The following is a 67,008-nucleotide window of genomic DNA, read 5'->3' as shown; positions in this document are numbered from 1 at the left end:
TATGACCCAGCAATACCACTCTTGGGCGTATATCTGGACAAAACATTCCTTGAAAAAGACACATGCACCCATATGTTCATTGCAGCACTATTCACAATATCCAAGACATTGAATCAACCTAAATATCCATTGACATATGAATGGATTAAGAAGATGTGGTATATATACATACAATGGAAATGTAAAGCAGAACTACAGTGCAATATTGCCTCACACCGCTCAAAATGGCTATTATCAGGAAGAACACTAGGAACAAATGTTGGCAAGGATGTGAAGAAAATGGGCCCTTCCTATACAGTAGGTAGGAATGTAAATTGGTGGGAGCCACTGTGGAAAACAGAATGGAAGTTTCTCAAAGCACTTAAAATAGAACCACCATATGACCAGAAATTCTACTCCTTGATTTATATCCAAGAACAGGCTAATTTGACAAGATAATTGCACCCATATGTTCATAGCAGCATTGTTTAAAATTGCAAATATATTGGAGTTCCCGTCGTGGCGCAGTGGTTAACGAATCCGACTAGGAACCATGAGGTTGCGGGTTCGATCCCTGCCCTTGCTCAGTGGGTTAACGATCCGGCGTTGCTGTGAGCTGTGGTGTAGGTCGCAGACGCGGCTCGGATCCCGCGTTGCCGTGGCTCTGGCGTAGGCCGGTGGCTACAGCTCCGATTCGACCCCTAGCCTGGGAACCTCCATATGCCGCGGAAGCGGCCCAAGAAATGGCAAAAAGACAAAAAAAATAAAATAAAATAAAATAAAATTGCAAATATATGAAGGCAACCTAAGTGTCCATCTAAAGATGTAGCATATGTACACAATGGAAAACTACTCAGCCATAAAAAAAAGAATGACATTTTTCCATTTGCAGCCCCATGAGTGGACTTGGATGGTATTATGCTAAGTGAAATAAGTCAGAGAAAGTCAAACGCTGTGTGGAATCTAAAAATACAATGAACTAGTGACTATAACAAAAAACCAAAAGACTCATAGTTATAGAGGAGAAACTACTGGTTACCAGTAGGGAGAGTATAGGGGAATTGCCAAAATAGTGATAGGATATTAAGAGGTGAAATCAACAATGTTAAACTAAGCCACAGGAAAAATAAATAAGCTACAGGGATATATATATATATACTTGTCATATGAGGAAATACAACAAATATTTTGTGATAACTATAAATGGAATATAACCTTTAAAAATTATAAATCACTGTATTGCATGCCAGTAACATATAATATTGTACATCAACTCTATTTTAATAAAAATAATAATGGCATATACAAACCTGTTCCTTTTAGACATTGACTCAGATTTTGTATAAGATGACATAATATTAAGTCAAGATGTTGCATTCAAATAGTGAATTTAGTGCCCAATTTAATGGCTTCATACTTCTTCTCATAGGAGGATTCTGTTCTAATATCTTTACAGTGTATACATCTAATCTTGAAAAGGTGCCATACCTCTTTGAATCTAATAGGCCATTCCATCATCTTCATTGATCACCAAGCTTTGATCATATGGGTTATCAGAACCAAACTCCCCCACTTTCATCAGGAGCCCAAGACTACCTGGAAAACTCACAACATTCAGGATATCACACTCTACAACATGGTGTCTTTTCTCATCTAAGGATATGTGCTCCCCAGTAGTGTTTATAAATTGGATTTTACCCAAGAATATATGAAGCTGATGGAGAAGAAAAATTGAAAAAACGCTACATGCATTCAAATTAAACATGGACGACCCATATTTACAAAGCAACCATTCTTTCTCAACTCCCCACCCTCAAGCTTTCTTGTTGGTAGAAATTCTTGTGTTTGGGTGTTTACCATCCCTCAGACTATAGTGACAGGAACTTTATCTCTTATTCTGAAAACACAGAGAGAAGGGATTGAATTCAATTATGATACTGTTCACAATATGCATTCATCATATATTTTGGAACCACCCTTAGCCACAAAGTTTGCTTAGGGCTTCTGGAAGGAAATACCTGTACTGCAAAGGAGTACAACATGGAATTTTTTCTCGTATTTTTTGACCAAGAATAAAATTGTCTAGTGATAATGGAATGAACATGCTCACCATGTGAGAAAAGTAAAATCTACAAATCACAGAATATTAATGATGTTAATATAGCCTTTTGATCCTCGAACCATAGAAACTCTTGGTTGTTTGTGGATGCCAGAATTCTGAAAAGGCTAATTCTGATTATTGTTTGCCAGCTATTTAACACTTTCCTGGAAGGACACACATTTGGAATTGTCTACTTTGCTCTTTTTGTTGACATCTAACTTTTATTTTTTAAGCAACTTCACTTGTGGCAGACACATCCTAAATAATCCAGAATCACATCTTGGGAAGTCATATTAGGTCACCTAATTTCTAAGAGCCAAAACTAAATAAGTGCTAAGTTGTTTGTCACATATTATTGTTAATAATGTAAAAATCATCCAGTAAATTAACATTAACATGTGAATTTCAGTATATACATATTTGATTTAATTTATACATATTTGATTTAATTTCCTATTAAGATGTCTAAAAGCTAGAAATGTATTCAATCTAATTAATTACTTTGCTTTCATCAGAAACTTGGTTATATATGTTTATGCCTTGTGTATGAGAACATAGGTTCCTAAATATATCATATAAAGGAGAAGTAGATTTAGAGAAGCCTGGGATAAAATTCAGATAAATACATTTATTTTTTATTTTTATTTTTTTCTGTTTATGGCCTCACCTGTGGCATATGGAAGTTCCTGGGCTAGGGGTGGAATCAGAGCTGCCATCCTACACCAGAGTCACAGCAACAATGGACCCGAGCTCCATCTGCAACCTAGTCCACAGCTCACAGCAAGCCTGGATACTTAACCCACTGAGAGAGGCCAGGAATCAAACTTGCATCCTCATGAACACTATGTGCGGTATTTAGCCCACTGACTCATAACAGGATCTCCCTGGATAAATACATTCATAACACAGTAAGATATCCTGACCCTTTAAGTAACTGTGGTCACACATTTTATACTAAGACCATGGTCCCTGCTCCTTTGATTGTTTGCATGTACTTTAGGAATAGTTCTAACAATAGTTTGTTTTTCAGGCTCAGTGTAGAATGGCAGTGAGCAGTGTAGTTGCCAGTTCTGTTTTTTTTTTTATTTTATTTTCCCACTGTACAGCAAGGGGGTCAGGTTATCCTTACATGTATACATTACAATTACATTTTTCCCCCACCCTTTCTTCTGTTGCAACATGAGTATCTAGACAAAGTTCTCAATGCTACTCAGCAGGATCTCCTTGTAAATCTATTCTAAGTTGTGTCTGATAAGCCCAAGCTCCCGACCCCTCCCACTCCCTCCCCCTCCCATCAGGTAGCCACAAGTCTCTTCTCCAAGAACATGATTTTCCTTTCTGAGATGTTCATTTGTGCTGGATATTAGATTCCAGTTATAAGTGATATCATATGGTATTTGTCTTTCTCTTTCTGGCTCATTTCACTCAGTATGAGATTCTCTAGTTCCATCCATGTTGCTGCAAATGGCATTATTTCATACTTTTTTATGGCTGAGTAGTATTCCATTGTGTATATATACCACATCTTCCGAATCCAATCATCTGTCAATGGACATTTGGGTTGTTTCCATGTCCTGGCTATTGTGAATAGTGCTGCAATGAACATGCGGGTGCATGTGTCTCTTTTCAGTAGAGTTTTGTCCGGATAGATGCCCAAGAGTGGGATTGCGGGGTCATATGGAAGTTCTATGTATCGATTTCTAAGGTATCTCCAAACTGTTCTCCATAGTGGCTGTACCAGTTTACATTCCCACCAGCAGTGCAGGAGGGTTCCCTTTTCTCCACAGCCCCTCCAGCACTTGTTATTTGTGGATTTATTAATGATGGCCATTCTGACTGGTGTGAGGTGATATCTCATGGTAGTTTTGATTTGCATTTCTCTTATAATCAGCGATGTTGAGCATTTTTTCATGTGTTTGTTGGCCATCTGTATATCTTCTTTGGAGAAATGTCTATTCAGGTCTTTTGCCCATTTTTCCATTGCTTGATTGGCTTTTTTGCTGTTGGGTTGTATAAGTTGTTTATATATTCTAGAGATTAAGCCCTTGTCAGTTGCATCATTTGAAACTATTTTCTCCCATTCTGTAAGTTGTCTTTTTGTTTTCTTTTTGGTTTCCTTTGCTGTGCAAAAGCTTTTCAGTTTGATGAGGTCCCATGGGTTTATTTTTGCTCTAATTTCTATTGCTTTGGGAGACTGACCTGAGAAAATATTCATGATGTTGATGTCAGAGAGTGTCTTGCCTATGTTTTCTTCTAGGAGTTTGATGGTGTCCTGTTGTATATTTAAGTCTTTCAGCCATTTGGAGTTTATTTTTGTGCATGGTGTGAGGGTGTGTTCTAGTTTCATTGCTTTGCATGCAGCTGTCCAGGTTTCCCAGCAATGCTTGCTGAATAGACTTTCTTTTTCCCATTTTATGTTCTTGCCTCCCTTGTCAAAGATTAATTGACCAGCCAGTTCTGTTTTAATCAATATTATTTCATGGAGCGCTTAGACCACAGAATATGTGGCACCTCTGATGAAATTTCTGAGTCAGAAATTGTCAATGTGCCAGTATTTTCTGGCACTGGGTATATTCTAAGAAGAGCATAGATTTTCCTAATTTTTGATTCCTGTATATTTTGTTATGAATTGTCTTTGGATGTTTTACAGTGCTTCACCCTAAAATAGGAAATATTTATCTGGTATAATTTCTTGTTAAAGAGATTGTTAAAAGGCCCCAAGTGGCAGATTTCTCCAAATAAACATAGCATTTATATGTCTATGTATAAGCAATGTGAAAGAACTCTCTATCCATTGCACCTAATTCTGTGGATCTTGAGCCAAAATAATGGTCATGATGATGAATCTCAATAAAAAACGACAACAAAAAAATAAGGAAATCCTCTATTTTCTACAACATGAATGGCCAGTGAAGGCATTATGCTAAGTGAAGTAAGTCAGAGAAAGACAGACATTGCATTTATATGTGAAATCAAAAAATGAACGCAAATAAACTAATAGAAAAAAAGGATCATATTTGTGGTTACCAGAGTTAGATAATTGGTGGGAGGAGAAAGAGGATGAACGTCAAAAGGTACAAACTTCCATTTATATAAAAAATGAATATAAAATATATAACGTACAACATGGACACCATAATTAGCACTACCATATATGTGAATGTTGTTAAGGGAATAAATCACAAGAATTCTCATCATAAGAAAAAATTTTTGTAACTATATGGGATGAATGTTAAATTCATTGTGGTAATCAGTTCATTATATACATATATGTCATGTCATTTTGCCACACATTTAAATTTATATAGGGCTGTATGTCAATGATATCTCATTAAAACTAATAAATGTTTATTTAAGAGAAAATTAAAAAGTGCAAAAAATGATCACTGAAAGAGGACAACCTACAACTGGTTTTCCTTTAAAAGTCCTTAATTAAATCATAAAGGTACTGCAGCTTTTTTTTTTTTTTTTTTTTTGGCTTTTTAGGGCTGCACTGGTGGCATATGGAGGTTCCGAGGCTAGGGGTCCAATTGCAGTTACAGAGCGACAGTTGCCAGCTTATGCCACAGATGCAGCAACACCAGATCTGAGCCGCGTCTGTGACCTATACCACAGCTCACAGCAATGCCGGATCCTTAACCCACTGAGCAAGGCCAGGTATCAAACCCACATTCTCATGGATCTTAGTTGGATTAATTAACCACTGAGCCATGTCGGGAATGCCTAGCAGCTTCTTAAATGTACACATGCACTTAAAGTTTTAAAAAATTTTTGTTATTCATGCTATATTTAATGGTGAAATGTAATAGTTTCAACTTTTAAATTGTTCAGCTAAAATTGTCTCCATTTAGACATTCATTTCTGCTATAATGCTTGTTTTGAAGCATAATGTTTTCAGGTCATTGATACATTAGGGAACAACTTGAACATAATTTCAGTTTCACATTTGCTAATGTGCAATTTCATCTGCAAGGCACACAAGCGGAACATTAGGTAAGTGCAGAAAACTGCACTCAGCTCATCCTAGCTATGAAGGCATACACAAATGCATACACAGAGCTCAAAAATCTACCAGCTCAATTAGTGCCCCTCAGGTGTTTTGAGGGCTCCCATTCCAACCTGGGTTCCGACTTCCTGATTGCAGGTAAATCTCCTTCCACCGCTTCATCATAACTCACAAGGTTCAGCCCTTCCAATGATTACTTGTACAAGCAAAAGACAGGCCTCTTTCAAGTTAAATGGCTCTGTTTCTTACCGTGGTTTTCTTTAATTTTCTTAACTATTCAACATTTGCAAAACTGCTGTTTCATTAGACTCCTTTTTTTTTTTAATATATGACTAAGTTTTGAGTGTTGTGCTCCAGTCCCATTTTTCCCGTAAGTCATATGATTTCTTGAGTGATTTTTGCATAGCATTTGCCACAAAGGCCTATGAACCATTTTTATTTAAATGCAAATTTCCCTGGAGGGGAAAGCCTCCTGCCCACTGCCAGAAGCCCTTCCTTTAATCACATGACCTCCTGCCTGGTTGTCAGGGGAAGGGGCAGGGAATACGTGAACTGTCCAATCAGGTGCTGCAGCATTGCAAGGTGGGTGGGGCAACAGGTCAGCCAACCACGTGGAAGCTTCTAAAAGTGCTCAGTATCATGCTTCACCTGCTCTTAATAGAACCAGGTGTGTCTGCCTGCAGCATCTAGTGCTCTAATCTGCTTCAGCCGCAAGAGTGGAAGGGAGGACGCCTGGAGGACCCCTGAAGCCAGGACATGGTGAGTTTGAGGGGCCTGTTCTCACAGGTCAGGAGGGAGTGGTTGAGTCAGAAATGGAAGTTGCTGGGATCCAGGATTCTTGCTATCAATTCTGGAGTGTATAGACTCGAATCCGCCAGAGATGCCACTTAGATCTCAGTCCCATCCAGCTTCGACTGGGTGGGCTAGGCCAACAGCCCCGACCCCTTGAGTCCTGTAGGGTTTCTGCACCTGGCGGCTTGGGCCTGGCCCCTCTCTAGGCACCTCTGCGCCCACAGCCCCAAGTCTCCCCCAGGTTGTGCAGTGACCAGAGGTGGTCATTGGACTCAGTGTCTCAACTTTATAGATGGGAGAAGTTGTGTTCTTTGGGTCCCCAACCCTTCTTGTCTCCCCAAGGGAATCTGATTTCTCCTGAATTTTCCAAATATTTAGAAGCATATTCTCACATTCAGGACCCTGCTCTTCCAGCCCAGCTCTTCCAAGAGCTGGCAATAAATTCCTAAATTTTCAGGTCCCTCCCCACCTTCCCAAAGCCAACTCTCTCTCTGATTCACTGCATCGTTATCAACTATTAGTCCTCTGTGGTGCATTTCAAAAGATGCAGTATATTCTTATCATTACCCTACAACCAAGAAATTTCTCATTTTAAAAAATTTATTTTTGGTTTGTGGTTCTCTTACCATGAGAGGAAAGAAGGGAATAGCCACCGAGTAACTGTGTTGTATGCAATACTTGTGCCTCTCCTCCCAGAAGCTTTCCTGGGCAGACATCCTACATCCTATGGGAAATCTTTTGGGCATGGGTACCTCTTGGAAAAATTTCCCAGGTGATGTGCCTATCAGCATTGCCCGTGCCTGGGTTTGTCACTCTGAAAAGATTTGTCCACTTTTTAAAATCTCCTTTTTACAACAAATGTAAACTGAAGAGATGAATTTCAGAAAAGTAAAAAAGGAAAAAAAATCCAGTGTTATGTTGCCTTTAGTAAAATTTTTTTTTCTTTTTACTATCCTTTTTGGATGTTTCTTCTTTTTCAAGGCCATTATACTGAGTTGTTTTTTCAACTAAATGATTTGTATTACATTTAGAGTTGTGCAACGATCATCACAACCCAGTTTTACAGCATTTCCATCCCAAACCCATTTTATATTTCCCATTTTATAGTCTTGCCTCCTTTGTGGAAGATTAATTGACCATAGGTGTCTGGGTTTATTTCTGGGTTCTCTATTCCGTTCCATTGGTCTGTATGTCTGTTTTGGTACCAGTACCACACTGTCTTGATGACTGTGGCTTTGTAATATTGCCTAAAGTCTGGGAGAGTTACCCTTACTGCTTGGTTTTTGTTCCTCAGGATTGCTTTGGCAATTCTGGGACTTCTATGGTTCCATATAAATTTTTGGATTGTTTGTTGTAGTTCTGTGAAAAATGTCATGGGTAATTTGATAGGGATTGCATTGAATCTCTAGATTGCTTTGAGTAGTATGGCCATTTTTACGGTATTAATTTTTCCAACCAGGAGCATGGCATATCTTTCCATTTTTTGAATTCTCTTTAATTTCCTTGATTAATGTTTTATAGTTCTTAGCCTTTAAGTCTTTCATCTCCTTCATTGGGTTTATCCCTAAGCATTTAATTTTTGGGGGTGTGACTTTTAAGTGGTGTTGTATTTTTATATTCATTTTCTAATATTTCATTGTTAGTATAAAGAATTGCCACAAACTTCTGAATGTTAATCTTGTATTCTGCTACTTTGCTGAATTCATTTATCAGTTCAAGTTTTTTTGTGTGGAGTCCTTATGGTTTTCTATATATTGTATTATGTCATCTGTCTACAGTGACAATTTTAATCTCTTCCAATTTGGATACCTTTTATTTCTTTTTAAAAAACTTTTTAGTGATTTTTATTTTTTTCCATTATAACTGGTTTACAGTGTTCTGTCAATTTTCTACTATACAGCAAGGTGACCTAGTCATGCATACATATATACATTGTTTTTTCTCACATTATCATGCTCCATCATAAGTGACTAGATATAGTTCCCTGTGCTATACAGCAGGATCTCATTGCTAATTCATTCGAAAGGCAATAGTTTGCATCTATTAACCCCAGACTCCCAGCCTACCTCATTCCCACCCCTCCCCCTTGCCAACCACAAATCTCTTCTCCAAGTCCATGATTTACTTTTATGTGGAAAGGTTCATTTGTGCCAAATATTAGATTCCTGATGTAAGTGATATATATAGTATTTGACTTTCTCTTTCTGACTTACTTCACTTAGTATGAGTCTCTAGTTCCATCCATGTTGCTTCAAATGGCATTATTTTGCTCTTTTTTATGGCTGAGTAGTATTCCATTGTATGTATGTGTGTGTGTGTGTGTGTGTGTGTGTGTGTGTGTATGTATATATGTATATATCACATCTTCTTAATCCATTCATCTGTCAATGGACATGTAGGTTGTTTCAGTGTCTCAACTGTTGTGAATAGTGCTGCAATAAACATACAGGTGCATGTGTCTTTTTCAAGGAAAGTTTTGTCCAGATATACGCCCAAGAGTGGTATTGCTGGGTCATATGGTAGTTCTATATATAGTTTTCTGAGGTACCTCCATACTGTTTTCCATAGTGGTTGTACCAATTTACATTCCCATCAACAGTGCAGGAGGGTTCCCTTTTCTCCACACCCTCTCCAGCATTTGTTATTTGTGGACTTATTAAAGATGGCCATTCTGACTGGTGTGAGGTGGTACCTCATAGCAGTTTCAGTTTGCATTTCTCTAATAATCAGAGATGTTGAGCATTTTTTCATGTGCCTGTTGGCCACCTGTATCTCTTCTTTGGAGAAATGTCTATTCAGTTCTATTGCCTATTTTTCAGTTGGGTTGTTGGCTTTTTTGCTGTTGAGCTATATACGTTGTTTGTATATTTTGGACATTGAGCCCTTGTCAGTTGCATCATTTGAAACTATTTTCTCCCATTCTGTAGGTTGTCTTTTTGGTTTTTTTTTTTAACAGTTTCCTTTGCTGTGCAAAAGTTTGTCCATTTGATTAGCTCCCACTGGTTTATTTTTGCTTTTACTTCTGTTGCCTTGGGAGACTGACTTGAGAAAACATTTTTACTGTTGATGTCAGAGAATGTTTTGCCTATGTTCTCTTCTAGCAGTTTGATGGTGTTTTGTCTTATACTTAACTCCTTTAAGCCATTTTGAGTTTATTTTTGTGCATGGTGTGAGGGTGTGTTCCAGTTTCCTTGATTTACATGTGGCTGTCCAGTTTTCCCAGCACCACTTTCTGAACAGACTTTTTCCCATTTTATATTCTTGCCTCCTTTGTTGAAGATTAATTGACCATAGGTGTCTGGGTTTATTTCTGGGTTCTCTATTCCGTTCCATTGGTCTGTTTGTTTTGGTACCAGTACCACACTGTCTTGATGACTGTGGCTTTGTAATATTGCCTGAATTCTGGGATAGTTATCCTTACTGCTTGGTTTTTGTTCCTCAGGATTGCTTTGGCAATTCTGGGACTCCTATGGTTCCATATAAATTTTTGGATTGTTTGTTGTAGTTCTGTGAAAAATGTCATGGGTAATTTGATAGGGATTGCATTGAATGTGTAGATTGCTTTGGGAAGTATGGCCATTTTTACGATATTAATTTTTCCAATCCAGGAGCATGGCATATTTTTCCATTTCTTTGAATCCTCTTTAATTTCCTTGATTGATATGTTATAGTTCTCAGCCTTTAAGTCTTTCACCTCCTTGGTCAGGTTTATTCCCAAGTATTTTCTTGGGTTCAATTTTAAAGGGTACTGTATTTTTTTATTCCTTTTCTAATTTTTCATTGTTAGTATATAGAAATGCAAGCAATTTATGAACGTTAATCTTGTATCCTGCTACTTTGCTAAATTTGTTGGCCAGTTGGAGTAGTTTTTGTTTGGAGTCCTTGGGGTTTTGTATATATATATATATATATATATATATATATATATACATACATATATATATATATATATATACACAATACATACATACATATAGTATCATGTCATCTCCATACAGTGACAATTTTACCTCTTCTCTTCCTATTTGGATGCCTTTTATTTCTTTTGTTTGTCTGATTGCTGTGGCTAGGAATTCCAATCCTATTTTGAATAAAAGTGGTGAGAGTGGGCATCCTTGTCTTGTTCCAGATGTTAGTGGAAAGGGTTTTATCTTTTCTCCATTGACTATTATATCAGCTTTGGGTTTGTCATAAATGGCTTTTATTATGTTATTTATGTTCCCTATCCTTTTTGCTAATCTATTTTACAAATAGTAGTTTGTATCTGATAACCCCATACTCCTAATTTCTCCCTCCATGTCCCCTTTAGTAACATCAAGTTTGTTTTCTACATCTGTTTGTTTTGTATATATGTTCATTTGTATTATTTTTTAGATTCCACACATAAGTGATATCATATAGCATTTATCTTTCTCTGGCTTATTTCACTTAGCATGATATTTTCTAAGTCCATCTATGTTGCTTCAAATGGCAAAATTTCATTCTTTTTTATGGTTCAGTACTGTGTAATATTCTATTGCATGTATATGTGTATGTATGTATATATCTCTATATCTATCTGTATATCACATTGTCTTTATCCATTTATGTCTGCTGATGGACACTTGTGTTGCATGTATCTTTTCAAATTAAGAGTTTTCACTTTTCTTCCAGATACATAAAACCCAGGAATGGAAAACCTGGAACATATGGTAGTTCTATATTTAGTTTTTAAAGGAATCTCCATACTGTTTTTCATAGTGTTTGTACCAGTTTACATTCCTACTATCAGTGTACCAGTGTTCCTTTTTTTCTACATCATCTTCAGCATTTATTATTTGTAGACTTTTTTTATGACAGTCATCTTGACCAGTATGAGGTTTACCTCATTTTGGTTTTGATTTTCATTTCTCTAATAATTAGTAATGTTGAGCATCTTTTCATGTGCCTAATGGTCATCTGTATGTCTTCTTTGAAAAAATATCTATTTAGGTCTTTTTTGTCTTTTTATATACTGAATTGTATGAGCAGTTTGTCTATTTTGGCTATTAACTCTTCATTGGTTGCATCATTTGCAAATATTTTCTCCTATTGATAGTTGTCTTTTCATTTCACTGCTTGGTTTCCTTTGCTGCGCAAAAGCTTTAATTAGGGCCTGTTTATTTTTGCTTTTATTTCTTTTGCCTTGGGAGACTAATCTGAGGAAATATTTCCATTGTTCATATCAAAGAATGTTTTTCCTGTGTTCTCTTCTAGGAGCCTTGTGGTGTCTTTTTTTTTTTTTTTTTCTTTTTAGTACCACACTCACAGCATATGGAGGTTCTCAGCCTCCAGGTCTAATCAGAGCTACAGCTGCTGGCCTATGCCACAGCCACAACCATGCCAGATCCAAGCTGCATCTGTGACCTACACCACAGCTCATGGCAATGCTGGATCCTTAACCCACTGAGCAAGGCCAGGGATCGAACCTGCAAACTCATGGTTCCTAGTTGGATTCGTTTCCACTGCACCATGATGGGAACTCCCTACGGTGTCATTTCTTACATTTAAGTCTAAACCATTTTGAGTTTATTTTTGTATATGTTGTTAGGGAATGTTCTAATTTCATTGTTTCACATGTCGCTATCCAGCTTTCCCAGCACTTGTTGAAGAGACTGACTTTCCTCCATTATATATTTTTGCTGCTTGTGTTATAGATTAGTTGACTGTGTGAGGGTTTAATTCTGGGCTCTATATTATGTTACATTGATCTATGTGTCTGTTTTGGTGCTTTTGGTGCCACACTGTTTTCATTACTGTTAGCTCTGTAGTATACCCACAAGTCTTGGAGGGTTATACTACCAGCCTTACTCTGTTTTCTTTGGATTGCTTTGACAATTCAGGGTCTTGTATGGTTCTATATACATTATAAAATTATTTGTACTAGTTCTGTGAATAATGTAGGAATTTTTATTAGGGATTGCATTAAATATGTAGATTGCTTTAGACAGTATGGCCATTTAATATTGATTTTTTCAATCCAACAGGGATTTTTTTCAATCCAATGGGATATTTATCTTTCCATTTCTTTGAATCATCTTCAATCTCTTTTATCAATGTTTCATAGTTCTCAAAGCTACATTACCAATTTCCTATATTTTTAATATATTCATTCAGTGCTACCCATTTCTACCTAAGCACTGTTATCACTGCATCCCACAAGTTTTGTTAAGACACTTTCATTTTATCTTTGTTGAAATGTTATTATCTTTTCAGAATTTTCCTTTACTGCATGTGTTATTTAGAAATTTCTGGTTTAGTCTTCAACATTTGGTGATTATCCAGCCAAGCTTCTGTTACTGATTTCTAGTTTAAATCCAGTGTGGTCTAAGAGCATACTTTGTAGGATTCTGTTCTTTAAATAAATGTGGTCTATCTGGTAAGTGTTCCATGTTACCTTGAGAAGAAGGTAGTCTTCTGTTGTTGGATGAAACATTCTGTAAATACCAAATAAAACCACTTGATTGATAGTTACTGTTCTTTTAAAAAATATAGTTCTTTGGTGGCACAGTAGGTTAAGGATCTGGTGTTGTCCCTGAAGCTGTAGCATGAGTTTGATCTTTGGCCCAGAAACTTCCACATGCTGCAGAAACAGCCAAAGGAAAAAAAAATGTTTTGTAAATTTTCTGCCTGCAGGATCTGCTGATTACTGATAGAGTGATGTTGAAATATTCAGTTAGAATTGTAGATTGTCCGCCTGAACTTGCAGTTTTGTACATTTCTGTGGCATTTATTTTGTCTGTTTCAGTGCATATAAAGGCTTATGATGTCTTCTTGGAGAACTGCCACTTTTATGAGTATGTAATGCCTCTCTTTCTCCCTGATAATCTTCCCTGTTCTGAAGTCAGCTTTGCATGAAATTATTTAAAATTCACAATCTGGTCATTCAAAAATCTCTCCTGTACCTGAGTCTTATTTTGACAACTGCTTTACTTTTTCAGAATGCGTTTTCTCTTCTAATTTTTGGCTGAAAGCTAGATGGATCAGGTAATTTGAGATAAACAGACCTTTAGTATGTTCTGTGTTCTTAAGTAGAAGATAGACTATGGTTAATATTTGTCATAGCTACAGGTATCAGGGGCTTCAATATCATCTAGCATCCTTTAATTCTCCCTAGTGTATTTGCATAGCCCCCAAAATTCATTCTTGAGTATATTCTATGCCTTAAACAACTCTCTGGGTTTTTTTTATGTATTTATTTATTTTTGGTCTTTTCTACGGCTGCACCCATGGAATGTAGAGGTTCCCAGGCTAGGGGTCTAATCGGAGCTGTAGCCACCAGCCTACACCAGAGCCACAGCAATGCAGGATCTGAGCCACATCTGTAACCTACACCACAGCTCATGGCAACGCCAGATCCTTAACCCACTGAGCGAGGCCAGGGATCGAACCTGCAACCTCATGGTTCCTAGTCGGATTTATTAACCACTGAGCCACAATGGGAACTCCAACTGTTTTAACCTACTGTTACTACTCTGGGGCCCTGGTGATAGGATGGTAAGGTATTTGGGGGAAATTATGTTCTATTATGTTACTATTAAGCCTGCAAAGTTTTGGTGGAACAGAACCCCTGAACAATGAAAAAAAATCAGAGAAGGCTTTCAGTCTTTTTAAGCAAATATTCTGTTTTAATCAGAGGAAAGCTAAAAATGGCTGGAGTTGTCCAACTGCTCTTTCTCTAATCAGATAAAGCTTTGGCAAGCTGGTTCCCCTTGAGAAATAGCCTAAGGTATAGAAAACTTAATGCACTGTGTATATATCAAAAATGTGTATATATCAAAATACTTTCAGGAGTTCCCATCTCAGCATAGCGGAAATGAATCTGACTAGCATCTTTGAGGATGCGGGTTCAATCCCTGGCCTTGCTCAGTGAGTCAGGGATCTGGCGTTGCTGTGAGCTGTGCTGTAGGTTGCAGATGCAGCTCAGATCACATATTGCTGTGGCTGTGGCAGTAGGCTCCAATTTCGACCCCTGGCCTGGGAATTTACATATGCTGTGGTTGTGGCTCTAAAAAGAAAAAAAATCCATTTCCTGCATGAATTAGGAGGCAATTTTTTTTTTTTCATTCTGCATGGTAATAACCTGGTGTGGCTCCTGCAGGAGGAATTCATGAATTGTGGGGAGTTCCATAAGACTGGGTTCCCCAGATCAACCTTTTAATTCACAAGCTAGTTTATACTGTGTCTCCAGAAATTCATCTGTAATGGTTTATATATTTCTATAGTTTACTGACTCAACTGGCTTCTGCTCCTGGTTTATTACTTGAAGGTAATTTTTAGGAGAGTAGAGCAAGTGTTAAAAGTGGGTTCAGGCAGCTGGAGCAAAGAAGAAGGTGGTTGGGCCTTTAATGTGTCAAGGAGTTGAGAGTTCAGATTTTCAAGGTTTGATTCATTGGCACAAAAGAAAAGGGGCATGTTTCTACTTTTATAACTTGGTTGCCTACTGTGGACCAGGCAGAGTGAGTGGGTATCTAAAGCCCACTCACACATTAACAGTCACACATCAAAAATGGAGCCAGTGTCTGTATTAAAAGTTCATTACTGATGATTGACTGAATTATGCCACATCTCATAAGAACTTCAGTAGCAATGTGAAAAGCACAAGCAACATGTTAAAATTAGGATGAAGCCTTGAAAAAGCATTCAAATCCAGTCACTCTAAGGTGTTGGAGAGATCCAGGAAAATGTGGGGTTCCAGAATTCAATTACCTTAATAATATTATTGGTTATTTTAATTTGTTGTCTCATTTGTTGAGTTACTAATGGCACTTCGCCATGTTGTCTACCCATATGCAGCAAGTAATCCTTTAAGGGAACAGAACTTCCTTTGGTTGGTCAATAAATAGTCTAAAACCACGTAGTCATCAGCCACCATGGCTCCCAGAGAGTTTTCCTTCACAGGAAGGCTCTAAAACATTAGCTGTCTGCTACATGTGTTTTGAATGTTTTAGATATTTCTTGATTAGGATATATGTGAGCTTGTTGAGTGGCATCATGTGTACCCCGGGCAGTGCAAGTAACATCCACAACAAAGAATGTGAGTGCAACTGGTAGGAAAACAACACACTTGTGCTGAGAAAGACCAGAGAGTGTTTTGAAGGAGGGTGCCCAAAATGAAATCTTAACAGAGTACAGATGTGTTAGGAGAACAGTCCGGGGGTAGGATATAAATGTTTGCTACTGACACTCTTACAATAAGCAAAAGGCTTGTGAGAGTGACCATGTGACAGAAATGTCTGGTAGAGAAAGTCCTCTACATATGAGGTGTCAATAAGCCTGCAGGTCAGAACAAAGTAATGGGCCCCATACACTGAGGGGGGTCTAACTAATGCCTTCAACAGCAGGAGGACTTATTTAAAACTAACATGTCTAAGGAAGCCATTCTAGCTTCTATGAGGGCTGGATCTTGGGGTCATAAGAGAGAAAAGTCCCACTGAATGTCTTTTTCTAGAGCCCAATGTTTTGAGGTGTTTTTTTTTTTTTTTTACTTTTATGAGAAATGAGTAGATTTCATAATTATCTTGGTGACTCATTGTGTTTTGGCTTCATCAGTGGCATGTCTAATAGGATTACTGAGTAATATGCTGATGTAAGTACATACCATAGTCAGAGCATAGCAAATAGCTGAGCTGAGGGGATGAAGGGTCCTATAAAGTCTATTTTTTATCACCTGTAAGGACCCCTTCCTCAGCCTGGGGATTATGTCCATCAATTATATTAGTAGTGGCATTTTTCTCCTTATCAGGGGAACTGGTAGGTCACTAACTTAGTCATGGCAGAGGAGGGAAGTCCCCTGCATTCTTCCTAGAGTTTTAGGGTAGAGGAATCTCAATAGTTTCATATTTCATGGGCCTGCAGGGCCAAAGTTATTACCATTAGGTCTGAGGTGTCTCAGAAATGAGTTAATTAATCACCCTAAGCACTGAAATATTCCTCTCCAGTTTGAGGTTTCATATGTGCAGAATTAGGAGTGACTTTGGGTAACTGTGATGCAAGATATCCCCAGAGTTCTTTTTCCAAAGTGGGTGATAGAGTTAGATAAGGAGTTCTTGTCACTATTGGTGGGAGAGGATAGCAAGATCATTGGCAGTGGTCAAAGGATCTATGCAAATGCATAGATGAATTTGACTTTTTGCTAGGGTGTCCTGCAGTGCCAGCATGCTTGCTGGTATTTGTGCATGCGTACAGTTTTAATCAGGGATGTCTTGTTTGATCTGGAGACAGAACTCAGCATCTTTCCAGTGGACTCCATTGGGTATGGTGGTGGCATATGGTCTATAAATATACAAACTATCATGGTCTTTCATGTGATCCCAAGTGGCTGCCCACATGGCATGGCCAATGAGTCTAAAAAAGAGACGACCACCTCTAGAACAGCTGCACCACTCAGAAGACAGTGGAACACACTTCCTCTTGTAATTGAGATATGCCAGATATGTCATCCCCTTTTTTACTCTATCCTGTAGGTACCATTATCTTTTCAATGAGAGGTTCTGGCCTCATGACCCAAGGCAAAATGGAAAAGCGGCTACCCTGAATCATCAGCTCAGGGCCTGTAAGCCTCCATTTCAGAGGAAGTGATAACAACAGTGGCTGCTCTAACTGTTTAGCACTAAGCTGAGAATAGTGTCTTTAACTAGAACATCCTGATATATGGCCATTATGGGTGGCTTAGAGACTCAGGAGGCATGAGAGGTGGCCAGGACCTCTGTGATGTAGGATAGTGGTGGTGGGGGCAACACTAATGGCGTGCTTATTATTTGGTCAGAGTCTAGATCCTTTTGTATTCTGTAAATAGTTAAGATAACTATGGGACCACCTGGGATTGCTGCAGCTGAGGAGCATGCGCCCATGACATGGTTTTGACCACTGCTTCTTCCACTCTTTCAGCTCACAGCCCCTGGTGTTGCCACAGAGAACTTTTCTAGAATGGGACAAGGTGTGGATTTTTAAAGATCTTTTTAAGTAGGCACAGAGTAGGCATGAGCTAGGAAATGGAGAGCTGGAATTGATCTCAGGATGACCCTGGAAAAGCTATGCTGCTGATGCTCATGAATTAGGATGTTCCTGGGCAGATCATCCCTGGGGAGACTGTGGGATATACTTTTGTGTTTCAGAAGATCTGACCAAGGAACCAAATTTAAACTCACAAGACAGATCTGGGAGCCCTCTCACTCCACTCCTGTTATGAGGGCAGGTGCAGCCCTAGAGAGTGTTTTTAAAATTAAAGAGGGATTTCAAAAAAGGCCTGTAGAGGACTGAATCCTTCAGTTCTTCCTAAGTAGTACTGCAAGGTGGTGGAAATAACTCGTACATGCAAAGATCAAGGTTCAGCAAAGTTTAACATTCTCCTAGCATGTGAAAGCAGTTTTGTCATTTGTTTTCTACTAATTATTTTGAATATGTATGTATACTATTTTTAGTGTAGTTGTGAGTTCTTACAAATGTATAGTAACGCTACTGCCACCAAAAGGTGGGTGATACTCCTTCACCCCAAAAGAATACTCTTGTGGAGCTCCCATGGTGGCTCAGCAGAAACAAATCTGACTAGCATCCATGGGGATATGGGTTCGATCCCTGGCTTCGCTCAGTGGGTTAAGGACCCATTGTTGCCATGAGCTGTGGTGTAGGTCACAGATGTGGCTCAGATCCCATTCGCTGTGGCTGTGGTGTATACCAGTGGCTATGGCTCTGATTCAACCCCTAGCCTGGGACCTCCATATTCTGGGGGGTCATCTCTAAAAAGGAAAAAGAAAAAACAACACTCTTTGTGATGCCTCTTTTTACCAAACCCCTTCTCCACTGACATCTGTTTTAGGTCCCTATGTATGCCTTTCTAGAATGTAATATAAATAAAACAAACATACTGCCATTTCAGTCATCTGTGAAATTATATGCCATAATTTTCTTTCAGAGTATGTAATTTTTGCAGTGTTCTTCTGAGTTTAAAATTTTGACAGTGCTAAGTTAAGTGGTATACATTAGGCCTTCAAAACTGAGACATTATATTACTGTGATCTCTATGAGTCTGAGTTTGTTCTACTGTAGTTAACCTTCTCATTTGTAAGATGGAAGGAATAATTGACAGGACATCAAAGGAGATTAAATAATTATGAAATGACAATCTTTACAGTGCTAATAAGAAAATGGACAAAATTTGGCTTTCCTTTACTCTGTAATAAAATTCAGAGCTGTTACTTTTATAGTCCAGAATGTGTGCTGGAAGTCTAATGATACTTGTGAACAGCAGATGGGGATTTGTGAGTCACTGGGGGAAAAGAAGCTTCCAGCTACTCTTATAGAAAGGCATTAAAATTTTCCCTTATCTCCTTTTACATTGAATTAGGATATTACTCAAAATGGTCCCCTCTCTCTGCAGCTCTCCTCAATTATTTCTTGAATAACTGCCTTATAGACATTCACTGTTCTTTTTGTTGTATCCACTGAGAAATCATAGTAGACTTGCATAAGTATCACTCTACTTACAGAATAAACTCAGGATAGGTTAGAACAGTGGAGATGAACATAACCTTTTCTCAGACTGGGGTGAATGCCAGAGCTTAATAGAGTATATATTGTATAAGTATATAAGTGAAAATGCCAAGTATAAAATTTAAAATAGTTAAAAATAAATGAATACTTTTAAATGATGTTAAATACAAAAAGATGTCACAGGAGTTCCTGTGGTGGTTCAGTGGTAACAAACCCATCTAGATCCACGAGGACATGGATTTGATCCCTGGCCTTGCTCAGTGGGTTAAGGATCTGGTGCTGCTGTGAGCTCTGGTGTGGATCACAGACACGGCTCAAATCTTACATTTCTGAGCCTTTGGTGTAGCTCAGCGCTATAGCTCCGATTCGACCCCTATCCTGGGAACTTCCATACGCCACAGGTGTGGCCCTAAAAGACAGAAAAAAAAAGATGCCACAAATATGTGTGGTCCAAATCAATGTCCAAAATCATGGTCACATATTTTCTATAGAAAACTGCAAAAATGACTATCTTTATAGGGAATCTTCACTATTAACTGAGGAAAGCAGGACCTTCTACATTGCTGCCCTCCATTTACTTCCATCCCCAAGCAGTTCCTAATAACAGTGTTAAGGTGGTAGAAATTCAAGTGATCAATAATAACATCGTGACTGAGGCTCCTACCTTCACAGGAAAGATATACACATACTTCCAGCTTATTTCTTACATGTCATTACTCACTTTCTTTCAAAGCTCTTATTTCCATCTTATAAACCAAAGCTTTAACATTCGCTAACCAGCCTCCTTTTCCCACAAAAATATGAGCACCAGTACTGCAAAACCTTATTTGCTTCATGCCTCTATATCCAATCCCTGGAGTACCTTGTTTGTGCTAAACTGGATATATGTTGAATCCAGTGCCAGGCATACTGAAATAGCATCAAGAGTACAGTCTCTGAGCAAAAAATGCTTAACTGAAACAGTGGTCTCGTCTTTCTCTCCCACTAGGTTTGTGTTTTCATAATTTATCAGAAAGTATAGGCCTCAGTTGAGTTATAAAGGAGATATTAAAGGAACCATGTAGTTTACTAAGAAGTGACTTTATATATTTTCACTGAAGTACTTTATGGTAAACAGTATCCATCCAGTACATCACAGGAAATATATCAGTGTTTGCACAATCAGTAGGAAAAGCAAAAGCTGTACTAGGGGACTGGATGCTGGCCTTGTTCTTTGATCATGCTGAAGAGAAAAATGTCAAATACTACAATTACTTATGATAAAATTAAGTTCATCTTCTTGCAGCATCCAGTACAATCCAGAAACATCTTGCTTTCTTGAATAGCAATCAGAGCACCTAGCACAAGCCCAAATTAGGTAAGTCCTTTTGAGCACCCTCTTACTAATAAATCCAGTCATTTAGGGTCTGCAATCATTCTGAGTACTACAATGCATGACACCACTCTTGTTGACTGCTGGTGTGTTCCCAGTAGGTTCTGGCAACATGACACTGACAAAACAAATAAGAAATTCATTTCAAAACAAAGATCATAACTATAGAGGAATAAAAAAATAAAATTTACCAAAAAAATCAACATGTATATACAAGATAATATTGAGAATGTGTAACAATTAACTTGATCAAGTTACAAAGTTGATCTGAAAATCCATAATTACAACAGATATTTTAATATATGTGCTCAGGAAATGAAAAATATTGTATTTGTTAGTATGCAAATTGTATGAAAACACTCCTAAGAAACAACAGAAGATGTTGTTCAACAAAAATATATTGTTTTTAATCATCATCAACATAACTAAAAACATAATGAAGAATTGTGCACTGTTGTGAGTAATGGAAAACATCCATAATCTGCCCAATATGAGATAGGTGCCAATTCTCACACGGAAGGACTGTCAGGTTAGTTACTGCATGCTGCAGTAGAGGAACAAACTCCAATGAGGTTCTTTTGGACTACACAACTATAGCTGTCACAGTGGAATCAGGAACACATGGTCACTAGCCAAATTACCAGAATGAGGTGTTTAACCTTATGAAAATATGATCTAGAAAAGATGTAAGTCCAAGCATCAAAGAATGCTCCAAACCATGAAAATTTGAATTAGCTGCCTGGTGGACATATGGAAACTTGCAGTAAAATACAAAATTGTGGAACCTGTGGAGATATGTGTAGAAACCTACACCTCTGATAAAATGGAAGTCAACTGGTTGTGGTTTTGAGGACATTCTTGATTGACAGGGTAGGGAATCAGGAAATTAGGTTGGAAGCAAGTGTCCTCAAAGGTGCTATGCCCATCTTTCTCCCTGTAGGGTGCTGACACCTGTACATTCCACATCTCATGTGAGTGAGGTTCCAGGTAAATTCTCACATGGAGCCATAGAGGAAACAGATTCTAGAACATGTTACATTACCTAAGTGATAAAACAATGTAGGAGAGCCATCTCCAATCTACATTTTATTGTACAATGACAGGTCTGTCTTAATGCAAAGTCTATTATTTGAATCCAAGCCAGAAAGAATGACATAGTGCAAAGGGCAAAAGATTGAAATAAGTCACAAGATTATACTCTATGATAAACTTTGCATATTTACAAATTTATGCCATCTTTTACTAGCAAGGAAAACAGAATAAGGCTCCTCGGGCCAAAACAAGAGTAGATGTTCTCATAAGAAAGAAGAAATATATAATTGGTAAGGGGTATCCAATACCTAGCACTACAGGAAGCCAGTAGGAATATCCCAACAAATACCAAAAAAAAAAAAATCACTTACTAATAGCCTTAAACTTATTAAACAATCAAAATGTGAAAGTTAAACCAACTGTATATTACAAATACATGTCAATTCAACCATAGATCATATAGGCTCCAAAATGAGAAAAATGTTAAATGATTTAAGGACAGCACAATATCTATTAACTTTATGTAGTATCACTTAAAGAATACTTACAGAGTTTCCGTTATGGTGCAGCAGGTTATGAGCCCAACTAGTATCCATGAGTAAGCAGGTTTAATCTCTGGCCTCACTCAGTGTGTTAAAGATCTGGCATTGCTGTGAGCTATGGTGTAGGTCACAGATGTGGCTTGGATCTGGCATTGCTGTGGCACAGGCCAGCAGCTATAGCTCTGATTCGAACCCCAGCCTGGGAACTTCCATATGCCATGGGTGTGGTCCTAAAAAGAAAAAAGCCAAAAAAAAAAAGTGAATACTTACAGAATTATCTTCACATCAGTATTCTGTATTGAAAGTAAGTAGTACATATCCAGCCGAGAGATCCACTTTTAAGAATGAGGCACTGATAAAGATATTGTAACTTTTAATTATTTCATGTGACTGTTTTTTGGAATACTATACATAGGTTAATTTGTAGCAGGTTTTTTCATAGGACTTCTTTCCAGTAAGTTTTCACATGTAAGAATGAAGGCCAACTGACGTTTTCCCCACATTACTTATATCCAAGGTTTCTATTCAGTATGAGATCTTTCATGCCTTCGAAAGGAATTGGGACGACTGAAGGCTTTCCCACATTCTCTGCATTTGTAAGGTTTCTCGCCAGTATGCATTCTCATGTGCCCTCGAAAGGTGGTGCGATAAATGAATGCTTTCCCACATTCCTTACATTCATAGGGTTTCTCTCCAGTGTGAGTTTTCTCATGTGTTCGAAAAGATGTGTAACAACTGAAGGCTCTACCACACTGTTTACATTCATACGGTTTCTCTCCTGTGTGAGTTCTTTGATGTATTCGAAATGAACTGGGAAAACTGAATGCTTTCCCACAGTCCTTACACTTATAAGGTCCATCTCCAGTGTGCATTATCATGTGTGTTCGAACACTTGAGGGAGAAATGAAGGCTTTCCCACATTCTTTACATTTATAGGGTTTCTCTCCAGTGTGCTTTCTCATGTGTCCTTGAAAGGTTGTGCGATAAATGAAGGTTTTTCCACATTCTGTACATTCATAAGGTTTCTCTCCAGTATGAGTTCTTTCATGTATTCGAAAGGAACTGGGCCAACTGAAAGTTTTACCACACTCTTTACATTCATACGGCTTCTCTCCAGTGTGAGTCCTTTCATGTGATCGAAACGAACTGGGACAAATAAAGGCTTTCCCACATTCCTTACATTTATAAGGTCCATCTCCAGTGTGTGTTATCATGTGTGTACGAATGCTTGAAAGAGAAATGAAGGCTTTCCCACATTCCTTACATTCATAGGGTTTCTCTCCAGTGTGAATTCTTTCATGTATTCGCAAACCTAGAGGAGAACTAAAGGTTTTCTCACATTGTTTACATTCATATTGTTTCTCTGCCATGTGAGTCCTTTCGTGTCTTCGAAAGGAACTAGGACAACTGAGGGCTTTACCACACTGCTTACATTCATAGGGTTTTTCTCCAGTGTGATTTCTTTCATGTATTTGCAAACCTAGAGGAGACCTGAGGGATTTACCACACTCCTTACATACATAGGGTTTCTCTCCAGTGTGAGTTCTTTCATGTGCTCGAAATGAAGTGGAACAACTAAAGGCTTTCCCACATTCCTTACATTTATAGGGTCCTTCTCCAGTATGTGTTATCATGTGTCTTCGAAAGGTTGTGAGCCATGTGAAGGCTTTCTCACACTCCTTACATTCATAGGGTTTCTCTCCAGTGTGAGTTCTTTCATGTCTGTGAACAGACTTGCGGTAACTGAAGGCTTTCCCACATTCCTTGCATTTATATGGCTTCTCTTCATATTCATGATATTCATATGGTTTGTGTCCAGTGTGAGATCTGATGTGCCTATTAAGGAATGAAGGACGCACGAAGACTTTCCCACACACATGACATTCACATGGTTTTACTCCAGGAGTTTTCTTTTTCAGATTAAGATTTGAAATTTGGCTGACAGTTTTTCCATGTTGACTATTTTCTTTGCTTTCACAGAGTTTTTCTACCATATGACTTCTGTTAAAAAAATAGTTTCATATTTATTAGGAGGGTACTGAATTCATTTTTATATTTTACAGCAAAAATTAAGATTTGTCTACCCTAAAGTTGTTTGAAGGTAAATATACTTAAAGTTTTGTAAGAAGACTTGACCATAGCTATTATGAAAATAGAAATATTAATATATGAGGTTCCTTAGTACTGTTTCCAAAAGTGAATAAGGCTGAAAACACTGAACAGCTATGTCACATTTAAGTAAATGAGTTTGGTGGGGAAAAATTAAGGATAAATAAATTTGAAACTAAAGTTGTGGGTTTTTTTCCATTCTTGCTGATTTCATTTTTTTATTATAGTTGATTTACTATGTTGTGTCAATTTCTGCTGTACAGCATAGCAGCCCTGTCATTCATAGATATACATTCTTTTTCTCATACTAAGTTGAGGTTGTTTTAGTTTCTTGTTTTAAAAAGTTTATGACATACTAGGATCCTCGTGTGAGACACTACTATCTACTGTGCTTGTGACTCACCTTGCTTTTCTCCCCTGGGTTTTGTACCAGTCTTCGATGTTATGACTGTCCCATTTTTTCTCTAAAATGAAGACCCAGAAAAATAATGCAAATTTTTAGAAAATATAGAAAAATATAGATTCTAGATCCAGTGAGCTGTGTGACCATGCTTAGTTTATTTACCAATGATAAAAAAAATTGCATATTGATGTTGCTAAGATCTACAAGAAAAATTCCATCTCTCCTATATGTGAAACTGAGGAAGAAAAAGAAACCGTCCTTAGTTTTGTTGTCTCATCTCAAACCATAACATTTATGGACACAGAGCATGTTAAGTTCATGTATCGTAACTGTTCTATTCTTAGTTGTTACCAATTTCTTACTGTGTGCCAAATTTAAATATGTATGTATAGGAAAAAAAATTATAAATAGAATTCAGTACTATCTGCAGTTTCAAAAATCCATCACTGGTCTTGGAAGTATCCTTTGCAGATAAGTGAGGACTACTATATTCATTTTCCACTTTCCACATCTTGGGGATAATGTTTATGGACAAGAAAAAAGTGAAAGAATGTTATCATCCTTACCTATTGATGCTAGGTTCCTGAAGGTTTCCTTCATCACATCTCTGTAAAGGCTCTTCTGTGAAGGATTCAATAAAGCCCATTCCTCCAGGGTGAAGTTCACAGCCACATCCTCAAAGGTCACTGGGTCCTAAAACATCCCAAATATGTTTCCAGTAAGATATGTGAGCCTAACAGAACTAGGGATTTATACTCAATTAATAGGAAGGTTACATGTGATTCTGTCACCGTCAAACATTTATCTTATGTCTTGGTCATCAAAAACTTACTCTGTCTACCCTTCATAAATTTAACAGCATAATGAACACATGCAAATTATTTATGCATTTTTACTGTGACCACTTTATTTTATTTTTTGTCTTTTTGTGATTTCTTGGGCCACTCCCACGGCATATGGAGGTTCCCAGGCTAGGGATCGAATCGGAGCTGCAGCCACCAGTCTATGCCAGAGCCACAGCAATGTGGGATCCGAGTTGCATCTGCAACCTACACCACAGCTCATGGAAACGCTGGATCCTTAACCCACTGAGCAAGGCCAGGGATCAAACCTGCAACCTCATGGTTCCTAGTTGGATTCAATAACCACTGAATCATGACGGAAACTCCATCAGTAAATTTAAGAAAACTGAAATCATATCAAGTATCTTTTCCAACCACAATGCTATACAACTGGAAATTAACCAGAAAAAAAAAGTGCAAAAAAACACAAACACATGGAGACTAAACAACCTACTACTAACCAACCAATGGATCACTAAAAAAATCAAAGAAGAAACTAAAAAATACCTAGAAGCAAATGACAACAAATACATAAGAATCCAAAACCCATGGGATGTAGCAAAAGCAGTTCTAAGAGGGAAGTTTATAGCAATACAAGCCTAACTCAGGAAACAACAATCTTAAATAATTTCACACCTAAAGCAACCAGAGAGAGAAAAACAGACAAAACCCAAAATTAGTAGACAGAGAAATCATAAAGATCAGAAGCAGAAATAAATGAAAACTATAGAAAATATCAATGAAACCAAAAGCTGGTTCTTTGAAAAAAATCAACAAAATTGATAAACCCTTAGCCAGACTCATCAAGAATAAAAGAGAGAGAACTCAAATCAATAAGTTTAGAAATAAAAAAGAGAAGTTACAACGGACATCACAGAAACATAAAAGATCATAGGAGACTACTACAAGCACCTGTATGGCAATAAAATGGACAACCTAGAAGAAATGGACAAATTCTTAGAAAAGTACAACCTTCCGGGAGTTCCCATTGTGGCTCAACAAAATACTGGCAAACTGAATCCAGCAATACATTAAAAGAATGGTACAAGATGATAAAGTGGGAATTACTCAGGATGCAAGGATTTTTCAACATCTGCAAATCAATCACTGTGATACAAGACATTAACAAACTTAAGAATAAAAAATGTATGATCCTCTCAATAAATGCAGAAAAAGCTTTTGACAAAATCCAACACCCATTTCTGATAAAAACCTAAACATAATAAAGGCCACACATGACAAACCCACAGCTAACATCATCCTTAATGCTGAAAAGCTCAAAGATTTCCTGTTAAGATCAGAAACAAGACAAGGATGTCTGCTCTCACTAGTACTATTCAACATAATTTGGGAAGTCCTAACCACAGCAATCAGAGAAGAAAAATAAAAGGAATCCAAATTGGTGAGGATGAAGTAAAACTATCACTGTTTACAGATGACATGATACTATACCTAGAAACTTCTCAACACGCTACCACAAAACTGTTAGAGCTCATCGATGAATCTGGTAAAATCGTAGAATACAATATTAATACAGAGATTATTATTGCTTTTCTATGTATTAACAATGAAGATCAGAGGAAACGAATCTGACTAGGAACCATGTGGTTGTGGATTCGACCCCTGGCCTCGCTCAGTGTGTTAAGGATCTGGAGTTCCCATGAGCTATGATGTAGGTCACAGACATGGCTCAGATCTGGCGCGCTGTGGCTATGGTGAGGCCAACAGCTGTAGCTTCGATTAGACCCCTAGCCTGGGAACTTCCATATGCCACAGATGCAGCCCTAAAAAGCAAAAACAAACAAACAAAAAAACAAAAACAAACCAAGATCAGAAAGGGAAATTTGGAAAACAATCCCATTTACCATTGCATCAAAAAAAGAATAAAATACCTAGGAATAAACCTATCTAAAGAGATAAAAGACCTGTACTATGAAAACTGTAAGACACTGATGAAAGAAATCAAAGGTGACAGAAACAGATGGAAAGATATATCATGCTCTTGGACTGGAAGAATACTGTCAAAATTATTTTACTACCCAAGGCAATCTATATATTTAATATGCAAACCCTATCAAATTACCAATGGCATTTTTCACAGAACTAAAACAAAATATTTTCAAGTTTCTTTGGAAGCACAAAAGACCCAGAATAGCCAAAGCCATCCTAGGAGAAAAAAATGGAGCTGGAAGAATTAAGCTCCCTGACTTCAGACTACACTACAAAGCTACAATCATCAAAACAATATGGTACTGGGGCCAAAACAGAGATACAGATCAATGGAACATGATAGAAAGCCCGTAATTAAACCCATGTGCCTACAGTCAACTAATCTATGACAAAGGAGGCAAAAAATACAATGGAGAAAGACAGTCCCTTCAATAAGTGGTGCTGGGAAAACTGGACAACTAAAAAGGAATGAAATACACAAAAATAAACTCAAAAGGAATTAAAGACCTAAATATAAGACCAGATACTATAAAACTGTAGAGGAAAACATAGATCAAACACTCCAGATACTATAAAACTCTTAAGAGGAAAACACTGGCTGAACACTCACTGACATTAACCACAGCAGTATCTTCTCAGATCCACTTCCTAAAGTAATGACAATAAAAACAAAAATAAATAAATGGGACCCAATTAAATTTAAAAGTTTTTGCACAGCAAAGGAAACCCTAAACAAAATGAAAAGATAACCCAGAGAATGGGAGAAAATATTTCTGAGTGAAACTAATGACAAGGGATTAATTTCCAAAATATATAAATACACAGCTCAATACCAAAAAAATAACCCCATCTAAAACTGGCAGAAGATCTAAACAGACAATTCTCCAAAGACATACAGATGGCCAAAAACACATGTAAAGATGTTCAATATCACTTATTATTAGAGAAATGTAAATCAAAACTACTATGAGGTACCACCTTCCAGCAGTCAGAATGGCCATCATCAAAAAGTCAACAAACAATAAATTCTGGATAGGATGTGGAGAAAAGGGAATGCTCGCTTCTACTCTGTTGGTGGAAATGTAAATTGCTGCAACCCCTATGGGAAACAGTATGTAGATTCCCCAAAAAACTAAAAACAGAATTACTATATGATCCAGCATTCCCACTCCTGGGCATCTATCCAGAGAAAATCATGACTCAAAAAGATACATGTACCCAATGTTCATTGCAGCAGTACAGACAATAGACAACACATGGAAGCAACCTAAATATCCATTGACAAAGGAGTGGATATAGATGTGGTACATATACACAATGGAATATTAGCCATAAAAATGAATGAAATAATGGCATTTGCAGCAACATGGATGTTCCCAGAAATTACGCTAAGTGAAGTCTGTCAGACAGTGAGACACAAAACATTATATGTTACCACTTATATATGGAATCTTAAAAAAGCATACAATGAACTTATTTGCAGAACAGAAATTGACTCACAGACTTAGAAAAACTTATGCTTACCAAAGGAGACAGGTTGGTGGAGGGACGGATGGGCTGAGGCTTTGGGATGGAAATGTTGTAAAATTAGGTTAGTATAATAAAGTTCACTGAGTTTTTTGAAAATTAAAAAAAAACAAATCAGTTACATTTCTTTGTACTAACAATGAAATACTAGAAAGGGAATGTAAAAAAAAAAAAATACCTTTTAAAATTGAACCCCCAAATAAAATGCTTAGGAATAAACCTGACCAAGGAGATGAAAGATGTATACACTGAGAACTATAAACAATAAAGAAAATTAAAGAAGATTCAAAGAAATGGAAAGATATCTTACACTCCTAAATTAGAAGAATTGTTTAAACGGCCATACTACCTAAAGCTATCTACAGATTTAAAAGGATCCCTATCAAATTACTCATGACCTTTTTCACAGAACTATAACAAATAATCCTAAAATTTATATAAAACTATTTAAGACCTAGAATTGCCAAGGCAATCCTGAGGTGGGGAAAAAAAATAAAACAGGAGGCATAACTCTCTTGGATATATTCCAAGACACCAAGTGGATGCCTGAAACTCTGAATAGCACTTAAGGCCAGAAATACTATATATTTTCTCCTATATTATATATTTTCTCCTATACATACATACACACACAGTGTGGATAGAATGAAGAAAGGGATGACTCACTCTCCCAGGGTAGATGGAGCAGGATGGCACAAAATTCCATCACAATATTCAGGACAATGCACAATTTAAAACTTATGAATTGTTTATTTCTGTAACTTTCCACCTAATTTTTTCAGACTACAGCTGACTTCAGGTAACTGAAACTATAAAAAGCAAAACTGCAGCCAATGGGGGACTCCTGTACAATATATAAAACAGGATGCAGCAAAAGCATTTATCATCCTAATAAAGTAACAAAAAAGGGCTCAGCAGTAACAAACCCAACTAGTATCCAACTAATAAGTCCTTTGTGCAGCCTTAAAAAGACCAAAAAAAAGAAAAAGAAAAAGAAAAGAAACAAACAAAAAAGATCTCAAAACACCCAACTTTACACATCAAGGAACTAAAAAATTATGAACAAACCCTAAGGTTAATAAAAGCAAAGAAATAATAAAGATCATAGTAGAAATAAATGAAATAGACCAAAAGGATAATAGAAAAATCAGTGAAACTAAGAGCTTTTAAAATATAATGTCAATAAAACTTAAAAGTCTTTAGCTACACTGATGAAAAAAAAAAGAGAAGGCCCCAATTAAAAAATGAGAGATGCTACAAGTACTACAGAAACACAAAATATCACGAGACTACTATGAACAACAATACTCCAAAATTTTTCACAACATAGAAGAAATTCCTAGAAACATACTATCTACCAAGACTGAATCATGAAGAAAAAGAAAATCTGAACAGACCAGGTACTAGTAAGGTTATTCAATCAGTAATCTGAAACCTCCCATCAAAGACTAGCTAGCTTCACTGGTGAAGAGTAACAAATATTTTTTAAAAAATTAATGCCAATACTTTGCAAATTCTTCAAAAAAAATAGGACAGAACATTTCCTGAGAACTGATTTTACTGTGTCTCATAGATTTTGGATTGTTCTATCATCATTGTCATTTGTCTCTAAATATCTTCTGATTTCCTCTTTGATTTTTTTCCAATGATTGACTGGTTGTTCAGCAATATATTGTTTGACTTACAGGAGTTTGTGTTTCTTGCTGTTTTTTTTTTCTTGTAGTTGATTTCTAGCCTCATAGCATTGTGGTCAGAGAAAACACATGAAATAATTTCAACTTTTAAAAATTTACCATGGGAGTTCCCATCATGACACAGCAGAAACGAATCTGACTAGCATTCATGAGGACACAGGTTCAATTCCTGGCCTTGCTCAGTAGGTTAAGGATCCAGCACTGCCATAAGCTAGGGTGTAGGTCACAGACACGACTCATATCTGGCGTTGCTGTGGCTGTGCTGTAGGCAAGCAGCTACAGCTCCGATTCAACCCCTAGCCTAGGAACCTCCATATGCTGTGGATGCAGCCCTAAAAAAGAAAAAAAAAATTGTTTTAATTTACCATGGATTGATCTGTGGCCCCAGATGCGATCTATCCTGGAGAATGTTCCATGTGCACTTGAGAAGAATGTATTTTCTACTGCTTTGGAGTGGAAAATTCTATAGACATCAGTTAAGTCTATCTGGTCCAGGGTGTCATTTAAGGCCTGTGTTACCTTGCTGATTTTCTGTCTGGGTGATCTGTCCATTACTGTAAGTGGGGTGGTAAAATCCCCCACTATTGTTGTGTTACTGTTGATTTCTCCTTTTATGGCCGTTAGCAACTGCCTTATATATTGTGGTGCTCCTATATTGGGTGCATATACCTAGTACTAGATGTCCTCACTATAGCAATTAAGCAAGAAAATTAAATAAAAGGATCCAAATTGGAAAAGAAGAAGTAAAATTGTCAGTATTTGCAGGTAACGTTATACATAAAAGCCCTAAAGATGCCACCAAACTCCTGGAGCCAATAAATTAATTCAATAAAGCTGCAGGATACAATATCAATTATACAACAATAATGAAGTATCAGAAAGAGAAGAAAATAATCCTAATTAAAAGTTCAGGACTAACAAATACACACTACTATATGTAAAATACATAAACAACAAGGACACACTGTACAGTGCAGTGAACTATATTTATTATCTTATAACAACTTATAATGGGAAATAATCTAAAATACATTTGAATCACTGTGATGTACACCCGAAACTAACACAACATTGTCAACCAATTATACTTCAATTAAAAAACAAATTAGTAATTAGCAAATTAGAGCATATTCTGATTAGAACTAGAAATTCCACCATGAGAAAAAAGATACACATTTACTAGAGAGACTAAAATCCTGTAGTCTCTCAATATAAACTTAAATTTTACCTTCTATAAAAAAATAAGTAAAATTCTGTACTTCAATGACAAAACCATTTACAGCTGCATTAAGAAGAATAAAACACGGAATAAATTTAACCAAGGTGAAAAACCTGCATACTGAAATGTACAAGGCATAGAGGAAAGAAATTGAAAGGTATAATACTCTCATAAATTAGAATTAATATTGTTAAAATGTCTGTACCACCTAAAGCAATTTACAATTCAAATCAATCAATTCAATTCCTATCACAATTTCAATGGCATTTTTTCCACAGAAATAGAATAAACAACCCTAAAACTTATAGGGACCCACAAAGCCCCTGAATAGTCAAAGCAAACTTGAGAAAGAATAAATTGTTAGCATTGATTTCAAATGACATTACAAAACTAATCAAACAACATGCTTTTGGCATAAAACAGACACATAAATAAAGGGAACAGAATAGTCGGGGGGGGGGGACATGCTTATGTGATCAATTAATTTCAGGTAGTGGAACCCAGAATATAAAGTAAGGGAAAAGAGACTCTCTTCATTAAATTGTGTGGGAAAACTGAACAATAGCATGCAAAAGAATGGAACTGGGGTGGTCAAGACAAGATGGCAGAGCAGAAGGACTGGAGCTCACCTCTTCTCACAAAAACACCAAAATAACAACTGAATGCTGAATAACCATCAACTGGAATAGGCTGGAAGCTACCAAAAAAGATATCCTACACCCAAAGACAAAGAAGAAGCCACAATAAGATGGTAGGAGGAGTGCTTTTGTGATATAAGCAATCCAATACCCCTGGGTGACCCACAAACTGGAAAATACCTATATCGAAGATGCTCTCTCCTACAGGAGCATTCCAAACCCCACATTAGGTTTCTCAGCCTGGGAGTCTGGAATTGGGAGAGGAGCCCCCAGAGCCATTTGGCACTGAGGACCAGCAGGGCTTGAGCATGGGTTTCCCTTACTTTATATTCTGGGTTCCCCCAGGATTGGAGGAAACAGACTTCATTCTTGGAGGGTGCACACAGGGTTTCATGTGCACTGGATCCCTGGTTAATGCAGGGACTCTGTAAGAATCTGGCCATACATACTTGTGGGTCTTGGAAGGTATCCTGGGAAAGCAGGGGGCTACTGTGGCTCACTGTATGGGCAGGACATTGGAGGCAGAGGTCCCAAGAATATTCATTGACATGAACTCCCCTGGAGGCTGTTATTTTGGAAAAATATAGCCCTACCCATCAGGGCTGAGAAACCCTAGGCCAAACAACAAACAAGGTGGGAACACAGCCCCACCCATCAGCAAATAAGCTGCCTAAAGTCCTCTTAGGCATACACCTGCCTCTAATCAAAACCAGAGACAAAGCCCCAACCACCAGCGAGATAAGACTCAGCTCTTCCTACCAGTGGGCAGGAACCAGTCCCTTCCATATGGAAGCCTGCCACAAGCCTCTGTATCAACTTCACCCACAAATGGGCAGACACCAGAAACAAGAGAGGCTACAACCCTATAGCCTGCGAAAAGGAGACCACACAAAAAACTGTAAAAAATGAAAAGGCAGAGAAATATGAGGCAGATGAGGGAACTAGACAAAACCCCAGAAAAACAGCTAAGTGAACTAGAGATAAGCTATCTCCATGAAAAAGACTTTAGAGTAATGATAGTAAAGATGATCCAAGATCTCAGGGGAAAAAAAACTGGAGGCAAAGATCTATAAATTACAAGAAATGTGAATAAAGAAATAGACGATTTAAAGATTAAACAAGGAGAGATGCAAAATACAATAGCTGAAATTAAAAGTTCACCAGAAGGAACAATTAGCAGAATACAGGAGGCAGAATGAATAAGTGAGGTGGAAGGCAGACTGACAGAAATCATTAACATGGGATTAATAAAAATGAATGAAAAGAAATGAGGACAGTCTAAGAGAACTCTGAGATAATGTTAAACACACCAACATCTGTGTTACAGGGGTGCCAGAAGGAGGAGAGAGAGACAAAGGGCCAGAGAAAATATCTGAAGAGTTATTAATAGCCAAAAACTTCCCTAACATAGGAAAGGAATCACTAACTCAAGTCCAGGAAGCAATAATGAATACCGTATAGAATAAACCCAAGAAAGAACACCCCAAGACAAATACTAATCTAGCTGACCAAAATTAAAGACAGAGAAAATACTGAAAGCAACTAGGGAAAAGCAACAAATTACATACAAGGGAACCCCAATAAGGTTTTCAGCAGGCCAGAAGGCAGTGGCATGATATACTTAAAACAATGAAAGGAAAAACCCTACAATCAAGCACACCCTACTTAGGAAGGCTCTCATTCAGATTTGAAAAAGAAATCAAAAGCTTTACAAATAAGCAAAGTTAGGAGAATTCAGCACCATTAAACCAGCTACACGACAAATACTAAAGGAACTTCCCTAAGTGTAAAAGAAAAGGCCACAACTAGAAACAAGAAAATTACAAAAGGGAAGGCTCACGAGGAAAAGCAAACATATAGTAAAGGTAGGGAATCATCCACACATAAACAGGATACCAAAACAAGCAATCATAAGTAAAGAGTATGAATGTGGGATTCTGGAAATGTATTTGCAATTAAGAGACCAGCAACTCAAAACAATCTTGTGTGTGGGTGTGAATGTGTAAGATATACATAAACACACACACACACCATATATCAAAACCTCATGGCAACCGCAAACAAAAAATCTACAATAGTTACATACACAAATAGGAAAAAGCAGTCCAAACACAATACTAAAGACAGTCATCAAATTACTAGAGAAAAGAACAAGGGATGAAAAAATACCAACAAAAACAAATGCAAAACAATTAACAAAATGGCAGTTAAAAACATACATATCGATGTAAACAGACTATGTACTCTACCCAAAAGACACAGACTGGCTTAATGGATACAAAAACAAGATCCATATGCTGTCTACAAGAGAGCCACTTCAGTTCCTGGGACACATACAAACAAAGTGAGAAGATGGAAGATATTCCATGAAAATGGAAATTAAAAGAAAGCTGGAGTAGCAATACTCAAGACAAAATAGTCCGTAAAATAAAGAATGTTACAAGAGACAAAGGACATTACATAATGATCAAAGGATCAATCCAAGAAGACAGAACACTTGTAAATATATAGGCACCCAACATAGGAGCACTTCAATATATAAAGCAACTGCTAACAGCCTTAAAAGGAGAAATCAACAATAATACAATGGTGGGGGACTTAAAACCCCACTTACAGCAATAGACAAATCATCCAGACAGAAAAATCAACAAAGAAATACAGGCCTTAAATGATTCACTAGACCAGATGGACTTAATAGATATTTATAGAATGTTCCATCCAAAAGCAGTAGAATACACATTCTCCTCAAGAGCACATGGAACATTTTCTAAGATAGATCAGATTTGGGGCCACAAATCAGGCCTTAATAAATTTAACAAAATTCAAATAATAGCAAGAATCTTTTCCAAGCAAGCTATAAGACTAGAAGTCAAGAAGACAAAAACTGCAAAAAAAAACACAAACACATGGAGACTAAAAAACATGCTACTAAACAACCAATGGATCATTGAAAAAAATCAAAGAGGAAATTAAAAAATACCTAGAGAAAAATGAAAAGACACAGCAGACCAAAATCTATCAGATGAAGGAAGCAAAAGCAGTTCTAAGAAGAAAGTTTATAGCAATACAAGCCTACCTTAAGAAACAAGAATAATCTCCAACAAGCTAATTTTACACCTAAAGCAACTAGAGAAAGAGGAACAAACAAAACCCAAGTTAGCAGAAGGAAAGCTCAGAGCAGAAACAAATGAGATAGAAACAAAGAAAATAGAAAAGATCAATGAAACTAAAAGCAGGTTCTTTGAAAAGATGAACAAAATTGATGAACCCTTAGCTACACTCACCAAGAAAAAAAGGGAAAAGGGTCAAATCAATAAAATTCAGAGATGAAAGAAGTTAAAACTGACACCACAGAAATACAAAGTAGTCATAAAAGACTACTACAATCAACTATATGCCAATAAAATGGACAACCTAGAAGAAATGGACAAATTCTTAGAAAAGTACAATATTCCAAGACTAAATCAGGAAGAAACTGAAAAGATGAATGGACCAATCACAAGTACTGAAATTGAAACTGTGATTTAAAAAATTCTAACAAACAAAAGCCTAGAACCTGATAGTTTCACAGGCAAATTTCATTAAACATTTAAAGAATAACACCTATCCTCTGAAACTCTTTTCAAAAAAAAACTGCAGAAGAAGGAACATTCCCAAGCTCATCCTATGAGGCCACCATCATCCTGATACCAAAATCAAGGACACCACAAAAAAAAAATTACAGGCCAATATCACTGATGAACACAGAGGCAAAAATCCTCAACAAAATAATAGCAAACCAAATACAACAATACACTGAAAGGATCATACACCATGATCAAGTGGTATTTATCCCAGGGATGCAAGGATTCTTCAATATCCACAAAACAATAAATGTGATACACCACACTAACAAATTGAAGAATAAAAACCATACGATCAGATGCAGAGAGAGCTTTTGACAAAACCCAATATCAATTTCTGATTTAAAAAAAAAAAAAAAACCTCCAGAAAGTGGACACAGAGGGAACCTACCTCATCATCATAAAAGCCATATATGACAAACCCATGGCTAACATCATTCTCAAAGGTGAAAAGCTTAAACAATTTCCACTAAGATCAGGAAAAAGACAAGGATGTCCACTCTCAACAATGTTATTAACACAGTTTTGGAAGTCTTCGCCATGGCAATCACAGAAGAAAAAGAAAAAGAATCCAAATTGGAAAAGAAAAAGTAAAACTGTCACTGTTTGCAGATTACATGATACTGTACATAGAAAATCCCAAAGATGCTTTCAAAAAATTATTAGGGCACATTTGTGAATTCAGTAAAGTTACAGGATACCAAATTAACACACAGAAATCAACTGCATTTCTATAAACTAAAAACAAAAGATCAGAGAGAGAAATTGGGGAAACAATCCCACCTACCATTGTATCAAAAAGAAGAGAATACCTAGGAATGAACCTACCCCAGGAGGCAAATGACCTGCACTCTGAAAAGTGTAAAATGCTGTTAAAAGAAACCAAAGATGACACCAATACATGGAAAGATATACCATGCTCTTGGATTGGAAGACCCATATTGCCAAAATGACTATATTATCCAAGGCAATATATAGATCCATTTCAATCCCTATCAAATTACCAATGCCCCTTTTTACAGAAGTAAAACAAAAAAAATTAAAATTTGTATGGAAACACAAAACACCCTGAATAGTCAAAGTAATCCTGAGAAAGAAAAATGGAGCTGGAGGAATCAGACTCCCTGATTTTACACTATACTACAAAGCTATAGTCACCAAAAGAGAATGGTACTAGCACAAAAACAGAAATATAGATCTAAGGATCACTATAGAAATCCCAGAAATAAACTTGTACACCTACGGACAACTCATCTACAACAAAAAAGATAAGAATATACAATGGATAAAACAAGTCTCTTCAATAAGCGGTGCTGGGAAAATTGGACAGTTACATGCAAAACAATGAAATTAGAACACTTTCTAACACCAGACACACAAAAACAAACTCAAAATGGATTAAAGACCTAAAGGAAGACTGGATACTGTAAAACTCTCAGAGGAAAACATAGGCTGACATATATCACAGCAGTATCTTCTCAGATCCACCTCCTAGTACAAAAATAAATAAATAAATAGGTCCTAATTATACTTAAAAGCTTTTACAAAGCAAAGGAAACCCTAAGAAAACTGAAGACAACCCACAGAATGGAGAAAATATTTCCAAATGAAGCAACTGACAGAGATTAATCTCCGAAATATATAAACACCTGCAGTTCAAAATAAAAAAAAAAAACATCAAAAAATGGGCAAAAGCTCTATATAGACATTTTCCCAAAGAATACAGATGGCCAAAAAACACATGAGAAGATATTCAACGTAGCTAATTATTAGAGAAATGCAAATCAAAACTACTATGAGGTACCACCTTACAGCAGCCAGAATGACCATCATCAAAGTCTATAGACAAAAAATGCTGGAGAGGGTGTGGAGAAAAGGGAACCCTATTACACTGTTGGTGGGAATGTAAATTGGTGCAACCACTGTGGAAAACAGTATGCAGCTTCCTCAGAAAACAAAATTTAGAACTACCATATCATCCAACCATCCCACTCCTGGGGCATCTATCCAAGAAAACCATAATTTGAAAAGATACACACACCACAGTGTTCACTGCAGCAGTATTTACAATAGCTAAGACATGGAAGCAACTTTGATGTCTATCAATGGAGGGATAGATAAAAGAGATGTGATATATGTATATGTACACACATACACAATGGAATATTACCCATCCATAAAAAGAATGAAATAATGACATTAACCGCAATAAGAATGGACCTAGAGATTATGATACGAGAGAAATAAATGAGAAAAAACATAGGACATCACTTATCTGTGGACTCTAAAAAAAGGATAGAAATTTGCAGAACAGAAATAATCTCACAGACATTGAAAACAAACTTATGGTTACCAAAGGGGAGGGGTGGGGTGGAGGGATGGATTGGGGGTTTGGGATTGGCATATGCACACTGAGGTATATGGAACTGGATGGAGAGCTGGGGAGAAATCTACCCAATATTCTGTGATGATCTATATGGGAAAATAATCTGAAAAAGAATGGATGTGTATATATGTATAACTGAATCACTATGCTGTACAGCAGAAATTCTCACAACACTGCAAATCAACCATGCTCTATAAAACTTTAAAAATAAATTCGCAAAATGTCCAAAAAACAAAAAACCCTCAAAAGAATGAAACTGGACCACTATTTTCTACCACACACAAAAATCAATTCAAAATGGATTAAGACATGAACATAAGACCTGATTCCATAAGAATCCTAGAAGAAAACAGACAGCAAACTCAATCTTGGAGATGATTTTCTTTTTTGGTTTTGACACCCAAACCAAAGGCAACAAAAGCAAGAGTGAACAAAAGGTACTACATCAAACCAAAAAGCTGCTGCACTGCAAAGGAAATTATCAACGAAATGAAAAGATAACCTACTGAGTGGGAGAAAATATGTACAATCATATATCTGATAAGGAATAACTATATATATCAAATATATCAGGGAGTTCCCGTTGTTGTACAGTGGTTAATGAACCCAACTAGGAATCATGAGGTTGAGGCTTTGATCCCTGGCCTTGCTCAGTGGGTTAAGGATCCAGCATTGCCGTGGGCTGTGGTGTAGGTGGCAGACACGGCTGGGATCCTGCGTTGCTGAGACTGTGTTGTAGGCCAGTGGCTACAGCTCCGATTCGACCCCTAGCCTGGGAACCTCCATATGCCGTGGAAGCGGCCCTAGAAAAGGCAAAAAGACAAAAAAAAAAAGAATAGAAAAAAGAAATATATAAAGAACTCATACAGGGCAATGGCAGCTGTGGCAGCAGCAGCAGGGGCTGAGGGCAGTCCAGGCTTGGGGCGGATGGCAGCACTGTCTTGTGCCCGGGCCTGTGGGGAGGCCGGGAGTGGGGGATGCAGGGGACTGCGTGAACAGTTTGCAGTCTGAGGAGCTGCTGCTGGAGCCCAAGCCAGAGCCTGAGCCTGAAGAGGAGCTGCCCCAGCCCCCCGCCCCCCATGCCACAGCTCTGGGCTCTGGGCCTGGCTTGGGAGCCCCGAGCCACCAGGAGGAGGAGGAGCCGGGAATGGTGGAGGGTGGCCTGGGAGATGGCGCCATTAAGGACCCGGAGATGGAAGCCATCAAAGTTGGGGAGATGGAGAAAGAAGCTGAGAAGCTAAGGGAGCTACAGAATGAAGTAAAGTAGCAGATGAATATGAATCCACCTCCCCGCAATACTGGCCCAGGTATCGTGTCCACTGAGAAGACGGAAGCTGACACCCGCTCTATCTATGTTGGCAATGTGGACTCTGGTGCAACAGCAGAAGAGCTGGAAGCACACTTTCATGGCTGTGGTTCAGTCAACCACAATACTATACTTTGTGACAAATTTAGTGGCCATCCCAAAGGGTTTGCATATATAGAGTTCTCAGAAAAAGGGTCGGTGAGGACTTCCCTGGCCTTACACGAGTCCCTATTTAGAGGAAGACAAATCAAGGTGATCCCAAAAGGAACAAACAGACTGGGCATCAGCACGACAGACCAGGGTTTTCCACGAGCTTGATACCATGCCCAGACCACCAACTATGACAGTTCCTGCTCTCGAATCTACAGTGGTTTTAACTGCAGGCCAAGGGTCACGTCTACAGGGGCTGAGCTAGAGTGACATCATGGTATTCCCCTGACTAAAAAATAATAATAATAATAATGTGTATTAGGAGGAGAGAGAGGAAGAAAAGAGAATGGGGGGGGGATGAATTAGAAAAAAAAACCAAAACAGAAACCAGAAGATGACCTTAATGGAAAAAAATATTAAAAAAAAAAAAAAGATATACTGCAGAAAGGGGGAAAATCCCATAACTGCTGAGGAGGGACCTTCTTTGGGGAGCAGGGGAAGGCCCGGGGAGTGGGACAGGGGGCTGCTCCTGCACTCTGGGGATTCACCATGGACACATCTCAACTCTGCAAGATGCTGTTTCCCTGACTGCTTTCACCCTTGGGGGGCTGTTCAAGGGTAGGTGGGCATGGGTGGTAGGAGAGATATTTTTACCCAGGGCTCTGGAAGGACACCAAGCTGCTCTACTTGTAACTGTTATCTTCCCTCCATCTTCTCCCTAACATGGATGGACCTTAGGGTGTTATGCTAAATAAAATAAGTTAGAAAAACAAATACCATATGATCTCACCTATATATGGAATCTAAAACAAAGAAAACCCCAAGTTAAGAGATATGGAGAACAGATTGGTGGTTGCCAGGGGTGGGAGTTAAGCGGGGGGGGGGGAGTATTGAGAGATGGGAGAAGTAAGTGAAGAAAGTAAAAAATTACAAACTTTAAGTTATAAAATATATCAAGGTATATAATACACAGCATTGTGACTGCAGTTAAGAATACTGAATACTGTATTGCATACTGGCAGGTTACCAAGAGAAATCTCAAAAACTTTCATCACAAGAAAAAAACTGTAACCATGTGTGATAATGTTAGTCTAGTTCACTAAACTTATTGTAGTATTTCACAATATATATGAATATCGAATCATTACACTATACACTTTAGAGTAATAATACCTCAATAGAAATAAGTAAAATAAAATGACCAAAATATATAAATAATTAGGGAAGACATCAAAATTGCAGGAATATAGACTATTAAAACTGAAAGCTGGTGCTTTGAAGTAATCAGTAAAATTGATAAAGGTCTAGTCAAGATAACTGAGAAAGGAGGGAAGAATGAAATTACTAATATCAAGATTGAAAAGGAGTTCTCTTATGGGACATCAGGTTAAAGACCCAACATTGTCACTGCAATGGCTCAGGTTTGATCCCTGGCCTGGTAACTTCCATATGCCATGGGTGTGGCCCTCCAAAAAAGAATGAAAAGAGCATACTATGAAATAGCATTTGATAGAATCTAACATCCATTTATAATAACAGACTAGGAATAGAGGGGAACTCCTGCTCTTGAGAAAGAATATCTTCATGAAACTTGTACTCAGCATTGTACTTAATGGTGAGAAACTAGATATTTTCTTATAAGAAAAAAGGTAAGGAAATCTCCTCTCACCGTTCCTATTCAACATTGTACTGGAAGACTTAGCTAATGCAATAAAGGAAGAAAGGAAACAAAATGTATGTATGCTTATATATATATATATATATATAAAAGCAAGAAATAAAACTGTCTTTGTTGCATATAACACAATTTTCTATGTAAAACATCTGAAAGAATATGAAACACCAGAAATCACTCTAGGAATTAATAAGACAGTATAGAAAGACTGAATACAGAAGTCATCTGCTTTTTTATAGACCCACAGAAATATAGCCAACTGATCTTGGACAAAGGACTATTAGGCAATCCAATAGAGAGAAAAAAAGTCTTTTCAACAGTGCTGGTAATAGTGGATATCCACGTGCAAAAACAAACAAATGAATCTAGACACACACGTTACACAAAACTTAACTTAAATAGATCACAGCTCTAAATGTAAAATGCAAAAGTAAAAACTCCTAGAAGACAACATAGGAGAAAATCAAGGTGACCTTTTGTTTACTGACAAATTTTAAGATACAGCACCAAAAACAAGATCCAAGAAAGAAAAAAATAAGCTTCACTTCATTAAAATGAAAAGTCCTCTGTTCTACAAAAGACATTTAGTAAAAGAATGTAAAGATAGTCACAGAGTAGAAGAAAATATCTGTAGAACTCTTTAATCTCACAAATGACCGGCATCCAACGTGTCCAAAGGTCTCTTCTTAAAACAGTTAGACAAACAATTCAATTAAAAAAATGGGCAGAAGAGTTGAACACACAAGAAAATATAGATGTTAAATAAACATATGAAAAGCTCAACATCAAATACCGTTAGTAATTTGCAAATAAAACAAAAACATCACTAGACACTACAATGAGTAAAATTCAAAACACTCATAACACCAAATATTAATGAAAATGTAAAGTGACAGGAATCCTTATTCATTGGTGGCAAAAATGGAAAATGGTATGCCAGCTTTGGAAGACAGTGTCTTATACAACTAAACATACCCTTTCCATAGAATCTGGGTTCCAGATATACTCTTTGGTATTTACTGAAATGAGTCGAAAACTTGTCTTCACACAGAAATATGAAAATGAATGTTTATAGATATTTTATGCATAACTGCCTAGACTTATAGTTAAAGATATCTTTCAATATTAGAAGAGCAGAAATGAATAAACAACCTGTGGTATAGCCATGATGAAATATTGTTCAGTGATGATAAAAACATGAACTATGAAGCCATGAACAGACAAGGAAGAAACTGCTATATAATGGTTTGTTACAATTTCAAATTTACATTATTTATGGCTTAAGTGAAACTGTTTTGATCCACTGGTTTATGGCTCATGTAAAGTATTCTGGTCTAAAAGTGAATTTGTTTACTTTGCATAGGCCATGTCAGGATGGCATCAAATTTGCTCTATCAATATGAATATATGGAGGAGTGACAATCACATGATAGACATTTAAGCTTTAAATGCCAAGAATTTGTGAGGTTTGGTCTGGGCAAGGCTATTCTTTGCCAATCTGAACAACTCTCAGAAGATCATGAGACACTTGTTCTTGCTTGTGGCCAATTTACTCTCGGTGAGCAGTGGTGCTGAACCAAGCAGCAGTCTCGGAGAAAAAAAGGGACATTCATTTCTGCCTTGGTGAGCCTACTCCTCACAGGCAGTGGTACAGGCCATGTAATGATCCCTGGAATAACCACCTTTCAAGCAGCCTAGCTTGCCTGCTGACACTGGTGCCTTTGCCCAGCAGCTACATGCCCCCATCAGGGAGGGACCTAAGCTGGCATCTGATACCCAGCTTTTCACTGGAAGGACCAACTCTACCAAGAACCAATTCATATAAAGATAAAACAATTAAATTTGAACTTTCTTTCTCTCATCTTCCCATTGGGTGGAACAGTAGTATAATTAATCTACTACTGGTTTGGGTTATGTTATTTCTTTACTGGCTTATTTAGAGACATTATCCTCTTTGCTGCTGGCTTATGAAACATTATTAAAAATTATGATTCCTGCAGTGAAACTACTGGCAGAGACAATCTCAGTCTCTGAACATAATTTGCCTAAAAAAACAGGAAACTTAAAAGGCATATTTATTGCTAAGTGGAACAAGACACTCTGACCAAACTGCATACTGTATGATTCCAAGTATATGACATTCTGGGAGAGAGAAAAAACTATGAGCCAGTAAAAAAAAGATCTTTGTGGAGGATTTGGAGCTTTGAGGAAGGGGTGAATGGATAAGTGGAGCACAGGGTATTTTTAGGGAAATAAAACTATCCTATGTGATATAGAAACGATGCATAATGTCACTATACATTTGCCAGAACCTGTAGATTGTATAACACAGAATCAACTCTAATATAAACAGTAGACTTTAATGCATCTATATTGATAATCAATTATAACAAATATACCATAATATGAGATGCAAAAAAATAGTACAAAATAAGATGCAGAGGAGTCAAGTGGTAACTCTTATTTCCTGATCAATTTTTTCTGTAAACCTAGAATGTTCTTTAAAAACAAAACAAAACAAAACAAAAAAAAAACCCTGGGAGTTCCCATCGTGGCGCAGTGGAAACGAATCCAACTAGTTACCATGAGGTTGAGGGTTCGATCCCTGGCATCTCTCTGTGGGTTAAAGATCTGGCATTGCCGTGAGCTGTGGTGTAGGTTGCAGACGAGGCTCAGATCTGGCGTTGCTGTGGCTGTGGCCTAGGCCAGCAGCTGTAGCTCCAATTAGACCCCTAGCCTGGGAACCTCCATATGCTGCAGGTGTGGCCCTAAAAAGACAGAAACAAAAACCAAAAAAAAAAAAAAACCCCTGAAATCTCATTGTTTCATACCTTCTGATTTTTTTTTAATCTAGTAGTTTTTAAATCCTTTTTTAATCTTTTGCAAGCATTATTTAAAATTAACAGGAGTTCCCATTGTGGTGTAACAAGATAGGCAGCAAGATATCTTGGGAGTGATATCTTGAACGATGCATGTTCAATCCCTGGCCTGGCACCATGGGTTAATAAGGATCCAGGGTTGCAGCAGCTGTGGCTTAGGACTATAGCTCAGATGTGATCCCTGGCCTGGGAACTCCATATGCCATGGGGCAGCCAAAAAAGAAAAAGAAAAAGGTAAAATTAACATATTTTACTATGTAAAAATACCATATTTTACTATTTGTCTTTAATTTTTCTATTCTAAATTTAATTTTATTGTTTTGTTTTGTTTTTTGTCTTTTTGCCATTTCTTGGGCCGCTCCTGTGGCATATGGAGGTTCCCAGGCTAGGGGTCGAATCGAAGCTGTAGCCACTGGCCTACACCAGAGCCACAGCAATGCGGGATCCGAGCCGCGTCTGCCACCTACACCGGAATTCACAGCAACGCCGGATCCTTAACCTGCTTAGCAAGGTCAGGGATCGAACCCGCAACCTCATGGTTCTTAGTCGGATTCGTTAACCACTGAGCCATGACGGGAACTCCTAAATTTAATTTTAAATTAATTTTAACTTTTCTACATAAGAAATCATTTTAAGATTTAATTATTTAAACACTAATGGGTATAAAACTGCAAACTATAATAATCAAACAAGGACCTACTGTATAGTTCAGGGAATTATACTCAATATTTCATAATAACCTCTAAGGGAAAAGAAACTGAAAAAGAACACACATATATATGTTAAACACTGAATCACTTTGCTGTACACCTGAAACTAACACAACAGTATAAATCAACTATACTTCAATTTAAAAAATTTTAAATAAAACTGCAGATCATAAAGAGTAAAAAATTTCAAATGTCTTTTTAGTGCGGCACCGTGGCATATGGAGGTTCCCAGGCTAGGGGTCTAATTGGAGCTGTAGCTGCTGGCCTACATCACGGCCAGGCAACACCAGATCCTTAACCCTCTGAGCGAGGCCAGGGATGGAACCTGCATCCTCATGGATACTAGTCAGATTTGTTTCCGATGAGCATGACGCGAACTCCAGAAGTTTTCATTTAATCCATGAAGAATTGTACTAGGATTTTCAAAGATTTCCCTAAGTCTAAGTTTTTCCCATATCAATTAAAATAGAAATTTAATAGCTTCTTCCACTCATCAATCCAAGTAGACATTTATTTGCCTTAATAACTGTACAGCCTTTTAAATATCAAAGTTCTCTAGGGACAAGAACATACAAAAATTGCTCTAAAAATGAAAAATGTGCCTGAGAACTTAAATACACTCATCTCATAGCTTAAGATTCTGTTGCCTAAAAGGAGCAAAAATTCTGTTTGGTTCCAGGAGTTTCTTGCCTTATACACATATTTTTCAATCAATTTATATTTTCAATGCCTAAGAAATCAAAAATCTTATACACTCAAAACTTCAAACTAAGGGAAACTACAGTTAAAGGACTGACATATTCAATAGATAAAGGCATCTAAATAAAAGAAACACAAATATTCAAATCAGCTCAGATAAGCAGCCTACCTGCCCACAGTTAAGAAGGAAAAGCTACATTTAGAAAGTTAAACACATTCCCAAGCTTGGGTTTAGAAAATCCAGGTTGAGATATAACCCCTAAAATGGGTCAGTCCCTGAGGAAATGGGGATAGGGGACACCTGAGAAGTCACCAGAAAGAACTCTCCTTACATTCTCACCAGAAGGAAACTTAGGGAGATTCAGTTTAACATCAGGTTCAAAATCCCAAATTCATAAACTCTTTGCCCAGGAGATAGAACTCCTGACCACTAACTTTCAATACACAAAATACATTCTGCATGCACCTTTGTCATGCATGAAAATTTCAAACATAACATGTAAATACATCTAGGCCAAAGAAAACGTTCATTGCTGGTTCCAAGAGGGCGTGAGGAGGGGCTTTAGTTTGGAGTCACCAGCCTCAGGCCTCTACTCCTCAGTCACAATATTCTGGATCAAAACAGATAATTTAAATGCCATGAAGCCAGTTTGAAGAATCTAGCAAAATCACTCAACCCAGTGTTTATATGTAAAGAAGAAAGAAACCTGTAAGACAATTTGTTCATTAAGAAGACCCCCAGGGAGTTCCTGTAGTGGCACAGTGGAAATGAATCCGACTAGGAACCATGAGGTTGCGGGTTCGATCCCTGGCCTCACTCAGTGGGTTAAGGATCCGGCGTTGCCATGAGCTGTTGTATAGGTGAAGGGCGAGGCAGAGATCTGGCGTTGCTGTGGCTGTGGCTGGCAGCTGTAGCTCCAATTAGACCCCTAGCCTGGGAACTTCCACATGCTGTGGGTGTGGCCCTAAAAAGCAAAAAAAAATCCCCAAGAGTTCCCATTGTGGCTCAGCTGTAACGAACCTGACTAGTATCCATGAGAATTCAGGTTCAATCCCTGGCCTCACTCAGTGGGTTAAGGATCCAGCATTGTCTTGAGCTGTGGTGTAGGTCATAGACATGGCTCGGATCCCATATTGCCGAGGCTGTGGTGTAGGCCAGCAGCTGCAGCTCCAATTCGACCCCTAGCTGGGGAACTTCCATATGCCACGGGTGCGGCCCTAAAAAGACCAAAAAAAAAAGGAAACCCCCAAATATCTAGTCCTCTCAGAAAATGAAGATGTCAGGTAATTATTATTTCCCCCCAAAAAAAGAAACTGATTTGAAAACAAGTAATAATATTAACACTTCCAGATATTGCAAGTCTAAGTCCTGATACGCCAATTTAAAAGAACAGATCAAAAGAACAGACCTTGGAATATAACTACATCCATTCAGGGTAAGAAAAAGGGAGACAAAAATTTTAACAAATAGAATGTAATAATGAAATAGTTTTTCTGAAATTCACTTTTCATGCCTTTTTGTAAAAACTTTATACTGTCTTCTCAGGTCTGCTGAATAAATAACATTTAAATTTATTGAAAAACTAAGTCTCAATCTCAAGTCAATAAATCTTTTCAAAGAAACTGGGGCAGGGGGAGGGGGTATCAGGCAGTGCTAAAAAGACAGATCACCCAGGAAAGTTTCTCAAGAGTACCCAAAGGTCTTCCCATGGGATGCCTGTGACCAAGAAAGATTCTGACAGGAGAGACACAAGGATTCCGTATAACATATTCCAGGTAGTTATTCTTTGCTTTCCTCCCATGTACAACAGCCATACAAATAAGTCTTTAAAAAGAATCATCTATGGCTCTTGTGGATAAATGATAAGCAATTAAAATACTGCGTCAATTTGAAATGCACCATGGAAGAAAATAGTTAATAATAATAATACTATAAACTGGAGAGTGGGTAATGTGGGAAAGACAATTTAGGGCTGTATTGCCCGCCCCAGGAAGAGCTACGCTGGGAAGACAAGGTAGTGGATTTGAGACCCTGCCCCTCAAACATTTTAAAAAGAATAAAATGACTCCTCTAGAGAGAAAGGGGGAACCAGACACGCCACCGGTCCTCCCACACACGAACCCCCAGAGTCAGAATTGCCCTGTGACCCTTCCCATGGTCATCGCACAGTCTTGGGAGACAGAGGTTAGTAGTGAGGGGACAGGTGACCAACGGGCTCCCAGCTGCCAACCCAGCCCCCAGGCTGCGTGCCGCGCCACCAGTGGGCTCTCGTCCGCAGACTCCGGAGTTGGCTGCAAGAGGCCAGGTTCCATCAGCTCCACAGCCTCCATCTCCCAACACCCGGACTTCTCACACTCACCATTTTTTGGTTCCTGGGGTTTCAGGAGGTTCACTCTACAACTGCTGCGGCAAGTGCAGGTCACAGCAACAGAGAACGTGGCTTAGCCATCTGGCCTTTAAGGTCAGCAAGAGGTAATGCGGCCGCAGGAAAACAAGCGGCACAGAGAACGAGGTCCGTGGTCTGCGCCATCATCCGAGCAACGCTGCCACGTAAAATTGGCGACTCCCCTGATTGGACAGTTCACAGAGCCCCGCCCTCCCGCGCCTGAGTGATGGCAAGCCCAGAGGTCGCGTCTTGGAACCAAGCTCGTCGCTGCAGCGGCCCGAAATGTTCTCGCTCCATGGACACTGCATCAAACCCTATGGCTGCAAGGCCCTCACGGAACTGTGACCCTTTTTACTCACACACACGGACACGTAAAAAGTGACCTCATCATAGGTAAAATTGAGTCTGACTCCACTTAGATCTTTGACGGTTTCCAGTGGGAGACCATACATTCCTCCTTATTCCCACTCATTTGGTACTTTTCTTTTTTTGTCTTTTCGGCTTTTCTAGGGCCGCACTCGCGGCATATGGAGGTTCCCAGGCTAGGGGCCTAATCGGAGCTGTAGCTGCCGGCCTATGCCACAGCCACAGCAACGTGGGATCTGGGCTGCGTCTGCAACCTACACCACTGCTCACGGCAAGCCCGGATCCTTATCCCACTGAGCAAGGCTAGGGATTGAACCCTCAACCTCATGGTTCCTAGTTGGATTCGTCAACCACTGCGCTACAATGAGAACTCCTCATTTGATACTTTAAAAAGTCCCCAGGTCTCAGGGGCACTTGGCTGTAGTGGAAGGATGATCCCCAAAGCCCTAGGCCAGGCCCCAGGCCTCAGACTCTAGTGTGTGTGAAACACTGAAGCAGAGAAATCACTGGAAAATCTTTTCAATGGACTTCCTTAAATATTTATTTGTTGAAAGGTCAAAAGAGGTGAAACTGAAAGAACACTGCTGAATGAAAAATAATAGATGGTAAGAGTATGAAAGATAAAAAAATCAGGACAATGGTCATGAATGAAGCAGGACAGAGATAAGTTAGGAATGGGAACATCAGGCACTCACCAGGGCCCACAGGCCTTTTGAGAATCTTCATGATGGGAGTTACCATAGTGGCTCAGCCAGTTCCCAACTAGTATCCATGAGGATGCAGATTCCCTGGCCTCGCTCAGTGGCTTAGTATCCCAAGTTGCCCTGATCTGTGGTGTAGGTCACCGACAGCTTGGATCCTGTGGGGCTGTAGTGTAGGCTGGCAGCTCCAGCTCTCATTCCACCCCTACCCTGGGAACTTCCATATGCTGCAGCCCTAAAAAGAAATAAAAAAAGAATCTTCATGATGAGTCCGAGGATGTATGTGTGTGTATGTTTTCCTTTTTTTTTTTTTCTTCTTTTTAGGGTTGCACCTTTGGCATGTGGAAATTCCTGAGCTATCAGAGTTCCATCTACCATTCTATGCCATAGTCACAGCAATGCCAGATCTGAGCCACCTCTGAGACCTATTCTGCAGTCTCAGCGAAGTGAAATCCTTAACCCATTGAGCGAGGCCAGGAATCCTCATGGATACTAGTCAGGTTCTTAACATGCTGAGCCCCAATGGTAGCTCCCAAGGATGTACATTATTAATGAATCTTATCAAAAAACATCTTGCACATTTTTTCCTGAACATATTTTATGATTAAAAATTTTAAGAAGAAAATCAGTTTGGAAAAAAACATAATTTGTATATGTTTTATTTGCCCTGTAAGGTGGCAGTCTGAGTTTTCATTCATGGTTTTGGCAGCAAAAATTAGTAATGTCAACTGAAAAAAAATGCACAATCTAAAAGTTGAGAATTATGTTTTATCTGGTGGACTTTCTGAAGACTCAAGCCTGGGAGCTGTCTCTCAGATAGCTCTGAGTGACTGCTCTGAAGAGGTAAGGGAGGAGCCAGGAGAGGTAGGAGGTTTGCAGTGAAAACCAGGTAGTTAGAACATAAAAAAGTTATAGCTGATTAAAGAAAACCAATATCCCAAGTTAAGTAATTTAGTGTGGAGTTCCTCTCATGGCTCAGTGGTTAATGAATCTGACTAGCTTCCATGCGGACACAGGTTCGATCCCTGGCCTTGCTCGGTGGGTTAAGGATCTGGCATTGCCATGAGCTATTGTGTAGGTTGCAGATGAGGCTTGGATCTTGTGTTGCTGTAGTGGTGGCATAGGCCAGCAGCTACATCTCTGATTGGACCCCTAGCCTGGGAACCTCCATATGCCTCAGCTGTGGCCCTAAAAATCCAAAAAATAATAATAATAATAATTTAGTGCTTTTCTGTGTATGGGAAGATTAAGAGTCTGGGCTCCTTGAACTCATTCCTTTGATACGCACCTCAATTATCGAGGGCCAGGATCCTGCTTTTTTGCACCCTAAATCCCCTTAGGAAGCACACTTGGGGTGGCTGTTTACTGATATGGCAGGCCACATTTTTCACCCACAGTAAAAGTCACATGTTTAGAAAAAAATGGGATATGTGTGTGTGTGTATGATGGGGTCACTTTGCTGTGCAGCAGCAATTGACAGAACAGTGTAAATCAACTATAATAGAAAAAATAAAAACCTAAAAAAAATTATTTTAAAATGAAGGGTGGCGTGTATTGATATGTAAAAATCTGAGAGTTCCCGTCATGGCTTAGCAGTTAATGAACCCGACTAGTATCCATGAGGATGCAAATTCAATCCCTGGCCTTGCTCAGTGGGTAACGATCCAGTGTTGCCATGAGCTGTGGTATAGGTCACAAATGCAGCTTGGATCCAGTGTTGCTGTGGCTGTGGTATAGACAGGCATCTACAGCTCTGATTCGACCCCTAGCCTTCCATATGCTGTGATGCAGCCCTAAAAAGACAAAAAAAAAAAAAAAAAAGCCAGGAGTATTTATCAATAAAACAATTAAGCAAAGTGTATTGATAGATATATCTTCCCCCTTCTGTAACTGTGTTAGATGGGCCCCCACCCTAGGTTGGTGGGGTGACAACACACTACTGCCAGGAACTACAAGAGTTTATTACTACCATAATGGGGTGGGGGCTCGTGCAAGGGTGCACCTCTCAAGCAGGTGAGAAGTGCCTTGACAGACAAGGAAAGGAGCCTAGTCTGGCCTGAGTTTTTAATTGCTATTAGGAGGTGGACTACAGTGAGGTTTTGCACACAAAATCTTCTGGGGTTGAATCTCTTGCCAAAATCAAAGGAATGAGGATCCAGACCTTCTTGTCACCTTGTACAGATGTGGGACACCAGAGGAAAAAGACAGGACGGGGGTTTTCAAGTTGTCAGCAGTCAAACATTAAAAACTGGAGTCAGATGGAGTTCTCTTTGTGGCTCAGCAGTATCGAACCCAACTAGTATCCTTGAGGACACAGGTCAATCCCTGGCCTCGATCAGTGGGTCAAGAATCTGGCACTGCTGTCACCTGTGGTATAGGTTGCAGACACAGCTCAGATCCTGTGTTGCTGTGGCTGTGGTGTGGGCTGGCAAGCTGCAGCTCCGAATTCAACCCCTAGCCTGGGAACTTCCATATGCCATGGAAGCAGCCCTGGAAAGAAAAAAAAAATGGAGTCAGAGATTTCTGGATTCTCATCTGGCATGAAAAGAGCTTAGAAGTCATTCCTATTATCCTCACCAGAAAAAAAAAAAAAAAAGGCGAACTTAAAATGAAGGATTCAGATCTACCAAATCATGAATCACAGGGCCAACTTGGGAAGAGAGACAGAAAAACAGCAATTTTGAAATAGGTCCACAATATTCTGTTCTTAACAATGCCTGTCCTCAAAAGATTCTGTTTTACCAGTGCTTAACTGACATGGTGGGAGGGAAATGGCCAACTTGAGTCCTCTGCCTGTCTGACCTAAATTGAGGGTGAGGGGGAACTTAGAAAGACTTGTGAAGTTGATTTGTTTTTTAATTAAACTCTGACAGCAAACACATGGTGTATTTTCTGAAACCACTTCTCCAGCTCTGCAATTCCAACTGGGTTTTGTACTATGAGTGAGAAAATGTTGCCTGCTATATCAATGAACAAAGGATGTTGAAGGCATCAATTACAGCCGCCCTGACCATAATAAGCCCTGAAGGAACTCAGGATAGAAACAGGACACCTGCCCTCAAGCCAGCAGCCACTGAAGCCACCCACAAACAGTGAACCCTGAGGAGACAGGATGGGAAAACAGGATACTGGCCCCAGAGAGCTGAGATGCCTATCAAAGGAATGATTTCCATAGCCCAGTCTTTTGCATCCTCCCATACATAAATAAGTGCTAAATTCATTAAGATGCTTGGTTTTAATTACCAGTTATCTTTTGAAATTATGACTAACTGTCTTTGTTGTAAAAACTCCTATATATCCTGGCTCCTGCATTACCTCTTTGGAGCAGTCCCTTGACATGTGGAAGTTCCTGGGCCCAGGATCCAACTTGAGCCACAGGAGTAACAACACCAGACCCTTTAACCACTAGGCCACCAGGGAACTCCAATTCTCAATTTTTCGGTTGTGCTTTTTTTTTTCCAGTTAGCAGTGTCTTACAACTCAATTCAATTCTACCACTAACCAGAGATAACATCAGACTCCATAGTTTAAGGGCTCAGTTCCACGAAACTGCCCCCACATTAGATGCCAGCTGCAAATGCAAGGCCCAGGCCACACATTTTTGCATGGCCAACTACAAATTCTGAGGTTCTCTAGAACCCCTTGTGCTTTTTAATTTGATAGAATACCTATTAGAACTAAGAAAAATGCTTTACTTGTTATCAGTTAATTTTAAAAAGATATAGGTCAAGAAGAACCATATGGAAAGGGTGCACAGGGCAAAGTAGAGGATGAGGGTGGAGTGGGAAGTAGGGAGCTTCCATGCCCTCTCCTGGCATGACTGCCTCCCAGCAGAGTGATGCGTTCACCAACTCAGATCTCTCTGAATCCCAGGGTTTAGGGGTTTTGATGAAATTTCCAAGTTGGGGTTTGAGCTGAAAGTTCTAAGCCTCTAATCATAGCTTGATCTTCCTGGTGACCACCCCCCATCCTGAAGCCATCTAGGGGCCAGCAAACAGTTGCCTCATTAGAACATAAGATGCTCCTATCACCCTTATCATATGGGACTTTCCAAGGAGATCTTTGCTAGGAACCATGAACAAAGACCAGACATCATTCTACTATTTTGTTTTTTTTTTATGGCCACACCTGTAGCATATGAAAATTCCTGGGCCAGGGGTCAAATTGCAGTTGCAGTTGTAGCCAGTGCCACAGCCATGACAACACTGTATCTGAGACACATCTGCAACTTATGCCATAGCAACACTGGATCCTTGACCCACTGAGTAAGGCCAGGGATTGAACCCACATCCTCCTGGAGACAAAGTTGGATCCTTAAACTGCTGAACCACAACGGGAACTCCTATCTTTTTTTTTTTTTTTTTTGTCTTTTGTCTTTTTGTCTTTTTGTTGTTGTTGTTGTTGCTGTTGTTGCTATTTCTTGGGCCGCTCCCGCAGCATATAGAGGTTCCCAGGCTAGGGGTTGAATCGGAGCTGTAGCCACCAGGCCTACGCCAGAGCCACAACAACGCGGAATCCGAGCCGCGTCTGCAACCTACACCACAGCTCACGGCAACGCCGGATCGTTAACCCACTGAGCAAGGGCAGGGACCGAACCCGCAACCTCATGGTTCCTAGTCGGATTCGTTAACCACTGCGCCACGATGGGAACTCCCTATCTTTTTATTTTTAGGCCCACACCCAAGGCACATGGAAATTTCCAGGCTAGGGATTGAGCTGGAGCTACGGCTGCCAGCCTATGCCACAGCCACAGCAATGTGGGATCCAAGCTGTGTCTATGACTTACACCAGAGCTCACAGCAATGCCAGATCCTTAACCCACTGAGCGAGGCCAGGGATCAAACCTGCATCTTCATGAATAGAAGCTGGGTTCATTTCAACCGCACCACAAGGGGAACTTGCCTATCTTATTATATTTACCACAGAAGGTCACAGCCCACAGTCACATACTAAGACCCAGTCATGGGACTACAGAACATTTTTTCTCCACCTTCAACATGCCAGTACATTAAGAAGATGCCTGTCTAATAACACCTGTCTAGTTTCAGTAGAACACTGAAAAAACTCTATGTTTCAGAATTATTTACAAGTCTCTGTCCTACCCCTAAAGTTGACATGGGATGACAAAAGCAAGAATACCTGAAGATACTTTAGCCTCTGACAAAGCAAATAATAAACATAGCCTAAACCCTAGTCAGAGAAATCTAAAATTTCATACTACAGGCCTATATACTCCGTTCCTTTTCATAGTACATCATGTCTAGTATTCAAAAAAAATTAAAAGGCACAATAAAAGATTTAAAACACATTGCCAGGATTAGGACAAGCAAAAGAACCTGATTTGGATATACAGATATGTTAGAATTATCAGACCAGAAACTTAATGCAACCATATGTGGAGTGCTCTAATGGAAATAATGGATGACATAAAAGAACAGATAGGTAATGTACATAGAGATGGAAACTCTGAGAAAGAACCAAAAAGGAAACTAAAGAAAGAAAGAAAAAAACCAAAAGAACAGAATAAAAATAAAGAATTCCTTTTGGGGAGGGACCTTGTCATTTCAATGGAAATGTGTGAGGAAAAAGAATCAGCAAGCTTGAAGAGATGTCACTAAAACTTTCCAAACTGAAAGGCAAAGGTGGAATAAAAAAGAATAAAAAGACTAAACAGAAATCCAAGAGTTTTGGGAAAATTAATAATAAAGGTGTAACACACACAAAATTTACATATATGCAAGAGAAGAAAGGAATAGAATAAATGAAGCAGCAGTAAGTGAGATTTCCCTTCAAATTAATGATACCAAAATATGGATCTAGACAGCTTAGTGATGATCAGACAGGATAAAACACTAAAATGAACACATGGAAATATGTATTCAAATTCAAAGAAAACCAAAGATAAAAACCTTAAAAGAAGCTAAGGCAAAAACAAAAACAAAACAAAAAAATCTTATAGAGAAACAAATATAACACATAAATTGGACTTCTTTTCAGAAACCATGAAAGCAGCAGGAGAATTTTGTGAAATATGGTATTGAAAGAGAAACCACCTAACTAGAATTCTGGGTCAAGTAAAATTATCTTTCAAAAGTGAGAGAGGGAGTTGCCTGGTGGCTAAGTGGGTTAAGGATCCGGTATTGTCACTGCCGTGGCTTGGGTTACTGCTATGATGCAGGTTTGATCCCTGGTCCAGGAACCTCTGCATGCCGTGAGTGCAGCCACAAATACAAAAGTGAGGGAGAAATAAAGACTTTCAAAAAACTGAAGGGATTCATCACCAATATCCCTGCTTTGCAAGAAATGTTAAAAGAAATTCATCAGGAAGAAGGTAAATGATGAAGGTTAAGTGTTAGAGAAGGAACAAATGAAAGTTTAATAATAAAATCATTTCTTTTTGTTATTCTTAATCTGCCAGACAGCATTTTGTTTAAAATAATAATGGCAACAACATATACAGTAATTATAATTTTTGGATGAGTGAAGTGAGTGACAGAAATGTTATAAGGGACAAGGAGAGACTTTGCACATACAGCGAAGTGCTATGGTATTACTTCATAGAGTACTTGAGTTAGTGGTAAATGTATATTCCAAACTCAAGGGCAATGATTAAAAATTTTTTAAAGCGTTATAATGGTACACTAAGAGATGAGAAAAAAATGGAATCAGGTAAAATGCCCCTCGAAAGGCAGATAATAAGGGCGTGGAACAAGGGCAACAAATTTTTAAAGATTGTACAAATATGGCAGATATTAATCCAGCTATATCAATAATCACTTTAAACACTAATGGTCTAAAAACAAATGAAACACAAAAAAACTGTCACAATGGATAAAAAAAATAACACTTAAGGAGTTCCTGTTGTGGTGCAGTGAGTTAAGAATCCAACTTCAACGGCTTGGGTTGCTATGGAGGTGCAGGTTTGATCCCCAGCCTGGCACAGTGGGTTAAAGGATCCAGCATTGCTGCAGCTATGGCTCGGATTCAATCCCTGGCCTGAGAACTTCCATATGCCATGGGGGTGGCCATTCAAAAAATAACACCTAGAGTTCCTATTGTGGCTCAGTAGGTTAAGAACTTGACATAGTGTGCCCCTGAGGATGGATGTGGGTTTGATCCTTTACCCTGCTCAGTGAGTTAAGGATTGGGCATTGCTGCAAGCTGTGGCATAAAGATGTGGCTTGGATTCCTCATTGCCCTATGGCAAAATTTGGCAGCTGCAGCTCTGATTAGACCCCTAGCCTGGGAACTTCCATATGTCACAGGTGCGGCCCTAAAAAGAAAAAGAAAAAAAAAAAAAGCACCTACTTATATGTTGTCTGTAAGAATCATAAAGAATCATATAGATTAAAAGTATAGGGATGGAGAAAGATATGCCCTGCCACACTAAACAAAAGAAAGAGGCATAGCTATGTGGATTGCAGATAAAGTGGCCTTTAGAGAAAAAAAACTTAAAGAGGTAAACAAGAACATTATATAATGATAAAAGGGTCAAATTCTCCAAGATGACAAAGCAATCCTTAGTGTGTATATGCATAGCAACAGATTGGCAAAAAACATGAGAAAAAAAATGATAAAACTGTGTGGAGAAATAGATGAATCCACAATTATCATTAGAGACAAACAGCAAACCCCATCAGTAATTAAGAATTCGGGGAGTTCCCGTCATGGCACAGCAGAAGCAAATTCAACTAGAAACCATGAGGTGGCCTTGCTCAGTAGGTTAAGGATCTGGCGTTGCCATGAGCTGTGGTGTAGGTCACAGACACAGCTCAGATCTGGCATGGCTATGGCTGTGGTGTAGACCAGCAGCTACAGTTCCAATTGGACCCCTAGCCTGGGAACCTCCATATTCCATGAGTGCAGCCCAGAAAAGACCAAAAAAAAAAAAAAAACAAAGAATTCAGGAGGCAGAAAATTAAGATGAACTTCAAATTAAAAGCAGCATAAGGAGTTCCCACTGTGGTGCAGCAGTTTTAGGATCCAGCAGTGTCACTGCAGTGGCCCAGGTTCGATCCCTGACCCGGGAACTTCCACATACTGAAAGAGCAGCCAAAAAAAAAAGGAAAGAAAAAACAAAGAATGAAGGAACAAAAAGCACCATCGAACAAGTGGATTTAATTAAAATCCATCCAAAAACAGCAGAATACACATTCTTCTCAAGTTCCCACGGAACATTCCTGAAAATAGACCATATTCTGGGACATAAAACACATCCTAATTTTTTTCAAAGAATATAAATAATCCAAAATATCCTTGCAGACTACAATGGTATTAAACCCAAGATAGTTGGGAAACCCCTAAAGGTGTGGCGATTAAACAACACACTTCTAAATTAGTATGGATCAATAAGAGAGTCATGTCAGCAAAACAGTGGAATAGGAGTTTTCTGGTGAAATCTCCCCCATGATGCAACAATTTTGATAACCACACAAGAATGAGAGAACCTTTCTAGGAGCCTATTGGAGAGATTCCAGCATATCAATGGAACAAATAAACTGAGAACAGACAAACTGCAGAAATAAGAACAGTCTCATTTTACCCACATCACCCTACCCTAAAGCACATCTCATTGCAGAGACCTCCTCAGCTTAACCTGTAATTCTTCCCATCAGGGAAAATGAGAGCAGAGTGTCTGAGCACTTGATGTGGGATGCTACTCAAGAGGTTCACTGCTTTCTCATTTCACTAAGAATACCAAGGAGATCAGCATGGATGAGTAGCCGGAAGGTTGGTACAAGGAAGTCATGAGGACTCACATTAACCAGGGCTTGGAAGTCCAAAAAAGGGCTGCAGACCCTATTAATTGCTTACTCACTCATCAGGAGGCTTGAACACCAGTTGCTTGGGATACTTTGCCCGCAGACACATCCAGTTGACCAATGGGCATGCCCAGTTCTCCACAGACCTCAACCCCCATCCTATGTCTGGCTCCCCACATACCCCCCAAATGATGAGCACAAGCCTCTGTACTTGACTTGTAAGCATACATATTCAGCTGGCTTGACTCAATAGGATTGGGAGAAGACAGACAAACTTGAGCTCTTCAGTGGAATATCCTAGGGGAAAAAAAGGCAACACACAGCCTGGCTATGAGGGATTGAGGAAAGGAGAGTGATCCTAAGAATTTCCCTCAAAGAGGGAACAAGAGGCATGAAGTGGGCATCTACAGAAAAGGCCTGAGAGAATCTCAGAATATCTATCTGGGCTGAATGGGGCAGGGGGTGTTTTGTCTAAAGCCAGGAAGTAAAAACAGAAGGACGTTACAGTTAATTCAAATGCAAAGTCAGCAATACAACACTTGAAGGAAAACAAAATCATGGAAAAATGAAGGGAATGAACAATTGAGAAATGAAGACTGTAAGGCATTTTGATAGCTCAACAAGAAAACCCATAAGTACCTACTGATTTCAGGAAATAATGGTGTTGGTTATTATTTCCATAATAGGAAACTGTTTTATAAACAATTAAACACATCTGAGCACTTCTGCTCTGCAAGTCTAAGCCCTGGGATTACATTTGCAAGCACCCAAAAGTGAGCAACAGATTCCAGAAGTACCCATTAAGGGCAGGAAAAAAGGAAAACGAATTTTAACACAAGTAGTATAATAATGTTATATTGTACTTTTCTGAAATTTACCTCTTCAGTTTACATTACTGTAAAGTGGAGACTAAAAAGTAAACAAATCTTTTAGGGTGACAAACCCAGGGAGAGGCAATGCTGACAGTTCAGGTCACACAGGAAAGTTTCCCAGGTACACATGGACTTCCCATAGGACATAGGATGTCTGTACCCAGGAAAGATTCTGGGAGGAGATGCCCAAGAATTTCAAACAATGTGGTTCCAGATGGTTATTCTCTGCTTTGTTCTCAAGGTAAAATATCCACAAAACAAACAAAAAAATCTTTAAAAACGAGCCATTCATTGGCTATGAGAAAACGATTTTTAAAATTCTGCATGTGCCTCTGCCAAAAAGTAGCTGTGTGACTTTAAGAACTTTTTGTCTTCTGAAAAGGTTTATTGTTTAGTAGGTGTTAGGATTAAATGACAAATGTGTAGTGTTTGCACAGTCCCTGAACACTTGATATTAATTATTTTCATTAATAATACTACTGATTTTATTATTAAATCAATAAACACGTGAATAAATTCTCTGTCCTGGAAAAAAAAGTACACGGTCTGTTTGAAATGCTTCACTGAGGATAAAGAGTTGATAATGATGCTGTGAACCAGAGAGGAAGTTGGCTTTGGGTAGGCGGGGAGGGATGTGGAAATTTAGGGAGTTACCGCCAGCCCTAGGAAGAGCTAGGTTGTGGAGAGAGTTTCGTGGGTTCGAGACTGCTTCCCAAAGATTTGGAAAACTAGGAGAAAACGGGTCGTCTTGGGGAGAAAGGAGGGACTAGGGATTCCGTAAACAAAAGCTCCCCCCACACATAAAGCCTAGACAAGGAGTCTGATGACGTTCCCCAAGGTCTACGCACAATCTGGGGAGACGCTGAGTTCCTGGCACAGAGCTACCCAGAGAGGCTCCCATGCCGAAGTCACCATGCACAGTGAGGGAACAAGGTACCCGATATCACGACTGCTAGCTCAGCCCCCACGCTGACAGCAGAAGGAAACTTAGGTCTGACCTGAGCCACAGGACGACTTGGGTCTGCAGACTCTAGAGCTGACCTCTGCGGGGTCCGGTCCCCCAGTGGCAGGTTACAACTCAATCCCTTCTTCCGGTCCTGGGACACCCGGCCCCTCAAACTCACCATTTCCTGACTTCTGGGGTGCCTCGGAGGCGTCCTCTGATCCACTCCTGCTGCTTACGCAGCTCACAGGACCAACGACCCTGCAGCAGAGACACCTGCGGCCCTAGAGAGCAGGTGAGAGGCAATCCTGGGCACCATTAGCAACCTCCAAGTAGTTGGCTAAGTATCGCCCCACCCACTTTCCCCTGCTGCACCGCTGATTGGACAGTTCACAAGAACCCACCCACCCCCTTCTCTGAGCTACAACCAGGCAGAAGGTCGCCTGAACCCAATGAGAACCTAATGAGCTTTAGCCAAGGGGCTGGAACCTGTTCCCTCTAGGGACGTCTGCTTTTAAACAAGACTTGTCCATAGGTGTTCTTAACCACCGCTAGGCAAAATCACACAATGAAAATCACAAGGCTTATGGAAAAAAAAACGGAATTGAGGCTCTACACTCACAGTCACTGACATTAAAAAAAAAAAAAAAAAAGGAACTTTAGGAAATGGAAAAACACTATAATAAATAGAGCATTTTACCCTGAAAGAGGTCTGACTTTTGTTTGCAGACGTGGTCATTAGAAGGTTTGAAACTGGTGAGTTATTTTGAAGAGGTGGAAGGACAGTTACCTGGAATCAAAGTCAGAATCCAAGATTGATACAGGAAGACTCCTCATAACACCTGAAGGATGCTGATTGAGCTGGTAGAGTTTTGAGTTGTGTGCACGTGTTTTGTGTATGCCTGCATAGCTAGGTTCAGCTGAGGGGCAGTTTTCTGGACCTTACTCCTCTTGTGTGCCTTGCAGGTTCGAGTACATATAAGAAAACATAACATTTACATCATGTTCAAATTGTTTCCAAGTTTACTAATGCCCAGAGAAAAAAATCATGTTTTCAAAACAAGCTTTTTAGCAGAACTGACAGCATATAAATGTCGATATATTTTTTTCTGAACCATTTGACAGTTGAAAATATTATGACACTTCACCATTAAATATTTCAGCAAGAATCACCAAAAATCAAGATATTGTCCTGTGTAACCATAATACAAATGCCACACTTCAAAAGTTAGGAATACTTTAGTATCATCTAATATGCAGTCCTTTATGGACCCAACCAAGACCCTGCAGGGACAGAACCCTGTGTCCCCTCCCGAGTTCCAAAGAACAAATTTAATTCGAGAAAGGAGAAAATGCTGAAATGAAAGAAAAATGTCAAGAAAGACATAATAATAGTAGTTTAGCCAGAAAGCAAAGGACCTTAGTTCTTCCTCAAAAGTATAGATAATGATCAGAGCCATGTCTTAGAATTGTTGGCCAGCTACTAAATCTCTCAGCAGGTAGAAGTAACAGCCACAAAGTTTAACTTTTTTTATGGCAATCATATGCTGGGGGCAGTTTCACAGGGTATGCAGAGCAGGCAAGGCTCTAAATGAAATGGCAACTTTATCAAACAATAAGCCCCTATATTTACAAGGGATTGATTTTAGAGCCTCTGTATTCTTACTGGATATTTTCTTTCTATTCTTCCAATGTGAACTACGGAGATTATTGTGGTATATTACTATCTTCCATGTTCTCTTTCATGTTCCTCCACCCAAAATGTTTTAATTCTCCTTGAAAAGATTCCTTTCCTTGTGAAGTTGAGAATTGTCTATCTTTACTTTCTAAAAATTATATTTTTCACTTTATTATATTAAATCAAATATTTTGGGTGAAAACTAGCTCTTTCCAATATTGAAACCATTGATAAAGATGGTATATCTCTATTTAATCAGGGATTTTATTTCCTGTCATATTGTTTCACCATACTTTGTCTCCTTTTTTCTATTGTATTTGTTCAGAACTCATTGATTTGTCATTATTTTTATGATTACCTTCTTTCCAATTGCTCCAAGTTTATTCTCTTCTTCTTTTTTAAATTTCTTGAGGGAGGAGCTCAGATTATCAATGTCGGTATAAGCATATGGTGCAAGAAATTTCTCTCTCAGTACTATTCAATTTTCATTTCACAAATTTTGAAAGGCTGTATTTTCATTTTCATTACTTTTTATCAATTTTAAAACTTCCTTTTAGAGTTTCAGTTTGTCTTTTTAGGGCCACACCCATGGCATATGGAGGGTCCCAGGCTAGGGGTTTAATCAGAGCTATTGCTGCTGGTCTACACCACAGCCACAGCAATGCCAGATCCGAGCTGCATCTGCGACCTATACCACAGCTCATGGCAACATCAGATCCTTAACCCACTGAGGAATGCCAGGAATTGACCCTGCAACCTCATGGTTCCTAGTCAGATTCGTTTCCACTGCACCATGACAGGAACTCCTTTACCATAGGTGGTTTATAAGTGTGTTGAATAATTTCCAATTATTGGGATATTTTCTAGTCATCTTTATGTTATTGCCTTAAAATTGGTTCCATCATGGTCAGAGATCACCCTCTGTATGATTTCAATTCTTTTATACTTGAGGATTTTTAATGGCTCAGCATATGTTCTGTTTTGGTTTGGTAGGTGTTTCGTGGGGGCTTGATAGTAATGTGTATTCTGCTGTTGTTGAATAGAGTGTCCTATTGTCCTATAAATTTCTTTCTTTCTTTTTCTTCCTTCCTTTCTTTCTTTCTTTCTTTCTTTTTTGGCTGCATCCTCCTCGGCATGCAGAATTTTCCAGGCCAGGGGTCAAACCTGCACCACAGCTCTAACCAAAGCCACAGCAAAGAAAACACCACATCCATAATCTGCCTAGCCACCAGGGAACTCCATATCCTATAAAGCTTTTTTTCTCTTGTCTTTTTAGGGCCACACCCTTGGCATATGGAGGGTCCCAGGCTAGGGGTGGAATCGGAGCTGTTGCTGCTGGCCTACGCCACACCCACAGCAATGCAGGATCCGAGTCGCGTCTGCAACCTACACCACAGCTCACGGCAATGCCTGATCCTTAACCCACTGAGCAAGGCCAGGGGTCGAACCCGAAACCTCACAGTTCCTAGTCAGATTCGTTTCTGCTGCACCGTGATGGGAACTCCTCCATATCCTATAAATTTCAATCCATTGTTCCATAAATGTCAGTGTGCTGCCGATGCTTGATGCTTGTTCAGTTCTTCCGTATTTTTGCTGATTTTTGTTGGTTAATACTGCCAATCACTGAGGTGGTACTGAAACCCCCAGTTATAATTTTGGAATACTCTGTTTTTACACTCAGTTATTTCACTTTTTTTATTTTAGAATTTTATTTTATTGTAAACATTTTCAAAAATATAGAAAACCTCAAAGAAATTTAGGTGAACATCTGCATATTCACAACATAGATTTTACCATGAATGTGTTTTATATTTGCTTTATCACATAGCTATCAGCTATCTATCATTGAAACAATTTTATATTTTGTTATGTCTCTATGGGGCATTGCCGTGAGCTGTGGTGTAGGCTGCAGACACTGCTCGGATCCCACCCTCATTGCTGCGTCTCTGGCTTAGGGCCGGCGGCTACAGCTCCGATTAGACCCCTAGCCTGGGAACCTCCATATGCCGCAGGTGCGGCCCTAGAAAAGGCAAAAAGAAAAAAAAAATAATTATGTCTCACCATTTCTTCTAGTGCTGTTGAGCTATGATTAACAAATTAAAATTATACATCCTTAAGTTGTAAAATGTGGTGTCTTAAGATGCATAATAAAATGATATATCAGTTTGTGTTTCATGTCTTTTGATTCTCTATTGTAATCACTGTCTTTTTGTTTCATGTATTTTGTTTTTTTGTTTTTTATTACTCAAATGAATTTATCACATCTGTAGTTATATAATGATCATAACAATCCAGTTTCACAGGATTTCCATCCCATAACCCAAGCACATCCCCCCCCCACCTCCCAAACTGTCTCCTCCAGAGACCATAAGTTTTTCAATGTCTGAGAGTCACATGTCTGAGATTCCACATGTCAGTGAAAGCATTTGATGTTGGTGTCTCATTGTATGGCTGACTTCACTTAGCATGATAATTTCTAGGTCCATCCATGTTGCTAAAAATGCCAGTATTTCATTCCTTTTAATGGCTGAGTAATATTCCATTGTGTATATGTACCACATCTTCTGGATCCACTCCTCTGTCGATGGACATTTAGGTTGTTTCCATGTCTTGGCTATTGTGTATAGTGCTGCAATGAACATAGGGGTACACGTGTCTTTGTGAATTGTGGTTTTCTCTGGATAGCTGCCCAGGAGTGGGATTGCTAAATCAAATGGTAGTTTTATTTTAGTTTTCTGAGGAATCCCCATGCTGTTTTCCACAGTGGTTGCACCAATTTACAATCCCACCAACAGTGTACTAGGATTCCTTTTTCTCCACACCCTCTCCAGCATTTATTGTTTGTAGACTTTTTGATGATGGCCTTTCTGGCTGGTGTAAGGTGGTACTTCAGAGTGGTTTTGATTTGCATTTCTCTAATGATGAGTGATATTGAACATCTTTTCCTGTGTTTGTTGGCCATCTGTATGTCTTCTTTGGAGAACTGTCTGTTTAGATCTTCTGCCCATTTTTTGATGGGCTTGTTTGTTTTTTTGGTATTGAGCGGTAGGAGGTGTTTATAAATTTTGGAGATGAATCCCTTGTCAGTTGATTCACTTGCAAAGATTTTCTCCCATTCTGTGGGTTGTCTTTCCATTCTGTTTAGGGTTTCCTTTGCTGTGCAGAAACTTTTAGGTTTAATGAAGTCCCATTTGTTTATTTTTGTTTTTACTGTCAATTCTCTAAGAGGTGGATCTGAGAAGATGTTGCTGTCGTTTATGTCAGAGAGTGTTTGGCCTATGTTTTCCTCTAGGAGTTTGATAGTGTCTGGTCTTATATCTAGGTCTTTAATGCATTTTGAGTTGATTTTTGTGTATGGTGTTAGGGAGTGTTCTAATTTCCTTCTTTTCCATGTGGCTGTCCAGTTTTCCCAGCACCACTTATTGAACAAGCTGTCCTTCCTCCACTGTATAGTCTTGCTTCCTTTGTCATAGATTAGTTGGCTGTAAGTGCATGCGTTTAATTCTGGGCTTTCCATCCTGTTCCACTAATCTATAGTTCTGTCTTTGTGCCAGTACCGTGCAGTTTTGAGGATTGTTGCTTCGTAGTATGGTCTGAAGTCCGGGAGCCTGATCCCTCCAGTTCCATTTTTCTTTTTCAGGATGTCTTTGGCTATTCTGGGTCTTCTGTGCTTCCAAACAAACTTTAAAATATTTTGCTCGAGTTCTGTGAAAAAAATGTCCTTGGTAATTTGATAGGGATTGCATTGAATCTATACATTGCCTTAGGTAGTATAGTCATTTTGATAATATTAACTCTTCTAATCCACGAGCATGGTATATCTTTCCATCTATTTGTGTCATCTTTGATTTCTTTAATCAGTGGCTTGTAGTTTTCAGAGTACAGGTCTTTTGTCTCTTTAGGTAGGTTTACTCCTAGGTATTTTACTCTTTTGGATGCGATGGTAAATGGGATTGCTTCCCTAATTTCTTTTTCTGCTATTTCATTGTTAGTGTATAGAAATGCCGTCAATTTCTATGTATTAATTTTGTATCCTGCAACTTTGCCAAATTCATGGATGAGCTCTAACATTTTTCTGGTAGAGTCTTTAGGATTCTCTAGGTATAGTATCATGTCATCTGCAAATAGTGATAGTTTTACTTCTTCCTTTCCAATTTGGATTCCTTTTATTTCTTTTACTTCTCTGATTGCTGTGGCAAGGACTTCCAGAACTATGTTGAAGAGTAGTGGCGAGAGTGGACATCCCTGTCTTGTTCCTGATCTCAGCGGGAATTCTTTCAGCTTTTCACTATTGAGAAGGATGTTCACTGTGGGTTTGTCATACATGGCCTTTATCATGCTGAGGTAGGTTCCCATTATGCCCACTTTCTTAAGGGTTTTGATCAGAAATGGGTGTTGGATTTTGTCAAAGGCTTTTTCTGCATCTATTGAGAGGATCATGTGGGTTTTATTCTTTAGTGTTTTAATGTGGTGTATCACACTGCTGGATTTACAGATGTTGAAGAATCCTTGCATCCCTGGATAAATCCCACTTGATCATGATGTACAATCCTTTTAATGTATTGTTGGATGCAGTTTGCTAGTATTTTGTTGAGGATTTTGCATCGATGTTCATTGGTGAAATTGGCCTTTAGTTTTCTTTTTTTGTGGAGTCTTTGTCTGGTTTTGGTACCAGAGTGATGGTGGCCTCATAGAATGAGTTTGGGAGTATCCCTTCAATTTTTTGAAATAGTTTCAGAAAGATAGGTATTAGCTCTTCTCTAAATGTTTGATAGAATTCGCCTGTGAAGCCATCTGGTCCTGGACTTTTGTTTGTTGGAAGTTTTTTAATCACCGTTTCAATTTCAGTTCTTGTTATTGGTCCATTCATCTTTTCTATTTCATCTTGGTTTAGTCTTGGAAGATTGTACTTTTCTAAGAATTTGTCCATTTCATCTAGGTTGTCCATTTTATCAGCGTATAGTTGCATATAGTTGTCTCTTATGATCCTTTGTATTTCTGTGATGTCCATTGTTACTTCTCCTTTTTCATTTCTAATTTTATTGACTTGAGCCCTCTCTCTTTTTTGCTTGAGAAGTCTGGCTAAGGGTTTATCAATTTTGTTGATCTTTGCAAAGAACCAGCTTTTCGTTTCATTGATCTTTTCTATGGTTTT

General features: G+C 38.7%; 1 protein-coding gene and 1 pseudogene across 4 annotated transcripts; one reads left to right on the top strand and one right to left on the bottom strand.

The window, feature by feature from the left end:
* LOC100624806 (zinc finger protein 709) lies at window positions 14,845–49,012 on the bottom strand. 4 transcript variants are annotated; one of them, XR_002341665.1, is made up of 6 exons: window positions 48,505–49,012; window positions 29,163–29,201; window positions 25,413–25,539; window positions 24,847–24,907; window positions 22,605–24,335; window positions 19,585–20,878 (listed from the first exon to the last, which is right to left on the bottom strand). XR_002341665.1 is itself a non-coding variant. In XM_021083883.1 (5 exons), the coding sequence occupies exons 1-5, from the start codon at window positions 48,505–48,507 to the stop codon at window positions 22,856–22,858; spliced, it is 1,710 nt and encodes a 569-aa protein (XP_020939542.1). In that variant the 5' UTR covers window positions 48,508–49,012; the 3' UTR covers window positions 18,609–22,855. The 4 variants fall into 4 exon arrangements, 2 of the variants coding, with proteins under 2 accessions (XP_020939542.1, XP_020939543.1); XR_002341666.1 differs by lacking the exon at window positions 29,163–29,201 and having other exon boundaries at window positions 14,845–20,878; window positions 48,505–48,736; XM_021083883.1 differs by having other exon boundaries at window positions 18,609–24,335.
* LOC106507290 lies at window positions 39,563–40,474 on the top strand (annotated as a pseudogene).

Source organism: Sus scrofa, chromosome 2 (genome assembly GCF_000003025.6).
Source record: "Sus scrofa isolate TJ Tabasco breed Duroc chromosome 2, Sscrofa11.1, whole genome shotgun sequence".
In the NCBI taxonomy this organism is placed as follows: Eukaryota; Metazoa; Chordata; class Mammalia; order Artiodactyla; family Suidae; genus Sus; species Sus scrofa.
This window is presented reverse-complemented; position numbering and strand designations above follow the sequence as displayed.

Bases quoted from the DNA above. Each gene is read 5' to 3' on its own strand.
- LOC100624806 (XM_021083883.1), bottom strand. The intron at 25,540-29,162 runs GTAAGCATAAGT...GGGATGTTTTAG, and splicing joins CCACCAACCTGTCTCCTTTG to GACCCAGTGACCTTTGAGGA. The intron at 24,908-25,412 runs GTAAGGATGATA...TCTTCATTTTAG, and splicing joins CAGGAACCTAGCATCAATAG to AGAAAAAATGGGACAGTCAT.